The 71,652-nt window shown below is 49.2% G+C and overlaps 1 protein-coding gene across 1 annotated transcript; it reads right to left on the minus strand.

Annotated features, from left to right (window-relative positions):
- Positions 1-677: 677 nt before the first annotated feature.
- Positions 678-35,553, minus strand: Add2 (adducin 2). Its single transcript, XM_032906175.1, has 14 exons — positions 35,313-35,553; positions 33,197-33,335; positions 27,940-28,091; positions 27,456-27,536; positions 24,497-24,646; positions 22,606-22,749; positions 19,985-20,083; positions 16,356-16,532; positions 13,934-14,191; positions 13,034-13,153; positions 12,504-12,593; positions 10,627-10,780; positions 9,511-9,636; positions 678-2,270 (listed from the first exon to the last, which is right to left on the minus strand). Exons 1-14 carry the CDS (start codon positions 35,493-35,495, stop codon positions 1,966-1,968), a joined length of 2,178 nt encoding a protein of 725 aa, XP_032762066.1. The 5' UTR covers positions 35,496-35,553; the 3' UTR covers positions 678-1,965.
- Positions 35,554-71,652: the final 36,099 nt, after the last annotated feature.

The following is a 71,652-nucleotide window of genomic DNA, read 5'->3' on the forward strand; positions in this document are numbered from 1 at the left end:
AAATGCTGCCTCCGCAGGGTCAACTCTTCTTATCTTTTTAAAAATGTCTGATACAAGTGGATGCCTAGTGAATATTAAGAGAGAATGAATGAATGAATGAATGAATGAATGAATGAATGTGAAATCTTATTTTTAAGAAGGCATTTCCTACAAGAGGAAGTCTCTGGGCATTCGTACACAGGGACATTGGGTTGTCTGTCATTAGACTTGACCCAACCAAAATGCAAAGAAAAACAGGGCCTGGGCAGCAGCTCCACATCGACACTAGGTCCTCAGCTCTGTTCAAGAGACAGCCAACTGTGGTGGGGTTTCCTGCTTCAGCCAGAGGGCTCAGATCTCCAGTGACAGAGGCATAGACATCCCACCATCCACAGCTGACTGCATCACTGACAGTGACCACAGCTGGCCCCTCTACCTTCATCTCAAGTGCTAACACTACACAGCCAAGACCAACTGTAGGGATGGCTAATGGGCCAAGGCCATTGTCCATTCACCACAGCTGGGAAGAGGCAGGACTCGGCTCGGACAGACCGGGGTTCAAACCCAGCCTTCGCACCCTGCTCAGCAAGTCAGTTGTCCCTGAAAGGGTTCAGTCTGTGGAGGGTTGAGAGAGCAGAGGGGAGGCCTGTGCCGTGCTCGTAGTCACACGTGTGCAAAGTGAAAAACGATGAGTCGAGAAACTTCAAAAACACTCTTACAATAACCAGGGCGAAAAGAGAGAAATACTCTGAAGACGCTGTGCTTTCAGGAAGATGGATTGTCTTGGAGCCAGAAGTGTTCATTAACCAACACTACTTGTTGGGAGGATATGGGGGGAAACCAGTGTTGGCATTTAAAACAACAGCTCTGCCTATTGCCAAGGCCCAGGGTGCAAGAGGGTGATGGGGTTGGGAATGTCAGCCATGTCTTTGAAAGTTGGTGAGAGAGAATTAGCCCCAAAGGACTCATTTCTGACCATCCTCTGCTGGACCCTCTGACTCAGAGTTGGGACCCAAAGAGCCAAGGTTGAGATGCCAAGAGCATCTTCTGGTCTGTGGGCAAGAGCTTTTGGAGATATGGGAAGGCCAGGGGACACTTGGCTGCCAGGCAAGAGTGAGGCAGGTACAGCCCTGCATAGCATGCAAAGCCAAATGGGTGTCTGACCTCCTTGCACAACTCAATGCCAGCAACAGAATTTGATGTCCCAGGACTTCTTCCCTGAGCATAAGACTTTTTCTTAAGCTACAGTTGGGTTTAATTTTTCAGCCTGTGAGATGCACAGTACAGACAGGTCAGGCTCCTGGGCTCATAGATCGGTGCCCCCCGGCCCTGCCCACTCACCAGGCTGACTTACTTCACCCTCTATTTGTTGGCTCTTAGAGTTTTTCCATCCATCACTCAATGGGTTCCATGGAGAAAGCTCAGGGTTAGTGTTTGGGAGAGTGCAAGCTAAGCCATCAGCCCAGGGATCAAAGATTAACTTCTATTGGCGGGGACAGATCAGTCTCTCTGGTTACTTTGAGCAGGGGTGGGGGGGGGGGGGGACCCAAGAGAGAAGCATGGCTTCTTGCTGTGGAGGCAGCTCCATCAGCAGGAGGCAGGGTTCCTGGGAAGAGATGGACCTTACTCAGAAGAAGCCTTGGTCTGTGAGCATCCGTGACAGTGCCTGGTGTTTGGCCTTCCTACCCTGGGCTCAGGTGGGCAGGTGGTGTCCTAACATAGGCAGCCCAGGACTAGGCAGTGTTGAACAGAGGGCAGAGGATGACCACGGGAGTCAGGAAGCTCAAATCTAGGGCAGGCTTTGCTGCCAACTAACTGTGACTGTGGACAAGACACCTGGCTGCTCTGGGAAGGCAGGCTCTAAGTTCCCCTCTGAGTGTATCCCAGGATCTCCTCTTGCCCTCCTTGGCCCTGTGCTCCAGGGTCAGAGTTGGGAGAAGGTAAGGAAGGAGGGCAGGGATGCGTCAGGACCCACTGAGCCACTAATCAGGATTCCACCTTCTCCTTCTTCTTGCTCTTCTTCAGGAAGGAGGGGGTTCGGAATTTCTTTTTCTTTTTGGAGGGTGACTTAGAGGGCGAGCCCTCTGGGGACAAGGGGCCACTGGTAACTGACTCGGTTTTGTCCTTGTAACTGTCGCCATCAGTGTCAGCGTTGGTGGTCATCTGGCCCGGCCCTTTGCTGAGGACTTCTTCCACACTCGGCTCCTCCTCCTTCCCATTCACCACCACCCCTTCTGGTTTCTCTGGCTCAGGCTCTGTGCTGGCTTCGCTGACTTCTGTCTTCTTGGCATCTAGGAAAAGACCAGAAGACCCAGCCTGTGAGATTTCATGAAGGTGAGTGTTCAAGGGGTCAACAGAACCACTTCTAGGGAGACCTGGAGCTAGGGAAGTACAGGCTGACATGGGGTGGGGGAGGAACAGAGGAGGGATGGCGGTCTCACCTCTCACCACTGCCCAGGAAACACCCACTGCACTCTGGGTTCTTGTCTACATATTGAAGCGGATGTTGGCTTGCTTCTGAACAAGCACTTAATTCAGCGTGAATGAAGGGACCCACCCAAGAGAGGAGAGCAGCTGAGGGCAGCCCATGGTTGTCTCAGTGGAGGCACCAATCTAGACATGGTGATCACAGGTCTTCAGACCTAAACAGCAGCAGGGAGCTTAGGGACCCAATGTCTTCCCAGGGGGCAGAGAGGAGGAACAGAAAGGACCCAACATTTCCATGTTAGGATCATCAATCGAAGGAGGTTCTTTCATTGTAGTGGCTGCCAGGGCTCAGGTCTCTATTCTACCTGGGATCACCAGGTCCCACACTTAAGGGACGCATGCTCAGACCCCAGGCACTGAAGTCCCCAGCTGTCCCCTCTTCCCAACTATGCAGAGGATGGAAGGGACTATAATGCCACAGACTCAGAAACACAGAAAGTGAACTAAAGACCGGCTGGCTCCCTTCTCCCCGTTACACAGCCAGAACAGAGCTGCACAGTGCAGACTCAGGTCTGGGCTTCTCCCTCCACATGCTTCTCATCCAGGGGTTGAGTGGCCTGCTGGTGTGTGAGAGGTGAGCATCGTGTGGTATAGATGATGTATGTGTGCATGTATGTAATCTGTGAGAGGGGTGTGTGTGTGTGTGTGTGTGTGTGTGTGTGTATGTGTGTGTGTGTGTGTGTGTGTGTGTGTGTGTGTGTGTGTGTATGTGTGTGTGTGTGTATGTGTGTATATGTGTGTGTGTGTGTGTGTTTGTGTGTGTGTGTGTGTATATATGTGTGTGTGTGTGTGTATATGTGTGTATGTGTGTGTATGTGTGTATGTGTGTGTATGTGTGTGTATGTGTGTGTATGTGTGTGTGTGTGTATGTGTGTATGTGTGTGTGTGTGTGTGTATGTGTGTATATGTGTGTATGTGTGTATATGTGTATATATGTGTGTGTGTGTGTGTGTGTGTGTGATATGATCGTGGGCACTGTTGAGCGGGAGCATCACCACCAGGACTGGCACATGCTCTGCTATCTGGGAATATGAGCCGCAGGGGAAGGTGAAGCCAATGCTGCAGAAATGGGTGAAGAAAAAAATCCTAGAGTTCCCGCCGCAGAGGGATCCTGGGACTATAATCTGTGTGGATGGGGATGAGTATAAAGCAGTCAGAATGGGATGGGTTAACAACCTGGAAAGACCTTATGGTGAGGCTTTTCCTTCCTCCTTGAGGTGACATGCCAAAGTTCTTTTAGACCCCCCCGAAGGTGTGTTCCCTTTTAGTATCAGAGACCGGCTGTCACCTCTCATTCATCCAACTTTCCACACGAGAGCCTGTCAAAATGTATAGTCCTGATTCCCACCGCCTGAGCTCTAGTCCCCTCACCTCCGTGTACATTCCCGAGGCTGTCATCTGGCAGTGTACCCCAATGCCATAAATCTGTTAGGGCACGATCCTCTCTGTTCTCTCTCCTGTTTTCCCCCAACCTTCGACTTGGTCTCCTCAACTGTCCCTTGTCCCTTCCCTGTCACCCCGGGTTGGGCTATCTGGAGGAGGTCCTTCTTGTCTCTCCATTCCCCAAGTGTAACCTTATATAACAGATGTGTTTGAATACTTTGTCTCCTCAGTGTCTTTCTTGACCTTACACCCACTTCCATCCTTCCTGCACCCACTATAGAAACGTCTGTCCCCAACTGAGTCCATGTGAGCACACCACCTCTCCATTCTAAATGGAAAGAGGGTGAAGCTGTGCCACGCACATGTCTAGCCCCTGGAAGGCACCGGGGAAGGCCCATGAAAGTCACAGACGGCAGAATGTATGAGCGGCCAGGTGAACGTGGTAACGGAATCCCTCGAACACTGTCACCCCCACCCGTCATGTCCATCCGTGGTGACTCATGTCCTGGCTGTAGTTCAGTCCTTCTCCCAGGTCCCTGTTCAGGTCTCTTCACTTATATCAAGCAGGTCCACAGCCCCTGGTGTCTGTGCTGTCTTGAGAAAGCAATATTAAACCGAGCACAGCCAGTGTACCCACCCCCATCGGTACAGAGACCGCTGGAGAGTTGGCAGGTGAAACACCAAGGACTGGCTCAGAGCCAACTCTCTCCCCTGAGAGCAGCTCCGGAAAATGAAGTTAAAGAGTATCTGGGAGAGACCCCAAGAGATGAGTGCAGTGGGACTCATGTATGCTTGAATGGGGGGTGCTTGGAGGTGCTCATGGAACTGGGGACACTTGGTAGAAGGGACAGAGACTGTAAAGTTGCAAGTTCTGTCTCCTAGGAAACTGGGAGAGGAAGAGGAGAAATAGGGAAAGTGGATGATTCAGGGAAAATCTGTGCTCAGGACAGCTGAGGTCACTCCCCCAGCTTCCTGGTCTCCACCCCAATACAACACAACCCAGCCCACTCCTGCCCACCCATCCAAGTACATATCTCCCCAACGTTGGGTTCAGTTACACTCCGTGCAGCTTCCACTGAGATTAACAACCAACTTGCCTTCTCTAAGCCCACTGCAACGTGCTCATGTTACATTGGCTGTCTTTGTTCTCCACTCAAAACACAAATCCCTCTCACTTAAGTGCAGACGTCTCCCAATCAGGAACTACCCGCTTGAGCTTCTCTCTGAGCAAGGTCAGGTACAGGTTCCACAGAGGATACCTGGCCTCTCCTCACTGCTGGCATGTCTGTGGAGGAGGCCACATCTAACCTCAGGAATATACTCATGACTAAAGGCATGTGACTTTACCTAACACGTGACAGATAAGTAGTCTGACCTGCCACTTGGCAACAGGAAGGGGGATAAGGGGAGGACCTGGATGTGGGTTTGCTGAACGCAGGTCAACCAGACTAACCCTGGTCTATGTCCCAGTGCATGCAGGACTGGTGACCACCATGCACTGTTCTTTCCCCAGTGAAGAGGGCTCTTCGCCTTTGCATGCAGAAGCAAAGAAAAGGCTCATTAAAGGTTGGGGGAAGTATCGCTCATGATCGGCACCGACACAGGGCTGGGGTACCATGCTGCAAGGATCGCGAAGGTCCACGAGGCACTCAGAGCACACAACAGGGAGCAGAAGGCTAGCCCAGCACTAACAACTGCCTCTGAGGCTCTGTGAGCAGGAGGCTGGTCCACAGAACCCTGAGCCAGCTTCTGTCCTTTAAATTCCTGAATAGCAGTGTCTGAAAGAATGATCCAGATTCAACTTGTGCAAATGCAGTCTTTCTCCATGTTAGGTCCCTGAGGCAGTGGGTGGGTCCCAAAGTGTGTGTGTGTGTGTGTGTGTGTGTGTGTGTGTGTGTGTGTGTGTGTTATTGTGTGTGTTATTTTGTCTCACACATTCTAGGCAAGTGCTGTACCATTGAGCTACATCTCTACCTCTCTAAATTCCTGTTGTTGTTTTTTTAATCAAGTCATCAGGCCATTTTGACATAAAAAAGACCATTGGCTGCACAATGGGACATTTGTGTTCAGAATATGCCCCTCCTTGGCTGAGAATCAAAGTTCCCGTAAGTACTGGGTATACTAATGACATGTGCAACAGCTCAGGTCCTAGTGTGCAAAGCCTCAGTGTCATGTTGTCCCCGTTGGGTCCAAGGCTTCTGGTAGCAGCCAGAATGCAGGGGAGTGCTGCAGAGCTGCAGGCCAAAGACCTAGAAGGTCTAGACATTTTTGCCTAACAGCTTTGGGAGACCTAGGCCACCACGGATAAAGACCAATGACACTAATGGAAATGTAGAGAGACCACATGAGAGAGGAAGGGTGAACAAAGTGAGAGAGGGTGAGGCACAGACAGAGACTAATAAGCTACCCCAGTGTCCCAGTTGAGCCTGCTTCTTCCTGTCTCTGCCAAGGAGTCAGCCATATGTGTGTACCACCTTGGAAGTCCTGGCCTAGTCATGCTCATAGATGACTGTGGCCTTGGTTGATAGCACACAGGGAAGAAGACCCCCTGGGCTAAGCCCAGTCAACTCCAGCCAATCCACAGAACTCACTGCGGACCATGGTTGAACAGTGATCTGATGCTACTGAGCTAACTTGCCTAAGTGTTGGAGGCTGGCAGCATCTAGGACTAGTAATTCACAATTCAAAGAACACAGTCTATAGGAAGAATGGATTTATGTGAGCACATTGAAATTTTGGTCATTTTCTCCTCTCACCTCTGTTCCCTGTGGAGACCCACAGCTGATGTCAGCTGTGGTCCTTGATGGGTCTCCATTTTACTTATTGAGTCAGGGTCTCTCAATTGAACCCAGAGCTCACTGATTGGCTAGACCAACTAGCCAGTTTATCCTGGGGCTCCTCTGCCTCTGCATCTTGAGTTCTGGGATGACAGGGACTGCCATGCCTGGTTGGATTTCACATGTTTGTGCAGCAAGCACTTATATCCATTGGACCATTTCCCAGCCCACTCTGAAGTGCTTTGAGTGGCTTGTTTTAAATAATGGATTCATCAGCGACTATCTAACAGGAAACATGAACTTTTTTTTTTGCAGCTCAGTCTGTAGTCCTGGGTATTCCCTGTGGGGCAGGTCAGTAGGGAGAACATCAGTCAGGACTTAGTCAAAGAGAAGGAAGTATCCTGGTGAACAGATGTGAAGGGGGTTGGAAAGGTTGACAGTACAAGGTTAAGATTGGGAACATAGGCAGAGAGTGACATTATGGGGACTCAGCAGGAGAGGACCTGGAGTGCAGTAACAGATGGCTGGAAACAGTCGCCCTTGATCTCACGGGTAGGACACATGTGGGCACATAGTTACTGTGTAGGAGTCCATCCTGCGTACCCCAAGGAGCTGGTCCAGGCCACCCAGCCACACCACACTATAGCTCACATCTCATCACATTCTGTCAAGTAGCCATGTTCCAAGCTGTCTGTGGTACAGAAAGCATTTTTAGAGAAAACCATAACTTTTGTTATTCTACAACCCAAGAACAGTGGTAGATTTGCACCAGAGAGAACCGGAACTCTGGCCACAGTGAATGTGATGCCCAGTAATGGGTGATTGACACTTCCATCCTTCCACTCTCACCCCTCTCAGGAACAGAATCTCCTGATTCGTCCCGTCTACCACGAGCCCTTCTCGGCTCTCCTTATAATTCTCCCCTGCAGCCTACACTCCTGTGCTAATGGACAGACAGCCCAGACCCTCTGCACACCACTAGGAGACACATGGGGTCTGGAAAGATAGAATCCAGGCTCTGCTCAAAGTTCTAGAAGTTCCCTAGAGGTGTCAAAGCAGGGCCAATGATTGATTCGTGTTGACCATGACACTCTTCTGACATCTCCTACCCATCCTTATGGGACTTGTGTGAGTGAGCGTGTATGTGTGTGTGTGTGTGTGTGTGTGTGTGTGTGTGTGTGTGTGTGTGTGTGTGTGTGTGACTCCATGTCTCTTTCAGGAAGCCTAGTCCATGCACAGCACAGGTGGAATTGGTCATAAATTTTACATCTAAGAGACTTTCCAAAGGCAGAGCTGTGGGATCCAAGATGAAAACCTTGGAAGGGACAGATTTCTTTTAAAAAGTTCCTCCCTCTATGTTTCGAGTGCCAGGTGAGTTGGGAAGCGAGCAGCCTCTCTATACTTACTACAGAGACAAGTATTCAGACTCGGAGGAAAACCCTTTGATGAAAGCACAAATGGGAAGAGAAAGGAAGACATTGTGGACAGGTTGACAACACACCATGGTGAGACACAATGAGCACGTACAGCCAGTGGAGAGGAGGGAGGGGCATCCACTTGGAGCACTGGCCTCAAGTAGATTGGTTTTCTCCAGCAAGCCTAGGTCTGTACTTGAGGCAGTGGTTGGCTTGGGGAAGAAGCTCAGGGTGAAGGTGCTATCAGAATCACACGTGTGACCACTCATCAAGGAAGGGGTCCCAGCAGCCCAGCAGAGACTGTCCTCTGGGTCACAGGGTGCCATCTTTGGTGGAGTTTCTCAGGGGGCCCAGTGGAGCAGCCTGGAGGTGTTGAGGGGCCATACAATATTGTCAGTATGTGTGTCTTAATAATAATCAGGGCCTATGATCAAATTATGCTCTTAGTCCGTCAAAGTATGCTGCCATTCATCAACACTCCCTTAGACACAGAAGGACTGTGACAAAGAAAAGCATTAATAATTCCATTAGACGCACAGGGAAATTGAGGCACAGATGGAGGTCTCTGAACTGCTAAAACTAGCAGTTTGGTTGGGCCTGGAATTCTAATATCTAAACTAGTGCCTCTCTAAATGACGCTGTTTTCAACTGGTTCACATTTTAGATTGCCCTAGAGAGAGGCTGAAAGATGGGTTCCAGGCAGCAGAGCCGCCTAACTTCACCAAGGGGTTCCAATACACAGTCAAGACTGACGATGACACCATTAGGTGTCACTCCCTGAGAAATGCAGAGTCTCAGGCCCCATCTCAGACCCGACAGAGCAGAGCCTTCAACTTTATAGAGATCCTCCTAGCATTAGCACCTGAGGACCACTAACCAGCTGGGGGAGGGGGACACCTGGCCAGCTGGGGGAGGGGGACAACTGGCCAGCTGGGGGAGGGGGACAACTGGCCAGCTGGGGGAGGGGGACAACTGGCCAGCTGGGGAAGGGGGACAACTGGCCAGCTGGGGAAGGGGGACAACTGGCCAGCTGGGGGAGGGGGACAACTGGCCAGCTGGGGGAGGGGGACAACTGGCCAGCTGGGGGAGGGGGACAACAGGCCAGCTGGGGGAGGGGGACAACTGGCCAGCTGGGAGAGGGGGACAACTGGCCAGCTGGGAGAGGGGGACAACTGGCCAGCTGGGGGAGGGGGACAACTGGCCAGCTGGGGGAGGGGGACAACTGGCCAGCTGGGGCAGGGAGGCTATGGGTCAGTCCTTTACCTCTGCTTGACAGGGCTTTGGCTGCATCAGCATAGCTCACTAGTAAGACAACGGGAATCTTGCTCAGATTACCTAGAACTGTCTGAGAGGGGGTGTTTCCCCATGCGAGTGCGGCTGTTCTTCCAACCAACAGCAGTTCTCTCCAGTGTGCAGACCACCCTGTCTCGCACACAGGCATCTATTAAAGCCTGCTCAGCTCCACTCACCCTCCGAAGCCTTGGAAGGAGAGACCGCTGGGCTCTTGGTCCCTGCCCTCGTTGGGCTCTGCACAGGAGACGCAGGTGTGGACTTTACAGGTGAACCAGGCTCCTCTGCGGCCACGTCCTTCTCCCCTGAAGACAACAAGCGCACCTTAGCACACAAGTCATAGAGAGGCAAGAGGGGCGGGGCGGACGTGAGACCCAGTGCTGTTCTACTTAGTTACTTCTGGCGGGAGAGCTGCAGGCCCTCCATAGCTCAGGTTTGCCTCTGCTCCTTCCTGGGGGACCAAAAGGGGGCAATCGGAGTGATAGTGTGTCTTGTCTACCACATGGCTGCCCCATGGGAAAGTAAGGTGTCAGGAGGGTGCCCTGTGCTGGACGAGATGGTGCTGCAGGGGTTGCTGTAATACACGCACAGATGGAGGCAGACCCGACCGCTGGCTCTCGGGTTTGCTTGCCGTAGCTAGATTACCAGTTAACTCAGTTAGTCCACACCTTCCTGAGACAAGGGGAGGGTGGAGAGCCCCACCCCTGCCCCTGGTAAATTACAGCTCAGTCTAAGTGGATTTCAGGTCCTGGGTGCTCTTGAAACAAGGAGAGGAGACAGTTCCTTTGGGCAGAGTGGAAAGGGTGAGAGGTGGCCTTCCTAGGCAGAGAGAGATTTGAGGTAGAGCCTGAGTATAGATGACTTGGTTCAGGCTAGCCCAGAAGGGAACAAAGCGTGGACCAGCACATCAAGATACTAGGAGTTTCACCATAGAGGAACCGGCTGGATGCAAGACTATGAAGCAAGGAGAGAGGTGTCAGCTAATAGAATCCTGATAGACTCACTCGAGACTTCACGTGACTGTCACACCAGTCTCGTTGCAGCCATTGACCTGTTTTACTGAGCTTTGTCACGATCAAAGGCACAAGTCCAAATATTTTACGAGCACTAACTCCTTCATAGCCAGTGAGTAGGTCACTGAGGTCACGAAGGTGCCTGCCCGTGTCACTACGAGGTGCTGGATCATGCTATATTCCTCTAGCAGGGGTGCTATTTGGTGATGGGGCAAGAAGGTCCTCACTGGGGTCTGAGTTCTACTCTCTAGGCTGGGAGAGCTATGGCTCACACAGGTTTACCTTCTTGCTCCTGTTCTAGCTTCTTCCTTTCCACCTCCTTCTTGTACTCCTCCAGCTCCTGGTCAGTGAGTTGGCTGAAGGGGTTGGGCACCGTCTCCTCCGATTCATCTTTGGTATCTGCATTGCCCTTGGACGCCAGCTGGCTCTCTGTAGACTGAAAGTTAACCAAAGTGTGTGTCGCTCTCTGACCGCTGTGCTGGGGCCCAAGCTGGAGCTTCTCTCAAGTGGCAGTCAGCTGTCTTGCTAGAGAAGTGACATGTGCTCCTCGGAACCAAGCTTGGGGCCTTGGGGTAGGGCTTGTTCCTTCTCTCCATTGCTATATCCTCCCAACACTTAGGCTCTGTACCTTTCCTGGCGAATATAGGGGTCCACCCTTTGCCCTTGAAATGAAATCAAAGATGCTCCCAAGCAGAAGACATACCTTTATTGCATTCCCATCTACGGACACTTCCAAGCCATGACTGTGCATACATTTGGTGGCCCAAAGTCAGTCAGACAAAGTCTAGCAAGCATAGCATTGGCTAGAGCAAGCAGCATGCCAGCCCTCTCCCCTGCTGCCCCTTCCCAGCCCTCTCCCCCACTGCCTCCCCCCAGGTCCCTCAAGAGCAGCACAAGCCTCAGCACGCAGCATTAAAACAAGATACAGGGCCTTCAGCATTCTCAGTCCAAGCAGTGAATCCTGGAGTCATGGTGACCAAGAGGCCAGGCCCTGAGGCCCTGGCAGGGGCACTGACAGAACCTCCGCTCTGCACCTCAGTTGAATCCCTGGCTCTGAATCATCTGGTCCCTCTTGCTCAAGGGAGGACTGAACCCAGACCCTTCTGTCCTTTCCCTAAGTCAGTTTCCTCACTGTGGCCTATCAGAAGGCATCACTTACTATTGGAGGAGGAGAACAGAGTGAGATCTCAGGGAGGTGAGCCCAGAGCAACCATGGTTTCTGGTCGCCACTTATGGGCTGCACTCATACAGAAGCAACCATAGGCTTATTGCAATGGGTTTCAGAGTCAAAGGGGAGTCTAAGATAGACCCCAAGGAGGATGAGGGACTCCACTGAGAACTCCTGCTATGAAGGACAGAGCTGCTGAAGGACGGTCCTGCCCTGTGCTCATCTCTCATCCCCTTGGGATCACGGGTCATTTCTAACCTTGACTCTATGGCATGCTCAGAGTTCACTGACTTGGCTGAGCTGGGGGAGGTCAGGAAGCTGATGTGCGGGTGCAGCCTGCAGCTGCCTGACCTGCAGCCATATCACGTTAACATGCTCTGCAGAGAGTGATGGGCCCTGGCACGTCCCGTTAGCCATTGTCTAGGAAAGTGTCACACCCTTTGCCACAAGCCATGAACAGCCATGATGCCACGCAAGGCAGAATTGCAATGCCATCTGCTCCTAAGCCCTAGACAAGATGCCATCCCCTCAAACACAGAAACAGTGACGCCATGCTTTCTAACGCTAACTACGTTTGTATGGCTACTTTTCACCCTTCCCGCCCCATAGCACAGCAGTCCTAGCCACAACCCCCTTCCTGTATCCTGATGATGCTACATCCAAACCAGGGGTCAGAAGCACTTGGGCCACCAGAATTCAGCAGGACACTGAGAGAGGGCCTCGTGGAGTCTCATGGCGGGAGGTGTGGGGCTGGCCAGAAGCCTTCCTATGAACAGATGCTCCTTGCTGCTCCCTATCTGGTGCACCCAGGAGGGAGCCAACATTGTCCTCCCTGGACCTCACAGCCACCTGTGTGGTGGCCCTTCACCGTGCAGCAAGAGCCCAGCACCTAAGGTCATGGGGTGAGTGGGCCTGAGGACACAGGGGTCCCCTGCCCAGCCCCAGGAGTCTGACAAGCTTCCCCTTCAGTTGGGGGCGGTCTCTGCTGTACCGGACTCCTGCTCTTCTCGGCGATGACGCTGGCCAAGAGCTGAGACTGAGGCCCGGCTGACTTTATATCTTGTCGGTTTTGTTCTCGAATCTGCATAGGAGGAGGAGGAGAAGGGGTCAGAGCATGGAGGGGCCCTCTGGTGTCCAGTGAGGCCTGTGACGGATCTGACAAGGTCCTCCATGGTCTTGTCCATAGAGTCTATCCTCTCTGCTCCAACCCAATCTGCCATTCTGAGGGCTGCCTCTGTACCTGGCCTTGAGCATCTCTGAGCTCACAAATGGCCACTCTGTGGACATGTCTTTCAGACACACCTAACATGTAAAGTAAGTGTGTAACATGTAAAGTAAGCTGCTACGTCAGTGGGTTACAGAGGACTGCCTTGTAAGTCCTGCAGGAGGCTCTGAGCCCAGGATGGAGTCCATACCCAGTCTCACACCAGGAGTACCAATGAGTTCCTCAATCCAGGAACTTGGCTTGCACTTCTGGGACTGCAGATTCCTTCAGAAAAGCAGGTAGAAGGGCAGACTCACCTTGTTCCTCATGTCCAGCACTTCTTGGGGGTCAGTGTAGAGAGGCACAAATTGGTTTGGGTTTTCGATCCGTATGGGCATGCCGCTGCTGGACTTTTCCACTTCATCAGCCTTCATCCACTGACAAGGCAAGTAAGGAGTTGGGTGTGGGCCACCCGGTGCTCCTCCCACTGGGGTGCCCCACCCACTAGCATGGAAGGTCCACAAGTCACCCAGAGTTGTTCTCTCTTCTTGGGTCAGAGCCAAGATGAGTAATAGATGACATAGATAGCAAGGATGGCCGGTGGGCCATAAAAAAAGCAAAACAAAAACAAAAATGAAACACCAGAGAGCAGGTCCCATGGTTACAGCACCTGCCCTTCAAGCACAAGGACCTGTGTGGATCCCCAGGAACCTGGATGGTGTGGTGATTCACCCATAACTCAGAAGGCATGGATGGGATTTCCAGAGCAAGTGAATCTAACCATATCAGCAAGGTATAGGCTTATTCTCAAAGAATACCATAGAAGATTATTCCATACATCAATCTGAGTCACATACATGTGAACCCGTGTACTTGCCAAGAAAAAAAAAAAGCACATTTATCTGTGAAAAACAGGAAAGAAAAAAAATGAAATAGAGATGTGTGTGAGTGAGGAGAAAGGGAGAGAGGAAAACGATCGGCCTGTCCTTCTCCTGGGTTTGTGTCAGACCCCAGGCCCAGGGTTCGACATGTCTCCCAGGACTTTCCCAAAGCCCCCTGTAGGCACAGGGTGAAACCCAGACCCCAGTCTCTCCTGAATCTGTGCTGATGGAAGTGCCCAGTTCTGTCTCCCTCCAGAGAAATCTGCTCCTTGTGCCCCAAACCTCAATACAGACTTGCTTCCCACCCCATCCAGGCCGGCCCGACATCCCTCTCACCGTGGTCTTCGGTCGGGGACTGCCCATATTCCTCTGCACCTCGTCGGCCACGTTCACCCTCAGGTAGGTGTTGGGAGTGTTAAGCCAGCGGGTCTTTTCCTTCTGCTGCTTCTGGGCGTGCTGGCGCAGGGCAGGGACTGGGACACCATCCTCTTCGAACACAAAGGCAGTGACTGTGGCTGGGATCTCCACTTCACTTTTGTGTTTGGTTTTCTCTTGGACGAAGGGGTGGCGGTACGTATAGCCTGTTCTGTAGCCCTGAGAGGACAGAACAGAGCCAGGTGTTGTGGGGGATAGAGGTCCACACCAGGACTTGGTTCAACCCCAAATATCCACCGGTTACAGGCCTTTCAAGTTGAGATGGGCTTAGTCACTCAGGTTTGTCAATCCAATTGTTCAGGAAGCTGAGGCAGGAGCATGACAAGTTCAAGGTCTGCCTGGACTACAAAGCAAGCCAAGACTAGCTGGGTAACTTAGTGAGCCTATGTCTCAAAATAAAGTGTGAACAGAAAGGCTGGGCAGTATAGCTCCTCGGGAGAACGCTTGCTTGTACACGTGAAACCTTGAGTTTAATCTCCAGCACATAAAATTTAACAAGTAATGAGGCCTGCTTAATGCTCATGATTTTGATGAATTTGTAAGTAGTGTTGCTTTCAGTGTTGATGGTGGTGTATAATTTTGCAGTGCGGGGCCTGGCATATCATGCCATATCAGACAGTCTATATACTGAGCTATACCCCCAGTAGCCAATATGTTTTTAAAGTAGCTAACATTAAGGTAAGATAACAAATTTAAAGTCATAAGTGTGTGTCCTTATAGACATGTGCATGTGTGCACACATGTATGTGCGTTTGCAAGTCATTAAGCTGGAAAGGAGATCATGAGCGAGGGAGGAAGAGGTCTTAAAGAAGCAAGATATGGAGAGTAACGTATAATGCGCGTGAAAGCACCAGTGGAAGGGGAAGCCCTGGGTCCTGCTAAGACTGAACCCCCAGTGAACTAGATTGTTGGGGGAGGGCGGCAAGTGGGGAGGATGGGGAGGAACACCCATAAAAAGGGGGGGGGATGTTTGCCGGAAACCGGAAAGGGAATAACACTTGAAATGTATATAAGAAATACTCAAGTTAATAAAAAAAAAAAATGTGAATCTAAGCACGCCGTTAAAAAAAAAAAAAAAAGAAGCGGGGACTGAGGGATGGATGATGAACAGCTAGAGGGTCATGGGTGGGCTCAGTAGCCAAATGGGAGGAATGAGAACAGTGTAGGATGCTATATATCTGTATCTATATCTATATCTGTATCTATATCTATATCTATATCTATGTCTATATCTATATCTATATCTATATCTATACCAGTATATACGGATATAGATAGATATAGATATAAATATATATGAATGACATTGCCATGAGGAAATCCACGTGTTACACATTAGTTTTTAAATATCAAAATACTTGTGACAGTAAAATGCCCTTGAACGCTCCTTTGTAGGAGCAAACCCTGATGTTATATAGAGCTGGCACCTGTCATCAACATTCCCAGGGAAATCTGATTGTGTTAGAACCCTCCTCTCTCTCTTCTCTGAAACTTTAAGTAGAATTATCTGCTTCCCTCAAAGCTTTGAAACCATTCCTGTAGGAAGCTACCCGCAAAGGCCTGGTGCTTCATTTGGGTGCAGTGACGCAGCACACGGTGTCCAGAGTCCCCTCTCACCACTAAAGGCACATTTCATCATTGCAAAGCCATCATGGTCATCCTAGCAACAGGGTGAGCAATGACTTGGAGGCGCTGAAGGAGGGAAAGTATTAATTATTGTAGTGGCCTTGACATGATTACATCAGGTGGCCTTGAGGGTGAGGGAAGGGAACCAAGCAGGACTGTTCTGAAGGCAGGCTTCATGTCTCACCCCTCTGAACTCGCTCCTCACTGCATCCCTCCCCTACCTCCTCTGATTCCCCGTGTTATTAATCCAATCATTAGCTCCATGAAGGAGGAGGCTGTCCTTTTGTATCTGTTAATGAACCATCCCGTCTAATTCCTTGTGAACTGGTTCATTCATTCACTGCCATAGAATAGAGTAACGTTGATGTTTGGAACAGGGAGCTAGTTGTGTGGATTAAAGCTGTGACATTAGGGATGATCAGGGCCAACTGCAGAGGCGGTGTGGGCTAATGGATATAGGATGATGGGGAGGGGCTGTGGACAGGAGGACTATGATTCCCATGGAGAGCATAGGCAGACGTGAGACCTTGGCAGAGGAAGGAAAAAGCAAGCGCTGGAGGAAGTGCAGCTAAAACTTGGAGGCCTTCACTAAGTAAACCATGACAGAGGTGGTTTTTGTCCCCAGCACTTTAAGATGTCTGGTTCTGGGTGCTCAGCCTCCACAGAGTGGTCTGAAGTACAGTACCAAGACACTCACTAAGTTGTCAAGCATCCTCATGAGGGCTTCAAATTCATGCTCTCCCAGCCGGCTCTTCTGCATGGGCCCAAAGGTGCTGCCGGCCCACTGCACAGAGCCCACCTCATGCGGACGGTGTTTCTCTTGCTCCAGGAGGATGAGGTTCTCGGTCCCCCCAGCACTGGACAGAGCCGACACCTGCAAAGAATCAGAGCACACGGGTGGGTGGGTGGAGTCCTTGGAACTGCCGCAGTGTGAACCAGAGGGCAGTGGGCTCACAGAGAACTTGGGATCCAGAAAGGCTTAGGGAACCTAAGGAAAATATCTGAAGACTTATGGAGCCGGCATTCATCGTCATGGAGCACAGTATCAGTAATTCTTCCTTGGGCTCAATTCCCAGAGAACCCAGAGAGGAAGAAATAACAAGTGTTAAAACCCAGGAATGAAACAGCACAGAGGACTGAATGTTCATTATCTGGGATACAACACACCAGAGAAGAAAAATGGTGCCTAGGATGTAGCACCCCAGAGAACCAAACAGTACCTAGGTCACAATGCCTCAGAGAAGAGGGGGCAGTGCAGGTGGATTCAGGCAACACATTTAATGATTCGGTCAGAGGTACGTGTACAGTGTGGGCCATTTAGATTAACCCTAAAAGCACTCACACATCTAGCCTCTGTTCTCAATTTGCATCCCTACCATTCAGATGTCCTTACTCGGATTTGGATTTCAGGGAGAAATCCTTGAAATGAGAGTCACTGGTGCTTTTCTGGTTGGTTGCCAGAGGGACGTGAAAGGGCAAAAACACATCAAGCCAGTCCTGAGCAGGAAGTGACAGCAGCCAGGAGGCTGTTATGGACCAGAACTAACATGTCTACCCTGTGGCTGCAGGTCAGAGGGTTAAACTGCCCAGGGGTCACTTCTGAGGCCTGAAACGGGAGAGGACTCTTCGCCGTGGACCTGTAGAGGACACAGCAATGTGTTCGCACCCTCACATCCGAGAAGACTGATGTCCTCACAGAAGCTCATTCATCAGAGTTGTGCTCTGATGATCTAATCTGCAGTGCCTGGTGTCTTAGGATGGGTTGGGAGTTTGGGTTGTGGCTTTGCTGGTGTTTGTTTCCACCATAGATAAAAGGATCCATTTAGTTTCCCGACAGATGCAGGCATCTAGGCAGCACCTTCAGTGCATGGCATTCTCCTGCACAACAACGGCCCTAACCCTGCTTCTTGGAGGCCAGCCCCTCAGACTTCCTCAGGTGAGTCCCATCACCCTGGGACAGGCAGACACCACAACACTTCCCAGTGCCTTTGTACTCAGGATATATGTACACATGTCTTTAACTGTCCCCACTGTCCCCTGCTGCCCCGGAGAGACAGTGCTTGGGTGAGTGTAAGAGGCAGACCTGGGTACCAGGGTGGCCGAGCGTCACACCACCTCCTCGCCCTCTGACTTTGGGCAGCTGTTTAGCACCTTTGGGTTCAATTTCCACATCCGACAACGAAAAATGGCGATGCCCTACCTCATGAGGAACCACTGAAGGTGATATGGCAAAGCATCTAGAATGTTCTGGAGCCTTGGGAGCACCACAGGATGCTGCTGCTAGTTTAACACTTACAGAAGGAGAGGCGGCCTCCCTGGGACTATTTGTTAATGGAGAAGGAAGAAGGGAGAGAGCACCCACGGCCTCGCCCAAGCTGCCTCCTTCCATCTCTTCCTCCAGCAGTTTCCATGGTGATGGGTAGCAGATGGGGAAGAACTGCCTGTGCCTCCCATCTGCCTCTCAGTGAGGGATGACCCACTTTTCCCAGAACTCCAAACCGATAGGCAAAGAAATCACCGTGTCCAGGAGAGCAGAGCAGGCGCCTGGGCTTGGGTCACAGACTTATCCACAGTCACATTTGCCTGTCCACCAAGGTCAGGGAGGAGCAGAGCCTATGGTAGACATGGAGCTTCAGAGCGGCCCGCCAGAGCGAAATCCTGACAGTAGCTGTAGGCCGTGACCCCGGTGTTCGTTTACGCCATAGTCCTCACTTCTGCTGTTCCATATCTTCTAGACCATCCCCTCACTCTAGAAGCCTCTCCATCTGTAAAACTGATGGAACCACTGGTGCTTTCCCAGATTGGTTGCCAGAGGGATGTGAGAGGGCAAAACCACATCAAGCCAGTCCTGAGCAGAAAGCGACAGCAGCCAGGAGGCTGTTATGGACCAGAACTAACAGCTCTGCCCTGCGGCTGCAGGTCAGAGGGTTAAACTGCCCAGGGGTCACTTCTGAGGTCTGAAATGGGAGAGGACTCTTCGCTGTGGACCTCTAGGGGACACAGCAGCAACTCTCCGTCTGTGCAGAGAGCAGAGGTGTCTCTACAGAGAAGAGCTTTTCCTGTGCGCTGTTTTCTCAGGAGCGCTTCTGCAAAGGTGTGTTAAGGACCTCTCTGCAATTCAGTGCGAGGAAAGGCAGAGTCTGCCCTAGAGAGTGAAGGCTCGGCCAGTTCTGAGGCCAGTCAGTAGCTAGATCAGTCAGCTGTCTCAGTTGAGGGAGAAGGTACCACATCAGACATGGCCTGGATCCAGGTCTCAGAGTCTAATTCTGACCACTGCTGTTCCTTGGGAGCCTCGCACCCTTCCACGTAACATTATCCATCTCCAGATTTACAACTGTCTCTGCAGCACTCCACTGTAAGGGTACCTCAGGGCTCCCCCACACTGCGGGGCTGATCTCACCCCAAGTGACTGAGAGAGGGAGCAACCTTCCTTCAGTGCCATTCTCCCAGGCCAGCCAGAGTGAGGCAGGAGGGCACCAGGTAGGTAGGACTTGTAGAGAGCTAGCTTGTCCTAGAACTGCAGCCACTATAGTGTCACTACCTCTCCTAGCCTGGAGAGACATTCCTCCCAGCCAATTCTGATCCATGCCAACACAAAGACTAATGGGCCTGTAGAGGCACATCTCTGCCCCAAAGAGCTGGAGATGGTGGAGCTAAGAGAACTGGGTTACGAATCTATCCAGGGCTGGATAGCGTACCCCATATCCCACCAACTCGAACACCACAGAATGCATGCCCTTGGCTGACCCTCACCACGGAGCTGCCTGTAAACCAGCATTCCTGGAGCTCTAGGGGCTCCATGGTACTGGCACTCCTTCCCAACGAGGGGACTTGGAGATGAGCTGGCTCCCTGTATACCTTTGCAGGCTGGCTGTTCTGGTTGCCATGACAACACTGACTGGCTCACTGTCATCTCTCTGTGCCTGGCCACATTCCCTGCCCATGTACAGCCTGCCTTCATTCCACCCCACTCCTTGGCAAAATGAGAGCAACCTTTCTCTGTGCCCCTAGTACAGCTTGGTGCAACAGCCACACCAGATGACACGGGAGCGGTAGGGCTTCTGTGTGCCTTGTGATGGTTTCCTCCAGCCTGACCTCAGGTCCCCTAGATCTGGGTAATACCAGTCAGTTACTGTGATGGATTCTTCCAGAGCATGGATCCCATTGTAATCAGGAAATGGCAGGAGTGTAAGGGAAGTGGTAATGGGCAGGGTGGTAAAGCAGTTTAGGAGGTCAGGACCCCATCTGACAACTAGCGGCGCCCACAGTTCCTGGGGCCCCATCAAAACGAGCGCCCAAGCTCACTTCCCAGGCCACCTTGCATACCTGTACCTCACACGCAGCCTGCAGGTGGAAGACCTTGTAGAAAGCTTCCTCCACGGTGTCACCCAGGGCGACCATACCATGGTTTCTTAGCACCAGAATCTGTGGAGGAGGAAAGAACCAGTCGAACCCAAGTCTTTGAAACCCCACTCCCAACTCCCTGGGCCAGCAAGATGGCTCTGTGGAGGAAGGTGCCAGCCACCAAGTCTGAAAAACTGAGTTCAATCCCTGGAACCCACATGGTGGAAGGAAAGAAATGACTCCTGCAGATTGCCCTCTGAACTCCAAGTGAACCGTGGCAGCTTAAACTAACTCCCCACCCTAACGCCCCCATGCATAAAAACTAAATAAACAAACAAATAAAACTGTATAATAAAAACAACCTTTAAAAAAGTCTTACTCCCAAGAGACTTTCCTCTTACTAAGACCAACTCCATACCACAGCCTGGAGCCCCTCCACAAACTTACTGTTCTTTCTCTCGTCAAGAACCCCACCACTAACCCAGGGGTGGTTTGAGGCCAGTGCACCCAACTGATTTAAAGCCGAGTCAGTGCAGTGAGTGACTGTTTTGGGCAATCCTTTGGTGCCTTAGAGAACTCAGAGGTCTGAAGAGGCTATGAGTGTTAGGTGAGCATAACCTTTCGATGCTTGGTAACGGGCTTAGATCCCAGAAGCAACCTCTGCAAGTAATTCAGTTGACTTCAGTCACATCCGGGAGGATGCGCTCTGAGAGGAGGCCCTGCAGAAACAGGCAGCCATATTATCATCTCTTTGGACCTCTGAGTTTTTGCTCCACAGACTTGGCTCCGACATCCACAGTCTACTTCGAATTGGCTTTTCGAATGAGGAAAGAGAAATGAGGAGAACTGGAGGCAGACTCTGGACCAGACCTGAGGTTCTCAGGGGAAATGGCTTCTGATTTGGCAGGGGCAGTGAGTAAAAAGGGTGAAGAGATCAGAAAGATGTTTAGATCAAGATTCCCCCAGGGTCGAGTTCTACGTCCTTCCCTGAAAGAAATATTCACGATTGGTTTTACCCTTAGCACGTTTGAAACCAGGTGAAACCCAAGTGGGAGCTGAGGCAAAGATCTATGCTTCCAAGCTTCCCCTGCAGAGGGCTGGGGCTCAGGCTCAGAGCGCCACATCCTCTAAGAATAGATGCAGTTCTTTCCTCTCCAATGCCCGAGACTGAGGAGCTCAGAGTTCAGGAGCATAAACGGAAGCACCCAGAACATCCTCCCTTGGATTGTCATAGGTGTGCTATTAACTATGAGGACTGCTGGGGACTCCTGGGGCTGCTGGGGCAGAAGTAGCAGCAGGGTTCCTCCTTCAAAGCAGAGACGCAGAGGCAGGAGCTTGGGAGAAGTGAGGCTCTGTCTCAAAGTTCTTTCCCCTCAGGTGTGCTAGTAGACGTGTTCAGACTTAAGCAGCACTGCAGCTCTGCCCTCTCACTAGTTGGTAACTAGTTGGTAACTAATAAGTGGAATTAGTTGACTAACTAATATAGTGCTCGGATTTGGGGAAACTGAAGAGAAATAGCCCATCTATTAGACATGGGGGAGAAAGCAGAAGGGACAACCTTTGCAGTAGGCAATTGGGCAAAAACGAAGTCATATTTAAAAAGTTTGTCTCCTAGAAATGTCTAAGGGAGCCTCCTCCATCCCCGAGGATTAGCTGGGAGGATTCTGCCTGGTGGTGTGAGGTGGGGTGGGAAGCAACCCCTGGAAGGTTCAACTGTGTGGGCTAAATTACAGCTATTCATAAATGAGGTATGATTTGGTAATCTGAGTGATGGAGAAAACAGTGACATACCAAGTCATTTAGTGTGCATTGCTAGGGGAGGGAGAACTGATTTTCTGATTTTATAAATATATGTGAAAAGCCTCAGAGAATGCATCAACATCTCAGAGCAGTGTGGGAGAAATGGCTTTAAAAAAAGTTTTCTTTCTAAAAAAAAAATCATCTAGGAAATTTGGACGCTGGAGAGGTAGCTCAGCGGTTAAGGATGCTTTCTGCTCTTGTAGAGGACCCAGGTTTGAGTCTGAGCGTTAACATCAGGCTGCTGGCAATCACCTGCAACTCCAGCTCCAGGGGATATGATGCCCCCTTCTGGTCTCCACATGCATTGCACACATATACAAATAAATCTTTAAAAAATGTCTACAAAATAGTCTCAATAAATACATGTTGCTTTTGTGATGTTAATTCTCTCCTCCCTCCCTCCTTCCTCCCTCCTTCCCTCTCCCTCCTCTCTCTCTCTCTCTCTCTCTCTCTCTCTCTCTCCCCCGTGTGTGTGTGTGTGTGTGTGTGTGTGTGTGTGTGTGTGTGTGTGTGTGTGTGATGAACCAGATCACCTGATTTTTGAGTTGTGGTCTTTCCTTAAACCTGGAGCTCACTGATGTACACTCAAGCTGATTGGCCACACAAACCCCAGAGATACAGCTCCCAGCACTGGGGTTATAGGTATGCAACTGCCATACCCATTAGTTTTTAATGTGTGTACTGGAGATGGAACTAAGGCCCTGTATAGCAAGCTCTTTGCCCTTTGAGCTGTCTCCCCAAGTCCTGTGACACTGGCATTTGACAGTACCACTCCACGTACCATCCCACCCCTAGAAACAAACCTTGCAGGTGGGTCCAAGGCACTTCTGCAAGTTGATTCGATCAGCTTCCTGCTCCATTTCCCCGTTGAAGTCATAGTAGGCCATGTCCCCCACCAGCAGGGCATTATGGGAGACAGGCAGGAGGCCACACTTCATAGCTGACACCTACAGGGAAACAATAGTTGCCTAGAAACTGCAGCCCAGGCCCAGCGGTGCACTGGCCCTCTCTCCTCAGAGCACAGCAGGCCAGCCCTGTTTTGAGGCCAGAGAGTGTGGGGTGGTCACAGGGAGGAAGAAGCCTGCACCACCCAGGCCTTTCTCACTGAGGGGTCTGAGGGCTTCTCCTTACTCTTGCCCATCACTCTGAGGCTCTGAGGACTGCTGGGCAGAGCACACCAAGGAGGGTTCTGGCCCAGTCCCAGCTTTCCTCTCATCTGTGACTCTGGGAGGAGGCGGGATTGGCAGAAATGTTTTCCTCCTTAGTATGGCCCTGGCACAGGATGAGTGCAAGGACCTAGGGCTAAAACTTTATGTCAACTCTTGACATAAGCTTGAGCCATTGTGGAAGAGGGAACATCAATTAAGAAAATGCTCCCAGCAGGTTGGCTCTTGGGCAAGCCTGTGGGCCTGTTTTCTTTTTTTGACGATTGATGTGGGAGGGCCCAGCTCACTGTAGGCAGTGCCACTCTGAGGTTGGTGGCCCTGGATGCTATAAAGAAAACAGGCTGAGCAAGTTATGGGGACCAAGCCAGTAAGCAGAGTTCCTCTGTGGCCTCTGCATCCGTTTCTGCCTCCAGACTCCTACGATGGGTTCTTGCCCTGACTTCTCTGAATGATGGATTACAAGTTGTAAGGTGAAACAAGCTCTTGGCTCCCTGTTGAGTGTGGCCATGGTGTGTTACCAACATACCAGACAAGTAGACCAATGGCGAGTCCTACTTCATTTCTTACCAAAAACAAATCGCCTTCCTGATCTTGCCTCACTGCCCCAAGTCAGCCTGAGACTGCAGAGACCCTCAACACAAACACATCACTGTCGTGGTCCCAGTTCAGGGGTGTCTGTACACCATGGCCTGTGTGTTTCCCTCAGAATCAATAGGCTGATGCCATGTGCTCACCCCTAAAGCTATGTGGTCTGTGCCAGCAGAGGATGATGGCCAAGGCGATGCCCAGTGTCACAAGTGACTCTGTAGCGTCCTCCACACATGGAGAGGTGGCTCGGGTACTACCTGTGACCTGTGATCATTCCCTCGTCTTGTCCCCAGTGTTACTGTACCCTTCCCCAGATCGCAGCTGCCCGGAACTATGGAAAAGTCTGTAGTCACTTCCCACCTCTCCTCCGGGTCGCGCAGAGGCAGGGCAGCCCGAAGCCCAACCACACTGACTTGGGTGGACACTGGGGAGGTGCGGTTGCCTGGCTGAGTTCCCAGCTGTGGCCACAGCAGAGGGGAGTCTGTGAAATAAACGTTTCCCTCCTTCATGCTTCACTAAGACCTCAGTGCATGAAAAGAGGGCTGGACTAGAGTCCTAAGCTGAGCATTCACTCTCTTGGCCTGAGTTCCAGATCTTTCCACAATTTTTATCTTTTATCGTTATTTTATTTTTTATTTTATGTGTGTGGTACTATGCCTTCATGTTTGTCTGGACATCACATGCATACAGTACCCAGAAAGGCCAGAACGGAAGGTGTCAAATTTTCTGGAACTAGGGTTACAGATGGCTGTGAGTGGCCATGTGGCTGCTGAGAATGAAACCAAGGTCCTTTGGAAGAGCAGCGCTTAACTACGGAGCCATCTCTCTGTCCCCTTTCCAGAAATCTTAAATGATGACATTGCTATACTCCAGATGGTGTCTGCTCAGGGAGAAACAGGTACTCTGGGCTGGCACCCACAGGAAGCCTGGCACTACTCACCGCTGCTGTGGCAGGCGTGTGCAGGTGGATGGCACACCGCACGTCCGGCCTGGCCGCATAGATGGCTGAGTGCAGACTGAAGCCGGTGGTGTCCACTGGGAAGCAACTGCTGCCCTTCTCCACGACCTCTCCCAGAATGTTCACCTTAATCTAGGCAGTAAAGAAGAGACCAGACTCAGGGCTCCTGCCCTCTTCCACACATGAGCCCAGTGCCTTCCCCAGTTGATGTCCACCACTCCAGACCACAGGAGTAATGGCTGGCCTCGGTGTGGGGGCACAGCAATGGGGAGTCCTGTCTGTGGGGAGTCTTAGGGGTGGCAGGTGGATTGTACAGGGTAAGTGGTGGAGCCATTTCTCAGACTTTGTTACGCATTGTTTCAGAAGCTGTCAAAATAGGTTCTAACAGAGAAAGCAACACTTCTAGCCATTTCCCAAATGATGGCCAGGCTGTGGTCCACATACCCCACTGTGGGTAATGAGCTAGAAGACAGTGATAGAACCCTCCAGAAGCAGCTTAGAGGAATCGTGAACGCCAGCAGAAACCTTCCCCGAGGAAGCCATGTCAAAGCTGAGCCGTCTCATTTGTGAAACATCTTCGTACACAAAGGTAAAGAGAATGAGGTTCAACACCTTTCACCGGTCACAGAGAAGGGACCGAGGAAAAGATGTCCCTTTCTTAGCCTGTTTCCTACTCCAAGAGACAAGCAGGTGGCTTGGCTAAGAAATGTCACACACAATATGTGCGTAAGGAACAGCAAGGGAGAAAGGAAGGGGAGGAGGAAGGGGATGGGGGATGGGTAGACCAGAGTGGGAGAAAGGAAGGGGAGAGTGGGAGATCATGAGAGAGCGAGAAAGAAAGAAATAAACAGAGACACACGCACAGTGAGTGCTGGTGGGAGAAAGAGCACATACATGTATGCATGTGTGTTTGTGTGCACACAGGCATGCGCAAACACACACACAGACACACACACAGACACACAGACACACTCACACACACAGAGTGGATATTGCTATTGGCTGCCTATGGTGTTCCTACTTAACAAATGGATTCACAGAGCACCAGTGTCACAGAAGGGCTTTCGATGACTGGTACAAGACAAGTGACCTTCTGCATGGACATTTCATTCTCAAGGTGCCCCCACCAACCCTCCAGCACACTGCAAGGTCCACCCCTCAAAGGCCCAAGTCACCCAACACAAACCTGAATTCAGAGGCGAGATCTTCCTAACCCCTGTGTGTGTGACATTTCTTAGCCCCTGTGGTTCTCAAGCTTCCTGGCGCTGTGACCTTTAATGCAGTTCCTCATGTTGTTGTGACCCAACCAGAACGTTATTTTGTTGCTACTTCATAAATGTAACTGTGCTGCTGTTACACGACCCCCAAAGGGTTATGACGCACACGTGGAGAACTGATATCCTGACACTTTAGTGAGCATGCGCTCTGGTCCTCAGGCACTCTGCAGTCCTGGGCTCACATGAATACAATTATACCCTACACACTAACAAGTTAGGTTTTAGTTTCTTAAAAAGGAAGGAAGGAAGAAAAAAAAGAAAGAGAGAGAGGGAGAGAGAGAGAGGGAGAGAGAAAGAAAGAAAGAAAGAAAGAAAGAAAAAAAGAAAAAAAGAAAGAAAAGAAAGTCACTATTAAGTTGTCCCTCAAAACAGGAAGCCCCTATGACATCCAGACTAACACTCAAGGAAGCTCCACGAATGGTGTCACACCCCATTCCCAAAAGCCCACAGACAAAAGAGGGACCACAGGTCAGTGACATCGTGGTATGGGAGTGACCCACAATTGTACTGGGTGCTAATAGCACAGGAGTAGCATCCAAGAGGCCCCACTGCAAACCTCTCTATGGACTGTGTTTCCTGGGTTAGCAGTGGCCTGGCGCTGGTGTGACAGCAGCTCCTCCAGCCCTCGCCCCTTAAAACAAATGCATGTGCTCAGCCTGGTTCCCCGGTTCCTCCGAGTGGCCCAGTCAGAGTCCCCTCTGGCTCACATGTTCCTTATCTCATCATTGGGCCTGTGACTTGCATCATTCAAGATCTCCACAACCCAGTAAGACAGTGGCCAGTCCATCTGGTGCCTCTGACTAGAAGAGAACTCTGAGGACTTCCCCAGAGGCTCAGGCTTGGCTTTGGGTTCTGCTGCTGTGCAAATTTACAAAAGAAGCCCATTGTTAGGACATTGCAGGGAGTGACACCGCGTGATTTCACCTGCTCCTCTCTTCCCCATCAACCACATTACCCTTTGACTGTAGGAGCTGAACATCCACACACAGCAGCCCAGGGTCTGTCCACACCCCACACTACCTCCTGCTGGAGACTTCCACAAGCCTGTGGAGTCTTGCCCACACCTCAGAGCATCTCCTGCTTGTGATTCCTCTCAAGTTTGCAATGTGGGGTCAGAACCCACTGCAGTCAAATACCAACTGCCGCTGCCCCAGGGACCCCTCTCCAGATCCTCAAACTACCCTCAGCTGCCAGCCCAGCTGATCAGCAGGCCCACCTAGCAAGCACACAAGCCCAGAATTGCAATTGTCCTGATGTCTGCTGGCCTCCACACCTCTCTTAGAACAAACTGTGAGCAAAGGAAACATTGTCTTGCTCTTACCTCCACATTCCAAGTGCTGAGTCACACTTGCAAGGCTCTTGTTCTCCTGCTCTAGTGCGTCCCCATCCAAGGAAGCTTTCCTCTCTGACATGTGGTCTAACCTCAAGCCGGGAGTCTACTTGGGACCCCAGGCCCATTCCGTCCTCCCTCCCACTGTGTTTGTGGCCTGCATCCTGGCCACATCACGCTCTAGGCACCCACGTGGCCATTTATCTTCTCTGCCCAGGGAGAGTGTGAGCCTCTCAAGGAACAGAGCAGTAGGCTCTACCGTGGAGATGAGCTGCCCCTCCATGGTCAGATGAGTATTTAATAAGGGTTCACACTGATGCTGGGGCATACTTACCAGGCTGGATGCCGTGACCTCACTGCAGGAAACCCCTTTGGGGCTGATCAGGAAGTGGTCCTGCTCCTTGCTCACTCTCAGCTAGGAAGACAGACAAGAAACTCAGTGCTAAGCAGACAGGGAGCTTCTACAATACTGTTAAATCCTTTTCTCCTTGAGCTCACTGCACCAAGGCTTCCTCTAGTGAACCCTCCTCCACAGAGAGATGAGTCTTTCTTTAAACTGTGAAAATGGAGCTTCCAGAGGAATCTCACAAAGGTTAGGCACAGCCCTAAATATAGGAGCTGGTTCCCACCCAAAGAGGTACCAATGGGGTGTGTGTGTGTGCGTAGGAGGAATCCCTTCTGATGACCACAGAAGAGGTGAGTGGATTTTAACCAAGGGCCACTAACAGTGATTGACCATGCTAAGAGTCTGGACTTTTCCCTTCAGGTTTTGTGGGAATAGGAGGATGGGGAATGGGCACAGGGCATCTGCTCCTCACCGTGACATAGGTGTCGCTGAGCTGCGCCCAGCCATAGAGGTCCAGGAGACGGTAGACACTGCTGATCTTGCACCGCATAAGCCTCTCCCCCTTGGCCAGGTTCAGGGAGTCGGCAGTGTGGAGGTCATTGATGGGTGTCATCATGGAGAAGTCTGTAGGGATGGGAGGGGACAGTGCATCTCCCTGAGGACAAGAGTCCCTACCAGCCAGTCTGGTCCTTGTCCTGTGCCCCGCTAGCTCTCACTGACTGATGCCACCAGCCAGAGGATCGAGCAGCCCTTGACTCACTCCTAGAGGAAGAAAGGCTAGAGAGTGGCCATGTGTGGCTCGAAGCCCTCTCTCTGCTTGACTGAGTGAGGCTGGTGCTGCTTTTGGAGGAAAGCCAGGAGCTCGGGTGGCTCATTACTTCACCAGCCTGCACTCATCTACAGGTTCCACCCTAGCACTACACAAAGTCATGGTGGTGATGCACGTCTGTAATCTCAGCACTCACTCAGGAGATGAAGGCAGTGGAACCAGAAGTTTGGGATTATCCTGGACTACAGAGCAAGTCTGAGAGACCCAGCCTGGGCTACAGGAGCCTCTCTCTCAAGGAAACAAAATAAACAAAGCCACATCACGTCTCAAAGCCATGGACAAAGAGTTCTCCAGAAACCCTCAACCGGAGCATCGGTCAGGTAAGTGCAGAATGGCTTCTGAGTTGGAATGTATGGAGGTGACATTGGCGTTGGGCAGAAGGGCTGCTGTCATTGTGTTTTGAGTGACCATGCAACAGAACTTACTCTGTGGCTGGGAAACATGGCACATCAACCAGGAAGACACTTCTTCAATTTCTCTCCAACTCATCATTGAGAAACACAGACTCCAAAAGCCATGGCTGACTAGAGAGCCACAGCGTCTGGTGGCATGTGTCTGTTTCTGTTGGGACAGGTAGCCAGGCAGTCACGTGCTGCTTTTCTCTAGGGATTTGAGGGAAAGTCTGAGAGATTTGGAAATGGGCCCCAGGGAGAGGGGACTAGCAACTTGTCCCCAGGGCACCCAGATGCCAGAAGCTGATCGGTAGTCTGTTCCCTTAACAATGATGTCACTGCCTATGAGCTTCAGGGGAGCAGAGGAAGGCGTACAAGTTAAGGGCTAGAGAGATGTCAGCGATCACGAACATTCGTTGCTCTTGCAGAGGCTGAGCTCAGTTCCCAGCATATTCCCTATGTCAGGGACATACATTTACACACACACACACACACACACACACACACACACACATATACACACACACACTCACACACACAGACACACACACACACAGACACACTCACACACACACACACACACACATGTGCGCACACATACTACATTTTCCTTTAAAAAGTACATTGGTTAAATAAAAAATTAAAGGTCATGTTATCATTATCAAAGTGTTATTTTGTCAGGACTGGCTAGGTATGGTAGCACATTTCTGTGATCCCAGCACTCAGGATGTCAAAGTGGGCGAATGAAAGTCATTCTGGGCTACCCAGTGAGACCCCATCTCAAAACAAACAAAACATAAAGAAAACATAGCCTAAGTACAAAGAGAAATGAGCAAAAGTGAAATGGATGGGCCAACCTTTACTTTTGACAAAATCCAATGAAAATGGAAATATAAATTAAATTAAGTGTCTTGGAGACTGCCTTCAACTATAGATCATTTAAAAATAATAATATTAGGTTGCAAAAAGCTCTCACTAAATCATTGACATGGAACTTAAGACCTTCTAATTCTATGTAGCCTGACATTGACGGATCTGTAGAAGAATGATCATCCAACAGCTTGGCAATGAGAAAAGACAGCTCATGGAACAAAAGCCAGACCAAGTGGGGCTGCTGCCCAGTGTGTGCCTGACGTGTGTGCAGCCGTGGTTCATGGATATAAACATAGACATATCTAGGAAGAGGGAATCTTATCTGGGGAATTGTGTCCATCAGACTGACCTCCACTCAAGTCTGTAGATACATTTTCTTGCTTAATGATTGGTGTGGGAGGGCCCAGCCCATGGTGGGTGGGGTCACCCTTGGGCCGGTGGTCCCGGGTTATTCAAAAAGCAAGCTGAGCAATCAGCAAGCAGCCCCCTCCATGACTTCTGCTTTAGTCCTGCTTCCAGGTCCCTGCCCTTCATGATGAGTTTCTGCCTGGACTCCCGCAATGATATTCTGACATGTAAGCAAAACAAACCCTTTCCTCTCGATGCTTCTGGTGAGGTGTTGGTCATAGCAATAGGAAAAAAACTAGAACATAAATAGTACAAAACCAAAGTCAGTCGGATGTGGTGAGGTCCACCCGTAATCCCAGTCCTAGTGAGGCGAAGGCAGGAGGGCTGAGAGTCTTGGCCACTCAGAACTATGTGACTAGACTCTGCTCCCATTTCCTCCCACAAAAGGCTAGGATGTAGCTTGGGTGAGCAGTGCTTGTCTGGCATGTACAAAGCTCTGGGCTTGATCCCTGTTGTTGGAAAAGAAATTAGTAATAGGAAAAAATTTAGAACTAATAAGCAAATACAAGAATCAGAATGTAAGACCTCTGAATAAACAAATATGACTTATTCAATAAGGGAAACTGAGAACACAGTGCAGCCGAAGCCGGCACAAAACCCAGCCACCAATCAGCACAAGACCTAACAATAAAAGGAGTATTGTAAGTCACTTCATCTTAAAGAGAGTCCATCAAAATAGATAACTTCATACAAAATATATATGATCAAAATTTGCTGACACAGCACAAAATAAAAATTTAAATGCTGAAAGAAGTAAGCAACAGGAGTTTCTGAAAATGTTCTTGATCTCTCAAAATATGTGGTGGGTTGCTCCCAAGGATCAGCTGGTTAAGGTTGAACTCTGGTTTCCACATGCATGTGTGCTTATATATGAACATGAGTGTACACCCATGTACGCGTGCACGCACGTGAACACACACACACACACACACACACACACACACACACACACACACACACACACACACGAGACCAGAGATAATTTAGAGCCTTTATTTAGAAGTCTGCTACTATAACTCATTGTGACAATTGCTCAAGGGGAAAAAAAGGAATCAGTGGCCCCAATGCATCATGTTATAAAGCTCAAAAATCTATTTCTGCAGAGAGAGCTATGATGAACTAGAAAAAAAAGATATTTTATCAACATGAAAAAGAATAATGATCTCAAGTTCTGTGGTGACAGAATTTCCATTAAAGTCAGATGCAAGACAAGGATGACCACTCTCTAAATTATTAAATACCATCCTAAAGCCTGAGGGGATAAAACCAGAAAACTAGAAAAAATAAGCCCAAAGGCAAAACGCTGGCAGACAAAGGCAAAACGTCAATGTTTGCAGACTATGTGATTCTCTATATACAAAAATAAGATGGCTCAGAGGGGGAAAGTGCTTTGCTGCCAAGGGGCTCCCATGGTGGGAGGAGAGAACTAACTCCTGTGGGCTGTCTGCTGACCTCCATAAACATATTGTGATATATATACACACTCACAAGCACACGTATGATAATACACACACATGCACACACACATGTATATAAATAAATAAAATAGTAAAATGGTTTTAAAACTCAAGATAATATGCGCACATATATTCAAGAAGAAGTTGAATAAAGATTCATTTATGACGGCTAAGCCCCTGGATTAAGACATAGTCAGATCATATGAAAACAACTAGAAGCATTCTGGGTGGGAATCACAGAGCTAGCATAAAGCATACCTTGTTTCTGTATATTCTAAATCAGTTCTTGAAAATATTTTTTAAACTATCTCCTACACACTAGGTAGAGTATTCTAGAGCCAACCATGCACACTTAACCCATGGAAGCTATATTCTAAAATAAAAATAAAGAATTCCAACTCCTCTACCAAATCAATACCAATGCAATTCCAATCACAATCCTAAAAGGATGATTTTAAAGTGGAGGAGAATAGAGCTTGACAAAATAACTCCAAAATTACTTTATAGAATAAATTTGCACAGAGATTAAGATAAATTGGTGACTACAGTCCTTTGACCTATTGTCTAGGCACGTGGCCAACATGGAAATCACAAAGGAAAAACAACAGAGGCTCTGTTCTGTAACAATGTGTTCTACAACATAACAAGTGTTATGAACAAAGTTAAAAGACAAAAGAGAAATTGAAAAATGACTGTAATCTTTTTGACAGATCGTAGGGAAATAGCATTAATTTATAAAGATTGAAAAACCTACTCACAACATACTAATAGAAAAATTGGCCAAGTATGGCCAAAATTGGTACAAGCATTTTGCTATAAAGAAAATCACAAATGAAGGCTTAGGTAGAACCTGTTTCAGGGGGCAGGGGGGAGCAGTAACCAACAGTCTGAGACAAGATGGAGGAAGGGTCACGTCCACCTCACTCTGTTGAGAGCAAGGCTGGCAAACCTTCCTCCAGGATGGCGAAGGGACAGAATCTACACCATGCACGACGCCTCCAAACTCATATTTGCATCCTCCCAGCCATTCTTACAATTTCTCTTCAGAAGACAGTTGTGCACGTAGCATCAAATTAATCTACCAGGATGCCTACCACACTGTGATTCATAATAGTGAAGACATGAGCACAATCTAAAACTCCAGTAAGGAATGATTGATTCATCAACACGCATCCACAAACATTAATGCAGAACCCTATTTATGATGCAAAAATTTGTTTGATATACCATTAAAATATGTCTTATTCTTGCTTTCCATAATCTGTCTATATTAAACAAAAAAAGTTTAAAAGATAGATCAAAATATTGCTGAGAGTGGTCTTGGAGTTCTCAAAACACAACCAAGTGGGTTTTGGCTTCTCTTTCTCAAATGTTTCCTTAGTTGTGGCCATCGCCCTATACATGAGAGTCACATGCAGCTTCCAGGCTGTGGGCATAGCCACACAGTCCGGGAAGGGAGCCCGCACATAGTCGTAGCTCCTCTCACTGCTCAGTGGCGATCACCCTGGCTGGTCCCCTGGCTCCACTCACCCTCCCATCCCCTGAATTACCCCCACCCTCCCCATCCCTGGCATCCTGAACAATTCTCCCGCGGGTCTTTAATTCACAGCAACATCAGAAGTAGAGCCAGGCATCTCTTTGCTCAGACCTGCTAATGCAACTGCAGCTTGGCCATTGCCTAGCAACCAAGCTGCTTCTGGTGCTTTCTCCTCCCTTCCCTACCACAGCCCCCTTCCTCTGCTCCTGGCAGACACCCAGGCACCCACGTACTCATGGAAGAAGCTGGGAAGACTGCGTGGGAGGTGCTGGCCATGAAGTCCGCGATCTGTCGGAGGGCCCAGATGTTGGAGGAGTTGTTACCCTTCTTCATCTGCTCCTGGATGAGGCCTTCCAGCTCCTCCCTGAAAGACTGCAGCAGAAGGGGTTGGTGCCCTGGTTCTCACGGAGGGCCGAGGGCCCAGCAGACCCTCACGAAAGGGTGCGGCCCCACAGGTCCCCAGGGATTGGTGCCCAGCTCCTTGCAAAACTGAGGACGGTGTAGGTCCCTAGGAGCTGAGTCCACAGCAAGTCCCAAGGGGCTGGTTGCTGAGCTCTGCACAGGGCGTGATCTCCACCCACTCCCTTCAGCTCCTTCACAGGAACACCGCTCCTGCAAGGGCCCAGGGGGCTGCTCTTCCAGCTCTTCAGTAAGGGCCAAGGACCCCGAGGGATCCCCAGATGCAGATTCACTAGGGCCCCAGGTGCCCCCCAGTTTGCTGGGTAGGTATTCAGGAAGACTCTTATAGAGAACCTAGAGCCCCGTTTCCTGTAGAGCTAGCCCAGATTCCAGCTCCCTACTGTATGAGCAATGGCCAAGGCTATACCAGTCACGGGCAGGACTTGACTTTAGAGGGAATTAACGGAATGAGCGAGTATGCCCCTCCCTCCCCGTTAGCACACCCAGGGCTCTTCTCACACATCTGTATTCTTACTGATTGGCTAGGAGGAGAGGGAGGGGTGGAGGACCTCTGCAGTGCCTCACACTGTGACGTCCTAGTCCTATGCTAAGCTCAGGTTTTCATCCTACTTGGAGCTGAATCTCTGGTCTTGCTGGCCAAGGGGCAAGAGGAAGCGTGAGAGGAACAGGGAACTACAAACATTTGAGGAACCTAGGAATGGTGGTAAAGAACCAGGGGTCCTGCATCCCCATATCCTGCCTCACTCACTACCCATGGCTGGAGATGCTCTATTCTGCCACCCCTCCCTCTGGGTGTCTAGGGTTACCTGACCCTAAGGCCTTTAAGTATCTGCTGTGTTCCTCTAGGCCCCTGACGTGTGCCAGGAAGGCCCGAGGCTCATTCCTGTCCTTCTGAGCAGTCTGCTTGCTCCTGGTGAAAAACTGCCCACAGACCATGGGATGTGCTGTTCCCAAGGCCCCCGAGAAGCCACTTCCCTCCCTGTGTCCTACAGAGCCCCAAGTGCTGTCCTCCTCCTTTTTCTCACTGCTTCTCCCTTGCTCTTCTTCCCCACACAAGGGTCAGCAGCACTCTTACCTCCTCAGCCATCCATCTTTTCAGTGCACTGCCTACCTGGGAACGAGCTCTGAGATCCTGTGAGACAGGCCCGAACCCACCCTGGTCTGGAGACTCAGGAGCATCTAGTTCAGGCTGGCCCCTGTCCCCTTCCTCAACCCTGGCTGGACATTCAGGTGCTACTCACTCTAGAGTGAGCAGATATTCCATGCTACTCAGCAAAGGGAACCCTAGGCCAGCCCCATGGCAACCCTTCCTCCAGCTCACATGGTCCTATCTGTTGCCTGTTGCAGGAAAAGAGGACTGATAACCAAAGCCTAAATGGAGCACAGGAAACCAGGTCAGAGGGCGTGTCTCTCTGCCACTTTCAGAATCCATTCATATTCCCGGGCTTGCCCTTGACCAGTATTAGAGAGTGTGGTGGTTTGTACATGATAGTCCTAGGGAGTGGCACTAATAGATAGTGTGGTACTGTTGGAGTAGGTGTGTCACTGTGGGTGTGGGCTTTAAGACCCCCATCCTAGCTGCCTGGAAGTCGGTCTTCTGCTAGCAGCCTTCAGATGAAGATGTAGAACCCTCCTGTACCATGCCTGCCTGGATGCTGCCATGTTCCCACCTGGATGATAATGGACTGAACCTCTGAGCCTGTAAGCCAGCCCCAATTAAATATCATCAGTTATAAGAATTGCCTTGGTCATGGTGTCTGCTCACAGCAGTAAAACTCTAAGACAGGGAGGGAATCAAGCACACAGCCAGGTCCATCTTGTTCAGCAAGCCTAAACTGCCAAGACCCTGAGTGAGGGATGAGAGCCAGAGCCACTGGTCTCTTGAGTCTCTGGGAAACCAGCCCTCCCTGCCCTGCCCTGCCCACTCACAGGGCTCTGCAGGATCATGGTGACCCGTTTCTTCTGCTCCATCAGGTTGAAGTCTTGTCGCAGGTCAGCTGCACGGTTGCGAAGTCGCAAGTATTCAGGGTCATCCTCAGAGAACCGGTCAAAGTAGTGCTGCCCCTGAGAGGGTGGCGGTGAGGCCGCCTCGGGGACTGTGTCCTCACTCATGCTCCTGCTAAGGCTTCAGTCCACTCCTGGAACCCTGTAGAAGAAGGACAGGGTGAGCTCCCAGTGGGCCAGCTGCTTGCTAAGGCAAAGGGTGGTGTGATTCACCATGTCCTGTGGCTATTTCCAAGTGGGAAGGCAGGCTGCCTCCTGGGCTGATGACCCCTAGGGGCTGCTAATGCACCATCAGGTTCTGTGCAGGCAGGTGTCCAGTCTAATTGGTCCCACTGGCACGTCAGGGGAGACTTCCTAGGTGGAGTATAAACATGGCCTGCAGACCTTTCCGGCTCTTTCTGTGTTGAGCCCTCACAGAGTCAGGCAGGAGCTATTCTGATCCATGGTACTTTAGTAGAATGGTGTAGTGGACTGTAACGGGCTGGGGTGTAGTTAAGAGCAAAAAGTACTTGCCTAGCACATCTAGGCCATGTCTGGCATCTGTGCCCAGCATCCCAAACAAATCATATAAATACCCTTTTCTTTTTGTAGGCCTCCTCAAAAGCTTATGGTCCAGAAATTCACAAAAGAACACTACCGCCAGGAGCAGGGGATGCAGCTCAGTTAGTAGAGTATTTGCCTGGCCTGCTCCACACCACATAAAACAGGGTATGGTGGTGCATGCCTACAATCCCAGCACTCAGGAGAGAGAAACAGGAGGCTCAGAGATCAAAGTCATTGGCTACATACAGAGTTCAGGTCCAGCCTGTGCTACGTGACACTCTGTCCTCAAAAGCAGCAGGCGCCACCTGGCGGTCCTATTGAGCAGATGTCTGACAACATTAAAGATGGAGGACAAGAGGCTGGAGGTCAGGAAAGAATGGGGAGGAGGAGGAAGGAGGGAGGGATGAAGGAAGAGGTGGAGGAAGGGAGGCATGGAGGGAGGGAGGAGGGAAAAATCTCTTCAAGTTCTAAAACAGATTTGGCAGTGTGCAAGTCAAATGAGGAGTACTTGGGGACATTCAAATACAGGGTCCCTTCCATCTAAGCCAAGGGTATCTGCCTTTGGGCTTCTCTAAGCCAAGTTCATCTACAAAGTTCAAGCTTGAGACTCTCACAGTTGAGTTATGGAAAAAAAGTAAAAAAAAAAAAAAAATGCCCAAACCAAAAAAACCCAGTGCTTTAAATAAGTTTATGATCTTGTATGGGGCCTGTGCATAGCTGTCCAGGGCCTCACGTATGTTCTAAATGGAGAAGAGAGGTCTGCAGCTGGGGGCCATCTCGGGTGAGCAGGTCTGGACTGGAAGTCAGGGCCTGTACTTTGAACAGCTCTGTCCCTTGACACCTGCGTGTGTTCAGTGGGTCTCTTTCCCTCTCTGCCTCGTCTTATCCGTCTCTCATTGAGCGGTGAGCAGAACGACCATTCATGGTTGTGAAAGTTGGAGGCAGATAGATCCACGTAGATCTGGGTGTCATGGGGGAAGGGGACTTCCTGGCTCCCCATCCCTAGGAGCTGAACACTGTGCCTCCACTCTGCTCCCGTCCAGCTCATCCTGGAACTTTGTGGTAAGAAGGAATGGGAAGACAGGTGCAGAGGACACAGCCATGAAGACACGGATGGGGCAGCAGGTTCTCTGGGCTGTAGCCAGGAGTCCTCCCATGGCTCCTCCCCATTCTGCTGCCACTGCTCTACCTGGTACCAATCTCCACAGCACTTTCAAAGCCCTAAACCTTGGGTGTTTTGGAATAGAACCAAGCAGCCCCGCCCTGTGCATACCCTGGTGTGATCATGGATATATGACTACCTATATCCTAACACACATCCTTGTAGGACTCTAAGTCACCAGTTCCAGAAGCACCAAGCTTTCTGCATCCCTGGGCCTGAGATGATGTGGCCCAACACAGCAGGTCCTGAGGCCTCCTGACTTCAGTCCACTCTGTTCAACAGAAAAGCACTGGCCCATAACTGCCCTGCCACAACTGGCTGCCCTCTGGCCATGGTTCTAGATGTGCGTCCATAAGGGTGGCTAACTCTGCCCCCATGGGACAGAGATTCTGTGAAGTAAGGCATCCCTTGTGCTGCTCCCTTCCACAGTACTGGTGGTCACCAGTTGCCTGCAGATGGCTTAGTGGGTAAGGCAGCAATGTTGAAACAAAACCCCTTGGGTTCAAACTCAGCAATACCACTTAGAAGCCCTGTGGTCTTTGGCCAATTCACTTAACTGTGCCAAGCAACAGTTAAAGGATAGCAAACTCTGTGTGTGTGTGTGTGTGTGTGTGTGTGTGTGTGTGTGTGTGTGTGTGTGTGTGTGTGTACTTAAGACAGGGCCTGGTTCATGGCAGCTGTGATCAAGTCTTCATCCCACCCATAGATGTCCACAGGACAGTCTTGTTACCTGTGATTCTTTGGCAAAATGAGATTGTGGTTCCAGGCAACTTCTATTCTCCATCACGATTTTTATACCCAGGCCCTCTCTGTTGGTGGGCATTCACCGAGAAGCCACCTAACCTACATACGACCTCATGGGCAGCATTTACTCACCTGGAACCCTGTCTAGCTCAGGCCCTCACTCCTCTACTCCTTCCTACTGCTCCCAAACACATAGCAAGCCACCTTGTAGGAAGAGAGCTTAGGCTAGTTTTCTGGTCTGGGAGCCAATTGGCAGAGGGGGACTGCAGACAGGCCTAAGAAAGGACTTCCCACCAACAGGAACAGCTGGTAAAGGGGGACAGAGCACTGGTTGTCTGACAGATGGTTCCTCTGCAGTCAGTGTCTCCGGGTGCTGCAGAGGGCTCCAGCACACCTAAGGATGGGACTGGGTGGGTCGTGCTAACAATGGTCTGTACATCTCCAAGTCAGATACAGGAGTTCAGAGCAAAGCCATGAACGTCTAGACTATCGCCCTCAGTAAACTTCCTTCATGGCCTCCAAAAGTCATCCATCACTTACCAATAGGATGAACCAGGCCTGTCCAGTCTCTGTCTTCAGTGCCAGGTCTTCACAACTAGGAGGGCTGGCACAGCCACACTTCACGCAGCCGGGTGGGAACTGACAAACAAAAGTGCAGATGTCAGTACCTCAGCCACATTGACCACCTCCGAGTCAGGCGAGGCTCTTCACCTGCTTGTCCACGGGTGCCGGGACCCACTTAGAGATGACCTGGAAGAGTGTTTAAGGCTAGTGTGACTACTAACAGGCCAAGAAGACTCTGGCCTTTATAGCTGGAATCAAGATTGTTTTAAGACTGCACTGCTGGTTTCAGGCTAAGGGAGGAGGGAGGAAAGGAAGGAGACAAGGAAGTCAGAGAAGAAGGAGGGGAAAGGGAAGGCCTGAGGTGGAGAGGAGAGAGGTGGAGGGAGAATGAAGTGGGGCGGAGGAAGAGATGAGGAAGGTAGCAGGAGGAGAAAGGGAAGAGGTGAGAAAGGCCGGGAAACCGAAGCGGGGAGGGAGAGAGGGAAGGGAGGAAGAGGAAGAGGAAGATGAGGAGGAGGAGGAACCTGTGGCAGCCACTACAGTTGTTCTGAGAGTGGGAGAAGCAGAGTACGGTACCAGGAGATAGAACTCCTGCTGAAGTCCCTCAAAGCACCCTACTGACAGCCACTGTACTCACTGGTGCTAGGGTGAGAAACCTGAGGGCCACTCCCCAGAGACAGAAACAGCCTGAAGGATACCACACCCCAGGAAGATGGGAGAGCCTTGCACTGGAAAGAACTTCACACAGAATTCAAGGAAGGAATGGACCCAGCTAGGACTGGGTGGGTGGGATCATCTAGAGGGGAAAGTCACTGACATTCAATAGACCTGGGGAAGACACTGTAAAACCAGGGCCAATGAAGACTGTAAAAGGTGTGTGTGTGTGTGTGTGTGTGTGTGTGTGTGTGTGTGTGTGTGTGTGTGTGTGTGTGTGTGTGTGTGTGTGTGTGTGTGTGTGTGTGTGTGTGTGTTGTGTGTGTGTATGTGTGTGGGTGTGTGTGTGTGTGTGTGTATGTGTTTGTGTGTGTGTGTCTGTGTATGTATGTATATGTGTGTATGTCTGTATGTGTGTGTGTGTGTGTGTGTGTGTGTGTGTGTGTGTGTGTGTGTGTGTGTGTGTGTGTGTGTGTGTGTGTGTGTGGTGTGGTATGTGTATGTGTGTGTGTGTGTGTGGTGTGTGTGTGTGTGTATGTGTGTGGTGTCTGTGTATGTGTGTTATATGTGGTGTGTGTTTGGTGTACGGGTATGTGTGTGTGTGTGGTATGTGTGTATGTGTGTGTGTGGTGTGTGTGTGTATGTGTATGTATGTGTATGTGTGTTTGTGTGTATGTGTGTGTGTCCGAGAGCTTTTACTTTCACCTGGATGTCCTGTTACCCAGTCCCCGGTGCTTTGGTGTCTCATCCAGTCAACCTCCCCTATGTGCCCCACCCATGGCTGAGGTTCATGTCTCTTCATTCCCTGTCCTGATGGTGGAGAACGGGCTATCTGGAGCTTGGCCTCTCAATGAGGAGTAAGGAGAATGGATTTGGGGGTTCACATGCCTGTGCTCACTGAGACAGCCCCCTCTGCAGCCCACTTAGTGGGCCTGGAGGTTTACATCTCAGTACTCTGTAGCCTTTAAGGCCAGACTTGAAGTTCATCTTGCTACCTCAGGGACTAGGAGTGTTTCCAAAAGCCAGGTTGTGTTTAGCATGTCTAGTACCTGCTGGTGACTGCTAAACAGCTTTCATTTACTAATTATTTTAGCTACAACAGGATCATAGCCACCATTGTGCCCTCCATGACCCTGACTTCATGGCTGACCCCATGATGGAGCTGCTGAAACTCCTCAGAGATCAGAACTCACAAGATTTGAAATGCTGGGGTCTGAATAATATCCTATACACAGTGAAGAATTCACCCCAGAACTGACAAGGAGGCAGTCCTCTGTCTCTCGTGTGAACAGCATAACCCCTGTCTTATTGCCCCAGCTCTGTGCCTGGGGTCATAGTGTCACCCCTGACTGGAGTGACATGGCCCTACAGTTCTTACTAGTTACCTGTGAACAACTACCCTGGGGTGACAACTCTGCTTAAGCACAAACTACAGTCAGGCTGCACTGGGCTGGAGCAGGCAGGAGATCGGCACAGTTTAAAGATGGCTTTGCCTGGGCCAGGGCACTCTGGCAGCACCAGCTCTCGTGGTTTTCCAGTACATGCCTCACCTCAAGAGCTCCCCTGTCTCATCTGGGATTTCTACTGCTCTGACAAAAACACCAAGTCCAAAAGCAACTGAGGGAAGTCACTGCAGGAACTCAAGGCAGGAACCTGGAAGCAGGAACCTGACAGAGGCCATGGAGGGACACTGCTCAGTAGCTTGCTTAATGGCTTGTTCAGCCTGCTTTCTTATACAACCCAGAGCCACCAGCCCAGGGCTAACAATGCCCACAGTGGGCTGGGCCCTCCCACATTAGTCATTAATCGAGAAAATGCCCTATCGACTTGGCTGCAGGCAATGTGGAAGGGAGATTTTTCTCAGTTAAGAGTCTCTCTTGGCAATTAACTCTAGCTTGTGTTCAGTGGACACGAAACCAGCCCAGACACCTCTACATCTAGTCTCTAGCCCCCAAAGAGCAGAGAAGCAAAGGCCAGTGTGGGCTATCGCACTCAAGTTGGGGAGAAGGGACATTTGACACCCCAAGAGTTCTAGATGACTCAGAGAGCCAACGCATGGTACCCAGGGCCACCCACTCTAAGTATGCCACCGGGCCGTCATGAAGGTACCGAGAGTCTCACAGGAGATTCCAGTCTGTGCACTCAGACACAAAAATGCTAAAAAGCCTTTCCAGTTTTAACGTTAATGTCAGCCTGCTCGATGGACTGTGGCTTTGGTTAGCTCATACCATGGCATGGCTGTGCCTATGCTAGGCCCCTTTCTCTCTGCCCCCAAGTATACCAGAGTCAACCTTGACTCCTGCCTCTCCTCACCCTGTGGATTTAAGCCACAGAGACCTTCTAGTTTTATGTCCCTTTGTCTTAGCCTTCAATGGGGGTGGGAGGTGGGGTGGGGAGTGGCCTGTATGACCCTTCTTGTCTCCTAACCACTGTCCAACTGCCTAATGGAGTCTCTGTCCCAAAATTGCAAACTGGCCCCTGCCTGCCATGGTCCTGCTGAAACCCAGTGCTCTTCCACAGGGGCACCAAACTGGCATCTTTAATTCCTGTTCTTTCAGTCAAAACTTAGTCAAATTGGGATCCTGCTACAAAAATAGCTGACGTTCCTTTCTCTCACCCTTGCCAAGGATCAAACTATAATTACGCACTTGCTTTTTAAAACCAATTGCATGCCCCCTCTGTGTTGAACTCAAACTCATTGACAGGCCCCCAACTAAGCGTGGTATGGCCAGTTTCTCTCCCCTCTCTCAACTCCTCCCCCTTTAGGGAGGCCACCAATATAATAAAATCACACCCTGGGGTGACATTCAGTGTCTGCCCCACCCCCTTCCCATCATGCTCTGAGCTACTCACAATTCATTGACAGACTCTCTGGGGACAGTGGAGCCTTCCAGGAACACCCATTCCTCTTTACCCCCTCCTGACACCCAAGTGCCATCTCTCAGGGGAGTCTGTCCAATCTTTAGCTGTCACTCATTTTCTCTTAGCTTTTTTCATTCTTCTTTTAACCCAACAGCAACAGCTTTTACCCAGAGCTCCTAGCAAGCAGAAGGAGTTGATTTTGGTGATTTTTCTGTTAAAGGAGTTGCACGGGGCTGGTCTAAGGTAGGTGCTGGATAAAAGCTAACTAACTAAGCAGACATGGGACAAACGATGTACTGAGAAGTAGGGTCAGGTCAACAAAGTAGATCCAAGTTGACCAGGCCAGAGGGGAGCTCACTGCACAGATGATCCTTACAGGGAAAGGCAACAGATGCCCTGAGGATAGGTCACAGCCTCCGAAACTACAGCCCAGGGGATGGCCCCTAAGGCCAGTCTGGGACAAACTCCGGCAGATCTCCTGCCACTTCAGTGGGGTATCTCTGGACCAGAGCAGCCAGTCAGTCTTATGTTGGGCACGCACAGCCTGAATAGTCATGAGCTGTCCTTCTGCTGGGTACCACTGCCATAGATCAGCTCTGAGCAAGACTGGCCACGGGCACTTACTGAAAGTCTCAGACATAGCATCGGAGCCCACACCCAAATAGCCCACATTCTGCCAAACAAGTCCAAGTCACATGCAACACTGACCCCGGGGGCCCAAGGAGCAGGTGATACCCACACCACTCTCCACAACCCTCTCACTTTTTAAAAGCCCCTTTACCCCAACTTGTCTCCCTCAGGAAGCCCTGGACCCCTGCACGCCCCTCCCCGGGTGGCCAGGACTTTCTTCCACCCTCCACTCTAGGCTCTAGGAGGCTGGGGGTAGAGCTGTGCTGCAAGTCACTGCCGAGGGCGTTTTCCTCTCTGTCTCACTAAGAGTCACGGTCCCTGGAGGGTGCACTGGCTCCCTGAGGCTGGAAAGAACTGAGCAGCCACAAGAAAAACAGATAGGAGCCCACATAATCAGACATTGCTAAAACCTAACGATTAAGTTCTGTGTGGCTTGAGAGGTGGGCGACCGTCTCCTGGCACTTTCCGGGCATCTCCACATAGGACAGACGGTTATCTCCCTGGCATGCAGAGCCTGAACAGCCATGAGCTGCCCTCACGCTCCAGGTCACCACTACCATTGGCTCAGCTGCTTGAAAACCCAGCCTTGCCCCACCCTCCAGGTCAGCTATGGGCAAGGCCAACCACAGGCACTGGCTGCAAGCCTTGCACCCACCATCAGAGCCCACACTCACCTGTCCTCCATCCTTGTAGACTCCCACAAATGAAGGAGGCAGTGCCTGTGGCCTTGCTGCTCTTACCCAGAATAGAGGTGGGCAGAGAATAAGAGACTCAGCCACGCCCTGCCTGCCATGTTCAGATAAAGGCAGGATCATGGGGGACACTTATCACAGTCTCACACCGCATGACTCTTCACTCTTCACGTTCCACCTCGCATAACGGCCACTGTGGTCATTTAGGACCAAAGTACTTTTAAAAGAAGAAAAGAGGAGGGACGGAAGAGGCGGTAAAACCAATGTCGGCCTCTTGAAATCTTGATGACCGGAAGCTCTTCACTGCTGCCTGCCTTGATGCGCCTGAGTACTGACTTCTGAGTGCTCCTGACCCACGCTCTTCTGGGGAGGCCCAGGGGATGCTAAAAGCACCCGGCTCAGGGCCTCACACCTGAGGGGCTAATAGACAATTTCCCATCCACCTGTTAGTGTGGACAGCCAGCGCCGCTTCCACAGGGCTGGACCCACTTGGTTTCCTTTCCTCTCACTGTGCAGCAGTGAGTCTGGTCAGGAGCTTCAAAAGCCAGGAGTGACCAGGAACCGGACCTAGATACCAGAGAAAGATTCCGGGAGAGGTAGACATCTTCACCCAGAGAGCCATAGACAGCCTCTGCTCATTGAACATGAGGGTGCGTATAAGACGCAGAAACACAAACGCATGTATGCTAACATGTAGTCAACTGGTCATCTCAATCCGGGGTCTGGGAATGAAGGCCAGGCCTGACCAGAACAGACCTCGTTCAGTGCTTCTGTGGACATTTATGAGAATCAAAGTCTTGACTTAGACCTTAATGAGAGATATTATTCGGGGGCTGGAGAGATGGCTCAGAGGTTGAGAGCACTGGCTGCTCTTCCAGAGGTCCTGAGTTCAAGTCCCAACAACCACATGGTGGCTCACAACCATCTGTAATGGGATCTGATGCCCTCTTCTGGCCTGCAGGCATATATGCAGAACACTGTATACATAATAAATAAATAAATCTTTTTTAAAAATGAGAGATATTATTCAGTGCATGGAGGTTTTGGAGATGTGAAACCCAGAGGCTGCTGGGGCTAAGCCTATTCTCCAAGCCCTACAATGAAGAACCAGTGTCTTGGTTTTCCAGGTGGGGGCTGAGGCCTTGGGTACCTGAACATCTAGATCTGCAGTTCTGAACTAACTGGCTGAGAGCACAGCCTGGGTTTGAACACATCTAGCTGACATCTTGTTTCTTTGCTTTACCAAGCCCTACGCTGCTTGAATGAAGAGGAATATAAGCCACAAACCGAGTAGAATGGTGGTGGTGTGGTGAGGTGGGTGGTCATAGGTCACCCAACACATACTACCATGGCTTTCGGGTCACTAAGGTAGATGGAGTCACCTCTGGGCTCTGCTGGACCTGGACTCAGAGACAGTCCTCTCATTCCCAGGTTCTGCCCAACTGCTGGTGATGTAAGCAGCAGAATCCCCTGTCCCTGCTCTCAAAAGGCCTTCTCAGGGGTGGGGCCAATGGCATCTTTGGTGGAGTCTAAGTGGACAGTTCTCAGCATGGAAGCTATGCAGTTCCTGCCATTGAGGCACCAGCAATGGGCTTTAGCCCACACCATAGGTACCTCTGCTATTGATCCCCAAACCAGTGGCTCTCAAGCCTTTGTGAGGGGGGGGAGAGGCACGTAGGAAGCTCTGAGTTTGCTGAGGCTGAGCGGAACTAGCAGACTGGCTGGCTGGGCCTGGCGCTCCACCCATGATGGTTCCAGGGAGCCGGTCTCCAACCTTGGAACTAAGCAGATAACTACAGAGGCAGACTGCCCTCTGATTCACCATTTCTCACCTCTGCTGTCTGGGATCCGTCAAGGCCCTAGGAGGCAGTCACCTTGTCTACCCTTTGTCTTCAGGGAAACAAACCTTGAAAGTGACCCACCTGACTGAGTACAAACACCACAATGTCCTTATGTTGACCCAGGGTGACATCTCTGCTTGAGGTCCTATCTCATAGCCCTCCCTACTCCCAACCAAGAGCTCCAGAGAGCAACTGCCCATGACATCTCTGCCACTAACACAGCAAACACCCCCAGTCCCCAGAGGTGGAAAGAAACACTCTTTTAATACACAGAGGTCAAAACTTTAGAGTTGCCCTTGTTTTATTAAGGTGTGCAATGATTTTTGGTTTTTGCTTGTTTGTTTGTTTGTTTGTTTGTTTGTTTTCACCTTTAAGAGGTGAGAGGTTTTAAGATTATGAGGACTGCTATTAAAAGGGATTGTTGGATGTCAGGTATGTCCTCTTTCTTGTACCCAACCATGAGGCAAGCAGTCACCTTTGTCACAGCTCATGCTAGAGTGTACTATGCTGTTACAGACCCAAGGCAATAGGACCATTCAGTCATGGTCTGAATCTCTGACAGCTGTGGCCAAAATAAGCTTTCCTTTTTTAATCTGATTGATCTCAAGTGTTTAGTCACAGTTACAGATGCAGGCGAACAGTGACTGAGAGTCCAGGTGCAAATGCTCATTCTTTCTCAAGTACCATCTTCCTTGCAGGAAGCAGAGGACAGAGGAAACAGTCCAGGCAGTGGAGTCACCAGCAAATGAAAGACAGACAGCGGAGCAACCGATTGGAGTTCCTCAGCCTGTTCTAGCAGGTATCCTAGCCTACCAGTGCTCTCACACATTCCCTTTTCTCTGTGAGACTACTCCTATGAACGCCAGGCTTCTGCTTCCTTCCCACAGACCCCATTGGGGTCCAGGTATCCATGCGTGGAATCTCTGTCCTTATTTTTCTCTCCCTGGCTGTGGCATTGGTATTTTCCTTGCAATCCCGGGGCTCTTCAAGATACGTTTGTTTTTCTTTTACTATAATTTCAGGTAAGGTGAAATCCACGAGGATACAGCCTTAAGGGGAAATAGCTTCTAGCAAAAGTTATCAGGAAGCCACATGCTTTCTGGGAATGGCTGTGGTGTCTACATAATCATCTCAACCTTTTATACCTCAGGTCAATTCAATTTCTGCTCTAACAAGGCCATAGCAATTACTTCATGACCAATCCACTTCGGAGTGGAGACAAAAAAAGTACAAGAATTAAGGAGCCAGCCCACCCCACTCCCAGCTTAGAAATGGGAGCTCCATTTGTGCAGACCTTAAATTAGGCTGAGCTCATCTGAAGTGATGGGGGAGGGGGGATTAGACTCCTAACGGCAGACTCAAGGGAATAAATAACCAGCTGAAGCCACAAATCTTAAAACATAATCTTCCATCTTAACTCCCAAGAGGCCATAAGATTATTGGTAAGATAAAAAGAAGAAGAAGAAACGAGAGGTCATACTAGGGAGAACAAGTTGAGGGCTGCAGATACTGCGACTCAAGTCAGCCTCACTTTTGGGATACTCCTGTCTGAGAAAATGACACAGGAGGTGAGTCACACAGGCCAGCACAGATGCTGGTCTCAGAAGAGAGGATGTAGGGGTGAGATGTAGGGGAGGTAGCAAATCTGGTATGAGGGTGAGCTGTAAAAATAACCATTAGCCCAACCCTGTTCATCTACATCACAGCTTGAAAGAAGAAACACCCTTGGTTATACATTACCTTTGGTTAGAAGACACGTCCTAATTTCAGAGATTATTTAAATGTGGGGGAAATGTGTCTCAGAATAGATAAAGCATGGAAACCCATGTTACAAGTCAGTGTCACTTGCCTCCCAAGTATGAGGATCAACATTCAGACTCCTGGATCCCAACATATTCTGCGTGTTTGTGGGGATGGCAGTCCGTGTACGACTCAAGCCTTGAAAGGCAAAGGCAGGATCCTCCGAGCAGGCTGGCTACTGAGATGAGCCAGAACGGGGGACTCAGCATCTGACTGAGAGGCCCTGTTTCGCCAAATGAGGTGAAGAGTGGCTAAGGATCGTTTCCGACATCAGCCTTGGGCCTCTGAGCATGCCCACAATAGCCAAACACGTGCAAGCACACACTGTAAAGAAACCAGTGTCAGCATAGTCCCATGGGAGGACGCAGGTCATTACCAGGTGAAGGATGGATGGATGGATGGATGGATGGACGGATGGAAGGATGGATGGATGGAAGGATGGAAGGAAGGATGGATGGATGGATAGATAGATAGGTAGATAGATAGATAGATAGATAGATAGATAGATAGATAGATAGATAGATAGATAGATAGATAGATAGATAGATAGATAGATGGATGGATGATAGATGGATGGAAGGATGGATGGATGGATGGATGATGGATGGATGTGGATGGAAGGATGGAAGGATGGATGGAAGGATGGAAGGATGGATGGATGTGGATGGAAGGATGGATGGATGGATGGATGGATGTGGATGGAAGGATGGAAGGATGGATGGAAGGATGGATGGATGGGAGGATGGATGGATGGGTGGATGGATGGAAGGATGGATGGAAGGATGGATGGATGGATGGATGGATGGATGTGGATGGAAGGATGGAAGGATGGATGGAAGGATGGATGGATGGATGGATGGATGGATGTGGATGGAAGGATGGAAGGATGGATGGAAGGATGGATGGATGGATGGATGGATGGATGGATGTGGATGGAAGGATGGAAGGATGTGCACGGAGCCATATTGGATTTGGGCCTAGCCGCTTTTTGACTGCATGGTTCAAAGTGACTCTGGGCTGTTTGGCCACAGAGACTCACCCGTAAGATGACTGCCATAAGTCTTAAGATTGTTGGATAAAGCCTCTCCCATGAATTTACGGCACAGGAGTATAACATTCAAGGGATGCCTCAGCTCGAGCAGATACCAGTTATCTCCTCAGTCTACACCCAGTGTCTCCACCACCTGACCTCATCGCCTGACCTCTTTGCCTCCAGCTATCACTGCCTATACCCTCATCTCCCCTCCTTCATATTTCACAAAGGTCACTCCCCTACCTGAAAGCCTTAAAAGCTGTAACGCTTCATCCCAATAAACGAGACCTTGACAACAGAACTCTTGCTTGGTCTCCTTCTTCTCTTTCACCCCCATTTTGGCCCACAGGTAGAAGGCCTCTTCGACCCTGAATAACTGGGTCTCGCTGGGACAAGTGGCGCCAACACAGGGACCCCAAGCAAGGCCGACTACAGGACGACGGAGATAAGAGAGCTGCAGCGGGAATCGAGGGACTCTTCAGGTCAGATAGCTCGCGGCGTCGCTGGAGAGGGAGGTAAGGACCGGTAATAATTGTCGCCTAATTGCCATGGGGAAGGTATGGATTTAGGAGGCTTGTTTCATAGGAGAGAGAAGCGCTCACTCAGGGAGAGGATTAAGAGTTAAGAAAAAGGATTTAATCAAGTTCTTTTTGTTTTATTGATGAAAAGTGTCCATGGTTAATTTTAAGGAATGTTTTTTTGTCTTTGTGTGAGAAACTTGTCCTTGGTTTATTATTGAAGGAGCAGAAATTAATTCCTATAGTTGGAATAAGGTTGGAAAGTGTTTAAATGTCTTATTGTAAGAAAAAGGATCCTAGGCGGTTCCGATTCAGGAGGTAGTGTTGTCTGTGTCTTTGTGTCTTTGTGTTTTGTGCCGGCTAAACTCTGGGTCTGTAGTTGCTCTCAAGTTCTGGAGTTCTGGAGTTCTGGTTTTGCAGCTACTCCCATCTCGGGCTGAGAGGGAGGATCATGTCTCAGGAGAGACGCAAATGTGAGCGGTAGATGTGCCAGGGACTCACCGATTGCACTGCCCTGGGAGACGTCCCAGGAGGTAAGAAGGGACCCCAGGGACGCCTGGGAGATTCCCGTCTGGGTGCTGGCGAGGATTCGGCGATTCTCATGGATTGGAGAAAAGACCCGCCTTTCTGGCTGTCTGTATTTCCAGAGTGGTCTTTGTCTGTGTGTCTTAGGTCTTTGTTTTGTGTTACTTGTGACTTTGACAATGGGAAGATTCTGGTTGGGAAGGAGGAGGACGTGAATCTGCTCCTGTTCATTTGTCTTTGCTGAGCTCATGGAAGCTTCCATCTGAATCAGCTCAGTTTTGTGGCAATCTTGTGGCGGCCGCTTGTTTTTTGTTTTGTGCACTTTTGTTTTTTTTTTTTGTCTGTTAATCTTTTTGGTTGTCTTTCTATGTGACTGAATGCTTTTGCCCTCTTCAGCAGACCTCTATTTTCTGGACTCTCTTCTTGTTTTCTCGCCATCCCACTTGGGATGCTTGTTAGTGGCTGTTACAGGAAATCTCTAATGCTCACTTGAGTGTGCTTGAGAAACAAGAATTTCAGGTTTGCCCTGGGTTCCTTTGGGATAGGTGTGGGGATAGGCTTGATTTCTATTGCAAATGATGTAACATTGCATATGTTAGTACTCCTAACACTTCTTGGGACTGTGCCTCTGGGATCACAACCTGTATAAGTTTAGAAGTTCTAAAAGGCAGTCATGACCTTTGTGTGTAGGTTCAGATAGCGTCCAGATTGGAATCCTGATGCTAAAGATTTAGCAAGACAAAAAAGAGAGTTGAGAATTACTTAGGGCTATCTTAAGGCGGAGTCCAGATTTATGTAAACCAGCTGCAGGAGGAAATTCTTACTGGGGCCTCGCAGACAAATACTTACCCCTAATTGAAGCCCCTCATGGGTCGGTCTAGTTTTAATGAAAGATATGTCGGTTGTGACACTGTCCATCGACGCACCAACATTAGGGAAACTGACTTTACGCCTGTCCCGGATCCCACAGAGATCGCTCCCTAAACTATAAGTGTGGATACAGGGATCAATTCTATTGTGCCTCCTGGGGTGTAAAACCACAGGAGACGAATACTGAAACCCACCTCCTCTGGGATTATATCACAGTAAAAAGGGGTGGCATAATTCTAACAGAAACAGTACTCTAACCCAGGAATGCCGAACACTGAGCCTTCCAAGGGCTGGTGCAACCCTCTTACAATAACTTTTACTGATGCTGGGAAAAAGATCACCCCAGAAAACTGGCATAGGGGGTTTGAGGGGTCTCCGATGTATGTTGCCAATAGAGACCCCGAGTAACCTTCAAAATTAGATTATTTAAAACCACCCCAACTTACATAAGGCCTCCATTGGGCCTACCCTCAATTGCATAGCCAGGGTTCCTTGCCGCCCAGGGTGGTGACTCAGCCCCCCTTTAACACCTCTAGTCCTCCAACTACCCTTTTTCAGCCCACCATACCTGTTGGGCCAATGTCCCCCACAAGCCTGATTTTATCTGTTCTTAACACCTCAGCTCTTGCCTTGGTATATCATGAACAGGAAACAAATACCTCTATTTATGAGGAATGCTAGATGTGTTTTTCAGCTAACCCTCCTTTCTATGAGGGTATAGCCACTTTTGGCAACATCACATATACTAATGACACTGGTGGTCTCTCTTGGAACACCATAGAACTCACTATCACAGAAGTCTCAGGGATAGAAGCTGCCTCCTCGGAAGAACATGCTCCTCCCTAAACAATTATTAGAGATATGTAATCATACCATAATCGTTGACAATCAAAATACATATTTACAAGCCCCCCAAGTATACTTATCTAGCATGTTCTACTGGTCTAACCACATATGTTATAACATCTCAATTTTTTTAAAGACTAAAGATTACTGTGTGCTGGTTCAATTATTTCCCAGACTCAGCATACATGAGCCAGAGACTTTTCTTAAATCCTGGGAAAAGGGCTCGATATGCCTCACAAGGTAAAAAAGAGAACCAGTAACTGCCATCACTCCTCACGGTTCTCCTAGGTCTAGGGGCCTCGGTGCAGGCACTGGCATCGCTTCCTCAAGTTACTCCCATCAATACTATAACCAGCTTAGTGAAGCCATAGATAAGGATATTGCTGAATTAAGAGATGGATTAGCTAACTTAAAAGACTCAGTTGCCTCGTTGTCTGAAGTAGTCTTACAAAATAGAAGAGGCCTAGACTTAATCTTCCTACAACAAGGAGGACTTTACGCAGCCTTAAAAGAGGAATGCTGTGTTTATGTAGATAAGACTGGACTTGTAGAAGACAGTCTAAAAAAGGTGAGAGATAGCCTAGAAAAAAGAAGGAGAGAGAGAGAGCAACAAGAGTCTTGGTACCAAAACTGGTTTTCTACATCCCTACCTTGTTGCCCTGCAACAAAAGGATTATGGAGATAAAGCTTCAGTTGTGTTAATACAGAATTGTAGGCTAGAGTCTTGAAAGTATTTAAAAAAAAAAAAAAAAAAAAAAGAAACCTGGTAAAACATATCTTATTCCAAACAGCAATTAAATTGGTTATTACAAAATACTGATATTTGGCCTATCACATATACAGATTTTTTCAGGCAAAGTTGGTAATTTTACTCTTTTGCATGCTTTTTATATTTCCTGTAAATTTGTACATACAACCCATAGGAAATGAGCTTACTGTATTTATAGGTGGTTCATCTAATGAAAAGGCTACATGTATGATTGGATCACTTGTTTATTCTCTTCAGTTTCCCCTGCTTCAGCACAGATTATTAAATTACGTGCTGTAGCCACTGTTTTTAAAATTTAAAAAAAAAAAATCAAGCTTTCAATTCATATACTGATAGCCAATGTATGGCTTATGGTTTACAGTTGATTAAAAAGTTTCCTTTTTTAGATACTACTAGCCCTCAAATTATACAATTACTTAATGCTATATTAGAGGCAGGTTTTCTACATGAAATCAGTGAGTGATGATTTCAGTGTGAATTGTCTGACAGCTCACTGTCCTTTCAGTGCTCTGGCTCAGACAACTAAACAAAACCATAGACCCAGCTCTTTGAAAATGGTAATGGAGTTGATAACACACCCTCACGAAAAGAGGAAGACTCCATTTGCTTACTTTCAACTCCCAGCCTCACCTTGCCGGCTCAGGGATTTCTAGTGCGACTGAATCTGGATGCTTATGTTTAGGTAAATAAAATTTGTGAGGTGCTAGAAAAATGGCTTAGTGGTTAAGAACACTAAGTACTGTTCCTTTATAGGACATTTAAGAACTCAAACTGGATTGCCTGGGCTCCTTAACAAGGGAGGACAATGATACCAGACAGATTATAGGCCTTATATAGAAACAGTTAGTCAAAAAATCTCATTCTTTATATATCCAAAACAATAATGCTGGAGACAATAATTTGGTATAAAAGTCAATTTATAGATACTCAGTGCTCAGTGTACTCAATTTAATCCTCAAGGACTTATCTTAATAAATAATATTTTAACAATATTTTAATAAATAAAAAAGGGGAGTTATCCCTGTATGCTAAAATATGCTCCTTTTATTTCAATTTTAAAATTTGGATGCCAAGGAACACTCTGAGTTTATGGCACCCTACAACTAGGCATACTTCTGCCAAGGTGAAATAGAAAGATCCACATATTGGCATGATCCTGTTCAGATATTTTATATGGGGAAGAGGGAATCTTTGTGTTTTTTCTACAGGATGCTACAGGAGTGTGCCAGCTGCCTGAGTGGCTGGTGAGACTTGCTGATCCTGGGAGCATGAAGATTCAGCTCTCCTGGTTTGGGTCCCTGGAGTCATTCCTGTGTCCTTGGAGGAATATGGAGGATTCCCACTCATCTTTTGTCATCAAGAAATTCTGGCGTTGCTGCAGTCATTGTGTCCCATCCCACCGCGGCCTGCGCTCCAACCCTCTGTGCACTACTGCTTGTTCCAGAGAAGAATGACTGATCCTGAACTGTCCTGGGAAAGACCTTGACATTTCGCTGCTATTGTAGCAGCCATTACTACTGCAGCCATTGTGTCTGCAGTTCCTGGAGCTACCCTCCCCCAATCTATTGTTAGGCAGGCACAGTGGGTGAACTTTCTGGAGTAGTTGCTAACAATTGGGAATTCTAAATTTTATTACAGGAGAGGCTTGACTAGGCTCTTGGTGGTATGGCCATAGAAGCTGAGGAGAACCAGATGAGGTGCCCACTACTTATCGGGAGAGGCTCAATTTCCACAATCTCTTACATTTATGCCATCTGGCCCTTGCTCTTTCGCCCCTGGGCTCAAGTGAGAGGAATGAGAAGATGACCTGATGTAGCTATCCTCAGGGACGGGCAACTTCCTCTGACCCTTGACCAATCTAAGGCAGGAACCTTGGGGGCGACAAGGTGATCCTATGACAGATAAGGCTGGGGTTCGAGAGGTCGATCCTAAGACAGAGGTGGCTACACCCCGTTTAAACGTGCGGGCCGGTCAAATGCTCCTCTGCCCAGTTTCTCCCCCAATAACACACACATATAGCCCAGAACGGTGTGTTACAGCATAAGTTCATTCCTAGCCATTGGGGTGCAGTCCTAACTGCAAGAGTGGCTCGCCATGGCCGAGCTGGGCACTCTGTGAGGCATGTCTGATCTCTCTCAGACCACTACTTCCACCTGATGGTTTTTTTTTTTTATAAAAGAAAAAAGGGGGAGATGCACGGAGCCATATTGGATTTGGGCCTAGCCGCTTTTTGACTGCATGGTTCAAAGTGACTCTGGGCTGTTTGGCCACAGAGACTCACCCGTAAGATGACTGCCATAAGTCTTAAGATTGTTGGATAAAGCCTCTCCCATGAATTTACGGCACAGGAGTATAACATTCAAGGGATGCCTCAGCTCGAGCAGATACCAGTTATCTCCTCAGTCTACACCCAGTGTCTCCACCACCTGACCTCATCGCCTGACCTCTTTGCCTCCAGCTATCACTGCCTATACCTCATCTCCCCCTCCTTCATATTTCAAAGGTCCTCCCCCTACCTGAAAGCCTTAAAAAGCTGTAACGTTCATCCCAATAAACGAGACCTTGACAACAGAACTCTTGCTTGGTCTCCTTCTTCTCTTCACCCCCATTTTGGCCCACAGGTAGAAGGCCTCTTCGGGACCCTGAATAACTGGGTCCCCGCTGGCGGGGACAAGGATGGATGGAAGGATGGAAGGATGGAAGGATGGATGGAAGGATGGAAGGATGGATGGAAGGATGGAAGGATGGAAGGATGGAAGGATGGATGGAAGGATGGAAGGATGGAAGGATGGATGGAAGGATGGAAGGATGGAAGGATGGATGGAAGGATGGAAGGATGGAAGGATGGATGGATGGATGGATGGATGGATGGATGGAGAGATGGAGAGATGCCAAAAGAGAAAGACCAGGAAGGCTTAACAGGCATGGGTGCCTGTCTGTCAGTATCTGCCTCTGCCCCATGCTGTGTCCTGAGGTCAAGGGCAAGGGCGGGCTTAAGGTCCCAGCTTCCACACAGGTTTTATCTGTTTTCTAATGAGGAGGCCACTTCCTCTTCTGTGAAACAGCGGTACAATGTCACAGGTGAGGAGAGCCTAGTATGGGATTAAAGAGGAGACTCACCCATCACCTGGACCTCTGACTCGCTGAGCTGATGAAAACACAGGAGGATTGAGAGATACAGCTGCCGGCATGCATAAGGACACGAACACACATGTACACACATGTACACACATACACACACCCCACATGCATGAACACACACACATACACACACATACACATACACACCCCACATGTATGAACACACACATGCACACACACACCACACATATATGAACACACACACACACATACATGCATGAACGCGCATACAAACACACGCACAGGGAGGAGGGAGGAAGGGAGGAGAGAAGGACAAGGAGAGGGAGAGAGGGGGGAGATCAACATGTATCAGAGGCTCCTTGGAGGGCAGTTTCCATTCCAAATCCCTCTGGGAACTGCCATTCATCTCTGGCCTGCACATTCCCAACTTTGGGATAGAACAAAGAAAATGAGGGTCTCCAGAGGGTGATAAACAATCCTGGAATACTCTAAAACTTTCTACAGGAAGACCCAGAGACTGGGTCTACCCATCAGCATCAGAGTGTGGCCATCCAGATGATATTCTTGTGCCTGTCTCTGGCTATAAGACTATTGACACATTGGTCCCCAAAAACTTAGCATTTTCTCCTGGAGTCTCGTTCTGAGAAGAAAAGGCTGGTGCCAGGCAGAGGTGAAACTCATCATCTGGAAGGAGAGTTTGCACAGTTCTTACAGCTTGTCAGACTACCTTGTAGGAGGAATTGAGACAGAGATTATGATGGGTCAATATTAGGGCAGACAACTCATCTGAGATTGGTTACTTATGCATACCTGTGGCCTCTTAATTCATCTCGACGTGGCCACATTGACAAACCTGTTTTCTGCTTTACATCATTAATGTGTCTCTTAAAATGGCTTCCTGAAGCCAAGTGGCAAGACCAGCTTGTTAGGGCAGCCAGGGCCTAGGCGCTAATCCCAATAACCATGTTGAATCTCAGTTCTCTCTCTCTCTCTCTCTCTCTCTCTCTCTCTCTCTCTCTCTCTCTCTCTGTGTGTGTGTGTGTGTGTGTGTGTGTGTGTGTGTGTGTGTGTGTGTGTGTGCCATGAGTGGCAGTCAGAGGAAAGCTTGCGTTGAAGAGTAAGTTCTCTCCTTCCACTATATGGATTCTGGGGCTTGAAGTCAGGTCACTAGGCTGACTTCATTTGCCATCAGGTGGCAAAACTTTTACCCACTGAGACATCTCACTGGTCCAGTGGTTTATTTTTTCTAACCTCTGTTTCTTCTTTCATATATTGTGCATAGGACGCCAGGTACGAGTATACAAGGTAGCATACAGAAAGCTCTGGCTTTGTGCAGGGCCTATGGCTATTATTAAATCATCCCTAGTGTAGCTTACTGATAATCTAACAATTTAAAGCATAAATCACTGCCCAGACTCCTTCTTGCCAGTAAGCATTGATCTGGGCTGGCTGCCCCATCCCACGTCCTCAAGGGAAGGTCAGCAATGCTGAGTCTGAGCTCAATGGAATTAGGCAGGCAGTGTCTGTGGCCACATTCTACGGTGTATTTTAATGGTCTTCCATCTTCCCTTCTGAGGTGTGTTGTTGTCAGAATGTCCCTTTCTCATGTTAAGACTTAACAGCTATGACAGCCGTGCTAAGAGGGTTGACCTTCAGGAGATCGTTGGATCAGGAGGACAAGATGCTTGTGACTGGCTTAGATTAGGTCATAATCTCCAGAGTTGGCTCAAATCCAAAGGATGTAGTTGGCTGACCTCTCCGCCTGTGCCTGCTTCCTTGGTCCAGGATGTCCCTAGACTTCAGCTCTAGAACCATCAGCTAGATAAGCCTCTGCTGTACTCACTCTCCCTGTTGCTGTGATAAATACCCTTCAGACGCTCCGAAGAAAGGGTGGGTATCGTTGAGGCATCTGTGTCTTCCCCTTCCCTGACTCTTACATCCACACAAAACACTCGTGGGTTTTCCAGAGCTGTGAACATTACCTCACATGGTAAAGTCTTAGCAGGTGCAATTAAGGATCTCGTGATGAGATTATCCTGGATTACTGAGCTGGACGCTAAAAATACCATCACCAGAGTCCTCAGTGGAGAACTGATTTATTCAGAGAGGAAAAGGTTATAAGACCATAGAGGCTGTGATCATTAGTATTGATTACCAACTTGACTGGATTTATCATCTATGAGGGGAAATGGCTTAGATTAAGTTAACTAAACTGGAACACGCACTCTAACTGTGGGTGGGTGGCATCATTCTCTGCCCTGTAGCCCTGTGTTGAACAAAAAGGAGAGAGTGAGTGAGCACTAGCACCAGCACTCAGCTCTCCACTCCTGCTGTGGACACAGAGTGACCAGCAACCCCAGCTTCCTGCCACCACGAGTGCCCCAACTATGACAGACTGTGAGTCACAATAAACGTTCCCTTCCCTAAGCTGCTTTTGTTATAGCAAAGAGGAAAGTAACAGACACAGCGGTAGAGCGCTAGAGTGACAAGCACATGTGTAGAGCTCTGGGTATACTTCCTAGCACAGAGAAACAAGCCCGAAGTGCCCCGATAGCAGAGAATATGAAGACTAAGGAGCCCTGCAGACCCAGTCGGCCATGGTTCTAGGCCAGGGTTTCAACATGTGGAAGCTCTGCCTTTAGCAGGAGATGACCTTTGGTGGCACTTGTCCCTGGGCTCAGTTGATACTTCTGAATTGAACATCAGCTTCACCGGGGAAGTGCTAATGGACCCTGACGGCTCTAGTTCATCGCCCTTGAGCAAGTCTATCAAGAGGCAGCTTCTTCTTTTCCTTCCTTTTATATAAAATCAGTTTGTTGTAATGAACTCCCAAATGAAAACATTACACAGCTAGAAGGAAGCCACTCAAGCACGTGCCCACCCAAAACTCTATACACCTCAGACCATGTCTGCGCAGTTAGCACGTCCGTCCCATGGGCACACGTCTGTGCCATTCGATGGCCGTCCTGAAGCAGTGGCACCCTGCTCAGGCTTTCTTACTTCCACTACACTTGGTTTGTTTTTGATAGAAAGGATTTAAAATAACTTTTGTTCCCCTGGTTCCTGGACACCTGAAGAATTTCCGGGAAAATAGAGCCTATATTCCTAATTCTGATGAACTTGATTTGACCCATAAATGATTATTAAATCAACCGCCTTAATGTTTTTGTAAAGTGAGTGCACTTGGGCCACTGAGATGGCTCAGCAGGTCAAGGCACTTGCCACCTGCCACCTGATGACCTGAATCCGGTCCCCAAGATCCACATGGCGGAAGGAGAAAACTGAGTCCAGCAGGGCGTCCTCTGATCCCACACATGCCCATACACCCCACAAGAACACACACAAATAAACAAATATAACTTTTGAAAAGAAAAGAAATAAATAAGCAAAGCACTTGATCTGAGAAAACTAGGACTGTAGCCTGGGCACTGAACTTTAAGTGTGGGGTGGGTGGGGAGAACAACTGATACAAGGTTGCAGGTTGCGATGGAGTGAGTGGATGGGTGGGAGAACCAGCGATACAAGGTTGCAGGTTGAGATGCAGTAAGTGAGTGGGTGGGTGGGGTGGGGACCGATACAAGGTTGCAGGTTGTGATGGAGTGAGTGACTTCAGCTGCCATAGCCTGGGCTTTACTCTCCCAAAGTGGGAACAAGAATGCACAGATGGCTCGGATGCTCATGGCTCACTCCCCCACCTCCACTGTTTCCCACTCCCCCCACCCCCCAACTGTTTCTTCCAATCCTCCCAGGACATCCCATACACATGGTGTTATCTCTAAAATGCTTCACAAAAGCCATGCCCACAGCCATCAGGTACCAGCTCTCATGCACTGGGTAGTTCTCGGCCTAGAGAGAGGGAATACATGTCTCGTATTTTAAACACGATTAAAACAACAGCCAGGGAAGCACGGGCCCTAGGACAGAACCTACCGATGTCTTTTGCTAAACAGTCATGATGTCGAGCTGCCTTCTAAGTATTTATGGTTTATGTATCTCCCCCACCCCACCCCCCAGTGCAGAGAGCTTCTGCGGAGACTCTCAGCTGTCAAGACTGCGAGGACAAGAGACTGTGGAGTGCTCAGCCATAGACGGGTTATCTACATCAATTCCTACACCACAGCTCACGTGTGGCCGATGTAAGCCTGTAAGAGCCGGGGAGCAGGGAGGAGGGCTGGGAGATGTCGTCTTCTGGAACGACATGGATGCCGCACACATCGGCTCACAGCAGCTGTGGCTACCTGCACACGGTCAAGCCAGTTAAAAACCCAACACAGACCAGTGAACCAGTGGACGGCTCTCCAGGCCCCACACTAGCGGACGAGCTACTGGCAAAAGACGGCTTCTGGGGGAGGGGGATTCACTTTTCGTTGTAGAGTGGCCTCTGGTACATTGCCCACACCCCACACCTGTGTGCATATGGGCAGCAGCAAATAGGATCTGGTGTGTTATTACCAAAAACAAAAACAAACAAGAAAACCCCAAAAACAAAAACACAAATACGCAAATGAAGTTGTGAGTTGTGTGAGGGAGATATACTGGAGGGGCTAAGGGGAGTTGGAGGAAGGGAGAGGGAGTAGGGATGGATAGAGTCAAGGTACATTTTATCTATGCAACACATTTTGAAAATAACAAAGAAAGTCGATGTCTAAGGAGTCTTGCTGTGGCCCACACACGTTTCCATTTCCTAGTCAAGAAAGATAAAACCTTAACTTGCCACCATGAGCTTCTCTGGCCACTCATGCCCATCTTTAAAGCCACAGCAGTGCCGTCAGTGTGGCCTCATAGGACATAGCCTCTTGGGCCAGCATCATGTTAATCCCTCATACGCAGTCTCAGCCTTGTCATTTAATCCTCTAAACAGGCTTCCAGACACAAGGAGCCGTCCAAGCCTGCCAGGCCTAACCATCGCCAGTTCATGGCGTGCTTCCAAGCCTGCTTCCACATCCAGGGAACTAAAAACTGCTACAAAACAACCATTTCCAGAAGGCCCCAAACATGTTTCTTAATATATGCAGCAAAATTTAAGTCCTCAGATTTTCAGACCAGATGGTTTTACAACGTTGCGAAGTAGGTTTGATCCCATAGTTATTTAAACGGGCCCTGCATTTTAAATACACAGTGCTTCTGCTAATTAACACTTCGTAATTTCTCAAGAGTCCTACAGGCAATTGCTATCATTTGTAACCACTGCAAGATAGTGTCAAAAAAAAATCCTATTTCTTTTGTGAAAAGCTGCCCTGGAATGGAAAATGTGAATTATCTCAGTGTTGCCTGTTGTGTGAACGAAGTAGTGTGAAAAGTCAAGTGTGACTCCCTGCAGTTGGGGTGACTCGTAAGCACAACATCACATCAGGTCCTTGGACACTGATGCTCTTCAAGTCAGACCCCTACTGTGGTCCCTTAGCCAAGACAATCACAAGAATGCAATCAGCCACTAACAGGTACATACATGCACGTGTGTACACACACACACATACACACACACACACACACACACACACTCACAGGTGCACACACATGTGCACTGAAGGCAGCAGGCGTCATGGCTCAGCCAGGCAAACTGACCACAGGCGTAGAAGGCAGTAGTGGGCATTCTTTCCAGATCTCATTGAATGTCTTAGTTATAATTCCAGAGGGCTAAGAGTCCGTCATGGCAGGGGATGGCAGTAAGTAGCTGGCATGATGGCTAGCACGAGAACCTGATAACTCTCATCTTCAAACGCAAGCACAAGCAGAGAGTGGATGGAAAGTACCGTGAGGCTCCCAAAGCCTCCTCATCACCAGTGACACTTCCTTCAGTGAGGTGGCACCTCCTAAGCCTACACGAACAGCACCATCAACTGGGGATCAAGTACAGGAGACATTTCTCATCCAATCACCACATAGAGGTCAGACTAAAGGCCTGGGAAAGTAAGGGAACATGGGAAGGGAAAGGAGCCCTTGACCCTAAAATCCAGATGAAACACTCTCTCCACAGAGCCAATGATTCCAGTACAATTAACAAGCTTTGCTATGAATGACTCCTACACAGAGACGGTATTTCTATCAGAGAAAGATATTTTAGATAAAAATGTTAAAACAGCATTGAGCCAGGCTTAAGGCCCAAGCATCTATACAGAGTCTCACAAGCAAGATGAACAACTCTATTTATAATAAAAGACCCCCATGTAGCCTTGTGAGCCGTGCCTTTACCCGTTCAGATTATAGTTCCATCAGAGGCACTTCAGAAACCACTCTGATATCATTTGCCAAAAGAAGGAAGTGGAGATAAAGGTGGAGAAGATAATGGAGGAGGAATAGGAGGAGGAAGAAGAGGAGGAGGAGGAAGAGGAGGAGCAAGAGGAGGAGGAAGAAGAGGAGGAGGAAGAGGAGGAGGAAGAGGAGGAAGAATGGGAGGGGGAAGAGGAGGAGGAAGAGGAGGAGGAAGAGGAGGAGGGGAAGAAGAGGAGGGGGAGGGGGAAGAGGAGGTGAATGTGAGGGTGAAAAGTTGAAAAAGGTGGTGTTGGAGAAAAACTCCTGAGACACACTTTGAACTCTGAAACATTGAAAAACCATCAAAATAGTCTCCAGGGCTACTGCTAGGCTATCACGGAGGATATGCTCTTGAAAAGCCACACCCACATGCTAATCATCTCTCTAAATACCCCATGTGCTTAAGTTTCTGTTAAAAATCTCTTCTTAACGAGCTACAATTTGCCTCATGCTGACCCCTCCCAAAATTCTTTTCAGGAGGAAGGCAAGGTCAAACATGCCTGCTTCACTGTCATGAAAGTCTCTGAACAAAATTCCCCAGGGTGGTGAAGCATAGAACTATGTCCGTCTCAGGCCCTACTGCTGAGGACATAATCAAGCCAGCTCTACAACCCCTTCTCCCTCTGCCTGAGGTTTGAGCAAGAGGAGGTTTATTTGGCTATCATGCCTCTTCTTTATAGCAGCCAGTGCCCTAGGGAGACTTGGCTAGACATTTGCTCATCCATCTGACATCAATGTGACCCAATGATAGAGTTCTTCCTAACATTGTGATGACGTCAGGGTGACAGGGGAACAAGCAGCATGTTATAGCTAGGGAGTCCCATGGAGGGGGATGCAGGCCACCTTACTGTAATGGTACAGGGGGCCTTGGGAAGAATGGGCTTATTAGAAGAGGATAAGCGTCAGAGATGAAGGATCTGTCCTGTGGGACTACTGGGCCATGCTGTGGCCACCTACTCTCATGTCACAGAGCTCCTCGTTGTGGGAGGAGGTGTGGGCAGATGGCAGGAAAGAGCTGCAACCCTGAGAATGTGGCAGAAGCATTTGCCCTGAAGCTCCTAAAAGCAGCTGAGAACAAGAAGGAGCTGTCGCTGACGTTAGACGAGAAGTTCTCAGGGGGCAGGGCTCCCCTGACATTGATCCCCTTGGTGTCTTCTGGTATATTGGCACCTAGAGTGGAGTCACTGGGAACTGCCTTGATGAAAAGGAAGGTGCTGGTGAGGAGAGGATGTCTCACGGTCCCTCTAATCACACTGCTGCATGCCACTAATCACCGTCCCACACATTCACGGACCGTCCTTTGCAGGAAGACCCCACAGACAGGCTCTGCTGAACTGACTTGCTGTCCTGAATGGCTTTCTTCCTTAGGTAGTGTCTGGTCGGTGGCCTGCTGATGTGTCTTCCCTAGGTTCCACAAGCCTTAAGCTTTAGAGATTCCACACTGGAAGACACAGCACAAGCCTCCACAGAAGGTTCTCAGCTCCTCGTTTTGAACGACCACAGGCAAAATGAAACTGCTAATATTACCTTAGACCCAATACCCTGAGCTGATATTTTCCATCATGTCCCCAGGTCTCACAGGACTCAGACCTTGGCAAGACGCAAGCTGCAGTGAGAAGCAGCAACAGATCTGGAGGACAGGAGAACAGGGTCCTGCATGTAACCTTGTTCTGAAGCAGTTCATACACACATACAAAATGAGGCCTTTGGGTCTTTACAGTTTACAGAAACATTTGTCCTGCAGGCTTAGCCAGGGACCACCACCATGCAAACCCACACAGCTTCCCAGCATCACTGACTGACGACGGACTAACTTCTGTCTAACTGAGGGTCATTAGACCCAGGTACACATATGTCTCATAGATCCAGGGTGCCAAGCAGGCACCTGGAGGCTTTTGTGTCAAGGGGAAAGGCATGGGACTTACAGACAACAGGGAGCCAGGTCCCTGACTCCCAGATAGAGCCATCTTCAGGTGGCCCTGAGGGAGGTAGAAGGTCAGATAGGGAGCAGGGTCCTGTCTAGTAAGAGCAGCAGAGCCCTGGAGTAAGGGTCTCTTCCAGGCCAAATAATTGCCAACTTAAGCCCCATCTAGACTCATAAGCCCAATATTTTTCTTGGGCAGTCAATGGCTTTCTGGAATGTGAAGGGACAAAGGGATTGCATAAAGGGTTTTAGATGCCTCGGTCATCCAACCCCCAGTAATGAGTCAGACACACTGGAGCCCTGGAGCTGTGACTGTCACAAGAAGCAGGACTCCCTGAGGGACCTGTTAGAGAAGGTTCTGGTTTGGTGTGTACATTGCTGGTGACACATTTGTCTGAAGCCACCGTCCCCTGCTAATTATTTCCACTCTCATCACAGCCACTCGTTCACAGTTCCCATCTGTGTCACTTGGCATTCAGATATCCAGTGCACCGACACAGAAGAAACATGGCCCACATATGACAAATGGTAGTTCTCGGAGCCTGAGGTCTGAGGTCATCTCCTTGAGCCTTGCCACGGGCTCTGAGTCTGCAGAATATTTCCCTGAAGCAGATGTTGCTCTTGCAGGCAATGTGAAATCTCTGCTGACTGCCTCTTCCTGTGATCCATGAATGCTTCTGGAAGAGGCTTTTACTAATGCCTAGGAAGGGAAGCACCTATGAATCAAATACCAAACCACTTCCCAAGATGTGTCACCGCCATGGTGCCCTACCTCCACACTAAGCTAATGGGGCAGTACTGTGCCTGAAACTTCTGGTTTGTACCAAGAAGAAGGGTTTGCCCCCTAAGCCTTGTCTGAGGATGCCACCTGATAAGCGCAGGTGTGAGCCTGGGCCAGCTTGCCGAATGCCATTTGTCATACACAGTTGTCAGCTGAGGAAGGAAAAGATGCTTTTGGTAAGTGACATTGTAAAGCATGGTATCAAAGAGCTATGACTGGCATGGTTTAAAAAAAATAAGATTAAGGATCAGGGGCAATATGGTAGAAGATTCTATGCCTAGATTCCCAATGCACAGATTATATAATGGATGTCCCCAGGCCACCTGGGAAGGTTTTAAGTATTGTTAATACAAAAGGCTTGGCACATCTCCAGAAATGGCTGCTTCTTGTCCCCAAGTCCCAGAGCTTTTGGTAGATACACAAAAGCTCATCCCAAGCAGCAGACGAGCAGACTTTAGCTCCGTTGTCAAGGAAACCAGTCTGCTCTTAGCTCTAGAATTAGAAAGCCTCAGATTTGCCTCCACGGAGCCTCCGCCCACCCTTCCGCCATCTCTTCACCACCACCACCCTGCACTCTGAGACCCTTTTGCTAGCAAAAGGCCTAGCATATTGCAGGAACAGCAGCTCCTGGGACAGCCCAGCAGGCGTGTACATGGGCTGCACACAGATAACCCTCCGGGAAATGAACGTCTTTACATAGAAAGGCAAGAGTCTGGAACCAAGGACAGCAGTTTTACCAGCGCAGGAACCGGGACCTGCATTACCAAGAGTGACCTAAAGAAGCAGGATTTACCGTTCAGTGCTCTCTCTCCAAAACACCCACCCTAACACTCCCTAAATGGGAGCCTTAGCCACGGCATCCACCAATGGGCTGAAGCCACTGCTTTGTAGGGGGGAGGGTGTGGCCAGGAGAGATCTTTGAGATCAAAACACTGACCCATGAGAGGTTCTCAGAGACTCAGGAGTCATGGAAGATGTAATAGGAAAGGAGAGGAAAGCCAGTGTTACTAATAACAACGGAGGAGGAGGAGGTGGATGGAAAGGACTGGAAGGCAGGGCAGTGGTAAGATGGCTGCTGGTAGCCGCCAGGAGTGGGAATGTGTTCATGCAATGTAGGTGCAGGGGAGAAGGTAAAGGAGGCTGTGAGAGGGTCTTTGCTTGATTCTGAATCACAGTGGTGTACCTTCTGATCATATTTCTACCAGTGACAAACTTCAGGTCTACGCTACGGTCTAGATACACAGATATTCAGCCCTGTGTGTTCAGTACTGTGGCGTCTCCATGTTGTGCGGGTTGGCTGCTTTGAGAGGCCAGATATTGGCAGCGTGTACTGTCCAGGAGTGCATATGTGTGCTGTCTGATGCTGGCACATGATGAACATGTCAAACACACATTTCTGGGATCATTTCCCATCACTAGGTAGCAATGTCTGTACTTGCTCTCTGAACATCCTGGGCGGGCCAGTGTTTGACTTTTTCTTTACCACTCATTTTAATGTCCATTAAAGGGTCTCCTTTTCAGACCCCCAGCCCTGCGTTAGCCCCATTGTGATACACATTACATCTATCCTTTTATGCCAAGAGCCCTGAAAAATCCCATGCTGACCCATCTCCCCATACTACACAACTTTGGAAGAGTAAGCACTGAGGCTGACTGGATGTACTGAATTTATCAACTCTTATTCTGGGCAATGAGACAACGTTGCCTGCAGATGTGTTCAGAATTTGGAGTTAGGATTGCAGTTCAGTTGGCAGAGTGCTTGCCTAGCACGCATGAAGGGCTGGGTTCAGTCTCCAGCACTGCACACGCTGTGTGTGGTGGATCACGTCTGTAATACCAGTACCAGAGAAGCGGAGGCGGGAGGATCTGAAGATCATTACCAGCTACATTAAGAAAGTTTAGGCATAGCCTGGCATAGCAGCATGGTGGCATGGGGGCCTGGGGACATGGGGGGGGGATGGTGGCATGGTGGCAGGAATTCCAGCACTTTGGAGGCAGAGGCAGGAATATGAAAAGGGGGTGGGGCTAGCCTGGGCTCCATTAGATACTACAAAAAGGAAGGGAGGGAGAGAAGCAGAGAGGGAAGGAGGAAGAGGTGATGCAGAATTTGGAAGTGATCCTGAGAAATGACTTGAGGAAGATATCGTCTCCAGAATCCTAAGCATGTCTGTGTGGCTTTCTCCAGTGCACCATGCAGCTTTCCCAGTATCGTCTCATACCATGGCTGCTTTGTGATTTTTTTCCTAATAAAGACAATACCCATCATTTTTTGTCAGCGCCAAGAAGTCAGAGAGACACCTGAGCAGGGAGGGGAGGGGTCTTCCTGCTGGCAGCAGGGCTTTGGGAGGAAATTTGCATAATGATTAATGGAAAAGAAAACGACTCTTTGCCTAGAAGGGCTAGCCTTTAATTAGGCAGCCATGCACCTGGATCGGTCCTGAGAGGATGCCGTTGTCATGGGAACACAGTTGCTGCAGCCCCAAAATTTAAAAGTCTGACTCCTTTGCTAGAACAGTTACAATACTCCAAGGAACAGAAGGCAGGCAGGACTTTTGACAATCTCCTTTCCACTTCCCACTCGAGCGAGGCATCCCACAGCCAGCTACCCATGAGCCTTGCCCTGGCTGTAACCCTCCTCCAATCCCTGTCCACCCGGGGGCCCATCCACACTTTCCTTCTCCTTTACTCGGTTGCTCCTACTGGAACCTCAGCATAGGGAAGCAAATGTCAAGAACTCATCTGGTTTCTCATTTTCCTCGTGGCCCCGTCCCCGCCTTCTCTCCATTCCTCCACTTTCCAAACCCAAGACAGGCCTGGCCCTCCTCCTCCAGGACATGGAACCTGCACAGGGCACAGGGCACAAAGCCAAGTGGATGTCAAACCAGCCAGGGTAGCGAGTGGAGAGGCAGAGAGTGGTCAAACAGATGCTGAGGGCCTCTGGTGGGAAGGAAGTGGACATGAATGAAACAGAGGATCCGAGGGCAGAGGTCCAGGCGGAGCTGGACTGGTGTGGGGCAGAGCGGCTGAATAAATACAACAGCAGCCATTTCCCTGGGGGCTACTCACACTCTGCATTATGTATTGTGCCAGCCAAGAGGACAGGAAGGGCCAGTTGCCTAGGCAACCTGAGGATCTTTAAGCATCTTTGTAAAATTTCTCTCCGGCTTTACGATGGCAGTTTTTTGATGTCTGCCACCACCACATAGACAGGTCAGTAATTTCGCCTACTGTATAACTTCCAGAGTTACTCAGTCCTGAGGATCTTATCAGTGTATTCCTCAACTTAGAAAAACCTAATTTTTTATACTTTTATTTATTTATTTTAAAGTAAGAGCTGGGGACGTCTCTGTAGATAATGCATTAGCACTGCATGCATGAGGACTGGTCTCAGATCCCAGAACTGTGGCAGCCTCTTTAATCCCAGAACCTGGGGAGCAGAGACAGGGGTTCAATCTCTGGGAAAACTGGCTAACCTAGCTGCAACTGGGAGCTCCAGGTTCAGCAAGAGGACCTGCCAAAATAAAACGTGGGAAGTGAATGAGGAAGACTCCTGGTGGCAACCTACGGCCTACACACACACACACACACACACACACACACACACACACACACGAGTGACTACCTAAACAACATGACTTTGAAGGTGCACAGGGTCATAGTCTCCTAGAATCCCTTAGTTAGGGTTATTATTGCTGTGATGAAACACCATGACCAAAAGCAGGTTGGGCAGAAAAGGGTTTATTTAACTCACAGTTCATATTACAATTCATGATCAAAAGCAGTAAGGGCAGGAACCTGGAGGCAGGAGCTGATGCAGAGGCCATGGAGGGGTCCTGCTTACAGGCTTGCTCTCCATGGCTTGCTCAGCCTGCCTTCTTATAGGACCAAGGACCACCAGCCCAGAGATGGCGCCACCCGCCATGGGCTGGGCCCTCCCCCATCAATCACTAATCATGTAAACCCCCTACAGGCTGCGTGAAGCCCTAACTCATGGAGGCATTTTCTTTTTTAAAGATTTATTTTATTCATATGAGTACACTGTAGCTGTCTTCAGACACACCAGAAGAGGGCATCAGATCTCATTACAGATGGTTGTGAGCCACCATGTGGTTGCTGGAATTGAACTCAGGACCTCTGGAAGAGCAGTCAGTGCTCTTAACCGCTAAGCCATCTCTCTAGCCCTGGAGGCATTTTCTTTTCTTTTCTTTTTTTTTTTCTTTTCTTTTTTTCCGGGGCTGGGGATTGAACCCAGGACCTTGCACTTCCTAGGCAAGCGCTCTACCACTGAGCCAAATCCCCAACCCTTGGAGGCATTTTCTTAATTGAGTTTCCCTCCTCTCAGATGATCCTCTCAGATGATTTTATAGCTTGTGTCAAGTTGACGTAAAACTATCCATCATAATGCTTATAGACATATAATTCAGGAGAGGAGACTTGAAATGGCCAAAGCCCTCAAAATCCCCTGCTCTGGCCCTGTCTCCCTGAGGAGACTGCTCCCCTCTTCTCCCTGACAATGCTGGCCACAGTTCCTCTCTTCTGTAGGCCCAGAGAGATCAGATCCCAGCTAGCCAGCCCCAGGTGGTCTCTGCCCTCACTGCCATCTGTATCGTTCCTCCATGTTGTCCTTTGTGTTTATAGAGGTATGTTCCTGTGGGGCAGACAGAGAGATGGGGAGAGTACTAAGGGGACAAGAGAAGAGAAAGGAGCCCCTCAGTCACCAGCTGAGTGTCAACAACTCTTGCACAATTGACACCTGCTGTGACGATTGCTAACATGGAGAAAACATGCCTTCTCCATACAGATGTTTCAAATAAGAATGTTCGAACAGGGCCTAAGTGCATATGATCTTCCAGTAATATGACCCCCACCCCTCTCTCTCTCTCACACACACACCTCCAACACACACACACACACACACACACACACACACACACACACACACACACTCAAGTTTAGTCTCACAGGAATCCATTGGCAGTAAATGACACATCTTACCCCTTGTAGGGAATCCATGTGAACCATGACATCTTTATTTTTGAAAAAGGTTCATTTTGAATTATGTGTATGTGTGGTTTGGTGTGGTGTGGGGTGTGTGTGTGTGTGTGTGTGTGTGTGTGTGTGTGTGTGTGTGTGTGTGTGTACAGATACCCATGGAGGCCAGAGGCCTCAGCTCTCCCTGGACCTGAGGATACAGGCAGCTGTGAGCTGTCCAGCATGAGTGCTGGGTTCTGTCCTCTGCAAGAGCAGTACATGCTCTGAACCAGGGGACTTCTCCAGCTCTGTGCCCATGGTTTTGCCTTATGGAGTTGCAGTCTTCTCCACGGTATCTCTGCTCTAAAACCTCATCTCTGGTTCTCACTTGAAATGGTTATAGCCCTCAAAATCCACTGCTCTGACCCTGTCTCCCTGAGGAGGCTGCTCCCCTCTTCTCCCTGAGAATGCTGGCCACAGCTCTGAGAGGGTAGAAAAGGAGATAAAATTAGGACGAGGACCTTAGGAGCCCTCTGATGATGTACTTCCAGAGCCTCTGAAATTACTGCTAAGACTCAGAATCCTGAGACGCCCACACCCACACCACAGTGTGCAACGCTCTTTTTTCAAAGGGCCTCGCTCCCCCTCACACCTCTATTTAAATCCATGTTGAGAATCTCTTAATAAACTCCAACTCTATTCATAATAGTTCATCCTGATGTTTTTTCCTGTGACAAAGCCGAGAATCCCAGCTTCACTGGAATACAGGTGTCTGAGCAGAACTCCGGCGAACTGAGACCCATGCCCAGGCTTTTAGAGCTTGATCAGAACCATAGCAGTGGAGCTGAGCCCCCAGGCTTGACACATCTAGTGCAAAGCTTGGTTTCCAGCCCAGTTGCTTCTGTAACTTAACTTCTGAAGCCTTTAAAAGACAAGCACTTCCGGGGCTGGAGAGATGGCTCAGCGGTTCTCGCCCAGTTCAGTTCCCGGCATCCATATCAGGCTGACCAATCACCTACAACTCCAGCTCCAGGGGAATCTGACAGCTCTGGCCTCCAGGGGCATCAGGACACACGGGCATATATCCACACACAGACATACACATAATAAAAACTGGAGTAAAATTAAAAAATAAAAACAATACTGCTTAGAGACATTCCCAATAAGTGTAAACAAAGAGAGAATCTTTCAAATGCTCCCAGTTAGGATGGGGTCTGAATGATAGTCTGTGACCCACCTCTTACACATACAGATTTTTCAGTTAAAACCCGATGTCAACTCACACGTTGAGAGCACAGCTCATGGTAACTCCAGGAATAAGGGCTAGTATTATATACCTCAGAGGCAAATGGCAAACAAAGGACGATACTACAAGAGTCATTAGAAAGGAGGAGGGGCAGGAACAGCATCTGAAAAGGCACTCATCCTCCTCCACTCAGCAAAGAGGCAGCTCCTGGCTGGAGGGGAAGCTGTGCTGCCCCCACTCCCACCTCCACCCTCCCCCACCCCAGGCTGCCTCCCAGCTCAGACAAAGCCTCCACCACCAGAAAGCTTAGCCACCTTCCCACTATGAGGAGGCAGCTGTTCATTTAAAAGCCAGAGAGCACTTTGTGCCATATTATCTCTGAACCCATCTCTCACACCCCTTTCTGTCAGGACAGCGGGGTCTGTCATGCCACGTCTGACGACTTTAATGAGAACAGACTCTGACAAGAGGGATGTGGGGGGAAGATAAAGTTCACATGGAGCACAGTGAAGTCACAGGATGTGATTACAAATGATCAGCTGGATAAATAGGAAGCCAAACTCTGCGTTACAGCATTTCTCCCGGAGCACAGATTAGATCCTGTGGTTGGATGTGCTGCTACATGCCTGTCCTATAGCACTTGGAGGCACAGGCAGTAGGTTCTAGTTCAAAGCCAGCCTGGGACATATAGTAGAAATTCTTTTTCAAAAAAAGAGAAAAGGAGCCAAATGGTCCATACCTCTAATCCTTGGAATATGGAGGCTGAGGCAGGAGGACTGCTGTGAGTTCAAGGCTAGTCTATGCTACAAAGTGTAACCCTGCCCCCAAAGTAAATCCTATAATAAAAATTGAATAATTGCATACCAGATAATTTAATGTTTGGCTGTGTATACAAACCCACATTGGAAATCAAAGGGGGGATAAAAATCACAGATAATAGACCTCATTAATATGCTTGTCAACCCTTCAAGGATTACAGAGCTTGGGGGAAGAGGGCAGGCAGTACTAGAGTCTGACTAACCACTAAAGCCCCTCCCCATCACATCCATTCTCACAGGACAACATCAAACAGCTGACAGATGGCTTAGCAAGATACATAGTGAATATTGGCATTATAGTAATAAATTTCAACACACAGCCCAGGAAAATGTCAGCTAAACAAACAGAACACTTTATCAATGCTTTTTCATTCTAGAAAAGGTATTGTCCATGGGGAGAATGGGGATTTTGTTTGACCCCCTCCTTTTTTGTCTATTTTTGTCTAAGGTTTTTGTTCGTTTGTGTGTTTTTTCTTGTTTGTGTGTTTTTCTTGTTTGTGTGTTTTTTCTTGTGTGTGTGTTTTTGCTTGATTGTGGGTTTTTGGCTGTTTGTGTGTTTTTGTTTGTTTGTGTGCTTTTAAATATAAACATAGTGAGTTCCTGCCTCCTTTGCAAGCCATCCCCAGCCTTAACATAGAAGGTGTTAAACAAAGGAATGGGTTCCATTTCAGCACTGCATAAACCAGGAGTGCTGGGCAATCCTGGAGTCCCAGCATTTGGGAGGGGACGAAAGATCACAGTTCAAGGTCACCTTAGACTATATAGAAAGTTTGAGGCTAGCTCCTGTCACATGAGAGCCTGCCTCAAATAACAACAGCATCAAAGGAACTTCATCCTTCAGAAAAAGTAACAAAAAATGTTAACTAATGACTTAACTGCAGGCAGAAAAGTAACAGATGTGTAAGGGCAGGGAGGGTCACCAAGAAAGCTCCCCGGCCACAGAAAGGAAGCTGGTGCCATCACTCTTCTGGGACCAAGATCAGAATCAACTAGAGACTCAAATATTTGACGCTGAATTTAAACACCATGGTCCTATGCCATAAGCACCTTCTGAGATGCTCAAGGCTTTGATTAAAATTCTACCACGCAGAAGAACCTAGCTGAGGAGGAGTGTGGCC

Source organism: Rattus rattus, chromosome 6 (assembly GCF_011064425.1).
Source record: "Rattus rattus isolate New Zealand chromosome 6, Rrattus_CSIRO_v1, whole genome shotgun sequence".
NCBI lineage: Eukaryota > Metazoa > Chordata > Mammalia > Rodentia > Muridae > Rattus > Rattus rattus.

What these genes read in the sequence shown, in the direction of transcription:
- Add2 (XM_032906175.1), bottom strand. Translation starts at nt 35,495, where the DNA reads ATGAGTGAGGACACAGTCCCCGAGGCGGCCTCACCGCCACCCTCTCAG. An exon ending in CCATGATCCTGCAGAGCCCT is followed by an intron (nt 33,336 to 35,312) that starts GTGAGTGGGCAG and finishes CTTCTGCTGCAG; the next exon opens with TCTTTCAGGGAGGAGCTGGA. An exon ending in TCCTTCCAAGGCTTCGGAGG is followed by an intron (nt 2,271 to 9,510) that starts GTGAGTGGAGCT and finishes GTCTTTTCCTAG; the next exon opens with ATGCCAAGAAGACAGAAGTC.